The sequence below is a fragment of the Globicephala melas genome, chromosome 11 (genome assembly GCF_963455315.2).
Source record: "Globicephala melas chromosome 11, mGloMel1.2, whole genome shotgun sequence".
NCBI classification, from domain to species: domain Eukaryota; kingdom Metazoa; phylum Chordata; class Mammalia; order Artiodactyla; family Delphinidae; genus Globicephala; species Globicephala melas.
In genome coordinates this window covers 87,656,254-87,717,201 of record NC_083324.2, presented here as the reverse complement: position 1 = coordinate 87,717,201, position 60,948 = coordinate 87,656,254, and the positions used below count along the sequence as shown (strand labels likewise).

General features: G+C 38.7%; 1 long non-coding RNA gene across 1 annotated transcript; it reads left to right on the top strand.

Annotated features, from left to right (window-relative positions):
- The first annotated feature begins 1,337 nt into the window (after nucleotides 1-1,337).
- On the top strand, nucleotides 1,338-35,818 carry LOC132598155 (uncharacterized). Its single transcript, XR_009565925.1, has 3 exons — nucleotides 1,338-1,434; nucleotides 3,313-3,416; nucleotides 34,641-35,818. It is a non-coding gene; the product is annotated as an uncharacterized lncRNA (long non-coding RNA).
- Nucleotides 35,819-60,948: the final 25,130 nt, after the last annotated feature.

Here is a 60,948-nt window from a genome sequence, read left to right as displayed (position 1 = left end):
TTAGAGCATTAATAGTCCCACCTCAGGACCCGTTACCCATGGAAAGTGGAGGCATGTCTTGGCTCCCCGGGCACAGCCCACACCTCTTCACCAAGCATTTCAATAAGGACAAGTTCACGGGAGACCTTCCTCAAACACTGAGCTTCTGGTTCATTCAAATTTTTATTAGGCGCTGCTGGAAGACACTGTGGAGACAGGACAGAGGCGCCAGCAAACCATGAACATCTGAAGAGTTTAGCTGAGTGCATCAGGATCTGCTCCAGAGGTATGATGACCTCTTCTCATTTGCAGTGACAGAAACTTCTATTTCAAGACTGGCAGGGGCCCCACCAATCTACCAGGTCACGTTTCTAGGCAAAAGATGAACGGTACTGTTACAGTCTTGCCACGTTTTAAAGAACATTGCTCAGGCAGTAAATTGGCTTGAGTAAAATATGAAGCTCCTGACTCTGATTCCAGTGCCCCCGTGAGATAGTTTCAGCGCCCATGGGGGGTGGTAAAGAGGGTGCGATTCTCCCCAGTCGAGTGACTAAATAGCAGCTGTTCCCATAGGCAAGCAATACAAATGACTCTGCTTCTGAGATAGGCTTACAACAAATCCAAACTAATCTTTGTGAGACTGTGCTCTAAACGAGTAGTGTTAACAAGTACTTACTAAGACAGTTGCATTATTTTCTCTCCTCGGGATTTCAGAGCCCAGCAAACCCCTCTCACCCGCCCGTCTCCTTATTTTGTCATTCCATTGCAGCATCTTTTTTTTACTTCTACAAAGAAAAAAATGCCAGGAATCTGCACAAAGATGTGGCTGTTAGAAAAAAGAAAGAAACTGTTCATTCTTATTCAGGGCATGGACTGTAGATTCTACCTAATTATTTAGTACAAATCAGTAGATGACTTTGATACACAGGAGTTATGTAGGCACACCAAATCCCTGAGTCCATCACCTCTTTAACATTCAGGAGGTGAGAGAATGAGCTAGAAAGTCCAACTCAAGGTCTCATGCTGCCTGTAAGATTTCTCTTCTTTCTGCCAGTGGCCTTTTAATTCAAATAGAGCTGCTTTCCTGAAGGGTTCCTGCCATTATCCAATTCAGTATTCAGGATTGCTTCCCCCAGCTTCCAGCTTCTACCTGATCCAAATCAGGCCCAACTTGGTCACTCTTGTAAGCTGATAAAGAATTAGGTATAGGCTGTGACAAATGACTGATAAAAGAAACAAAGAGGTACCAGTTATCTGCTCAAATAATATTCGAGAAGTATTGAGACACTGTGGCTATTATTTTTATCTCGCTTCCATAATGTGTATATATATATATATATATATATATATATATATATAGGTGACAACTTCCTGGTTGGGAAAGGAGGAAAACAGTACTTGCAGGAGCAGAAGACCATCAGAATGAAGTTTTGACCATCTTGATGAGGGAGAAAGGTTAGTTAAGAGCCTAGAACTGCAGAGGTTGGATGAATTACTGTGTGGAAAATGTACCCGCTCTCTTTTCCTTACATATTCCTTAGACGTCTGCCAATACTCCTTACTCTCATTCTGTTGCTCTTATGTTCTTTTCCTCTTCTCCCCACAAGCAAACAAATAAATTTTAAAAAGACAACTCAATGTCAGGGTCCCAACAAGAAATAGATCAGAAAGTAGTACAATCTGAAAAGAGCAGGAAGTTGAGGTAAGGTGCCTGAGCTGGCATCCTGGCTGGGCCATTGTGACAGAGCTGCTACGTGAGCTCCTAAGTAATTAGAGATAATAATTTTTTGTTCAGTACGCCCTTCCTCCCCGCCAGTTTGGCACTTTACCTACATATATGGTTGCCTCTGTCAAGAGAAATAGGGACAATAAAATGGTTTGCAGTGATCAAACAACAAAACATGGTATGATTTTTATCTCTTAGTTTCAAGGCAAGTATCAGTACAACGTAAACCTGGGCTGCTTCACTCATTGATTTCTCCTATTGAATGAATCTCTTTCATTCATTCCTTGGGGTTTGCTTCATCTCTTTTGACTTAATTTTGTGCCTACGCAGCGCTTCTCTGCATTTCACAAATTCTTTAGGCATGTCTCCCTATCTGCAGTTTTTGAATCAAGAGCAACCTGATGGGGACTTCCCTGGTGGTGCAGTGGTTAAGAATCCGCCTGCCAATGCAGGGGACGTGGGTTCGAGCCCTGGCCCAGGAAGATCCCACATGCTGCAGAGCAGCTAAGCCCGTGCGCCACAACTACTGAGCCTGCGCTCTACAGCCCGCCAGCCACAACTACTGAAGCCCACGCACCTAGAGCCCGTGCTCTGCAACAAGAGAAGCCACCGCAGTGAGAAGCCCGCGCACCGCAGCGAAGAGTAGGCCCCGCTCGCCGCAACTAGAGAAAGCCCACATGCAGCAACGAAGACCCAACACAGCCAAAAATAAAATAAATTAACTAATTAAAAAAAAAACAAAAAAAATGAGCAACTCTATTCACAAATGCTCTGACTTTTCTGAAAGGTTCAAGTACAGGGTTTCAACCAATTCCCTTTTACATTGAAATTGCTCCGGAGAGATCACGCTCCTGGGAGCTAAGACTCAGAGCAAGAGACAGACACAAGACTATGTTTGTATGACATAGAACCAGTCACCTTTTAATTAACTGTTCATCAAGAAAAATATTCTAGCCAGTGAAGATGTCTGTCAGAAAAGTTGTTTGGCAAATTATATGAAAAAAACCCCATCATGTATGTTAATTTTTTATTATTTGTCCTAGTAGATGTAGACTTAGAAATATAGACATTAGTTAGAGATATGTAGAAGAAATAACAGATAAAAGAAATTCACTGATTATTTCTCGGGATCTAGAAAAAATGTGTTTTCAGTGAACACTCTATGGAACACTCTGTTTTTTACTCTATGTAGTGAGTAAAAAATTATGTATTTGATATACATATTTCTTAATGAGATTTCAACAAAAGGAACAAGACATAAGAAAATTGACAGCTTTTTCTTTACAAGTGAAAATTAGGTTTTCATTTATTTTTATTATTTGTCTATGATTTCCCTGTTTCTTCCTTTGCCTTTTGCCTCTAAAGGGCAAAGTAGCAAAATTCCAGAGTCCAGCTGTACTCTTTAAACACATTCACTTAGCCCTTCCTGACACAGACTCCAATGTACAGGTAAACACCAGCTTTGTTTTTTCCAAGTTCTGTCCTTAATCTACCTTCATTTAAAATGTTCAAGGACTGATGATCCATAGAGTGAAGTGTGCAGGGTTTGTAAATGTCCTCCCCCTTCCCTTTATTCCTAACTTTTACCCATTTTTTTTTCTCATTAGCACTGCACTCGGACCACAAATGAAGGAAGAGACAGTAAAATCTGTTCAGTGTTTTGGTAGGAAGATCAGCTGTATTAGAAATTAAAAGGCGTGTCTCAAATAAGGTATGGGATTCTCTGTGGTTTTGCATATTCGTGATTAAGAGTTAGCTGTATTCCACCATAACCACCAGCCGAATGAAAGCATAAGAACTAAGTCTCTGAGCTGCAACATCTAATTTAATTCTGGGGATACTCCAAAAAGGGCCATTGTGTAAAGCAATAAACCAGGGTCTTCTGTTTTCTCCTTTCTCCCCACCCACCTCTAATGAAGGGGTAGCCCCTCCACGTAAATTTTAAAAGCAAATTTGAATGTTCTTCCTCTGCTAATAAGCACCCAGATGATCAAATACAGACATTACTCACACAATATCAGCACTGCTGAAACTACAAACACATCATTTTCTATTGCAAGCTGAGCAAGAAACAGCTATTTTTACGAATCTGCCGAGTGGTTTGTTTGTGTACATAGGGAGAGAGTGAAAATCACACCAGACTGAAAATCGTATTACACACATGAGGAAGATGACTTAACAGTCTGTGCACAAGTGTTAGATATGGAATGAAGTTCATCTGAGCCCTTAACAGCAGCAATAGACTCTAGGACTTTTCAATGGAAAGGTATTGTTAAGGAACAACTATTTTGTTGTTGATGTCATGATGATGATTTTTTTGTCTTGGTTTTCTGTATTATTTTAGATCAATTGGTATTGGGGCTTTGTCAAGAAACGTATTTGAGTAACTAATAACTGGTGACTACTCTTCTAGGAGTTAGTCCCCCTCTTATAGAAGCAAAAGCAGAATTTTATATATAACCACGTCCTTGGTATGGTCCACATTCATTATGGTATTTGAAAAGGTTAGAGAAACCCACGGGGTGTTGTTTTTAGAATTAAATGAAATAACGTCAAATAAATTAGAAATGATGGGCACATATTAGATGTTCTATAAATGTTAGCTATAAAGGATAATATATTTCCAAAGCCTGATGTTTCTTCTTCCTAAATGGAATGTTCCCACTTTTGCTTCTCCATCATTCCTCATTCAGTGACATTGGGATGAGTAATTAATTGGTCCAGCCCCTTTCAATTTTTGTCCATCAGTCTGTCTCTCTCTGTGTCACTTTCCATATACAAAATGCAAAATATAAAGTTCAAAATGAAAAAAAGAAGTTTACTAGTTAGAGAAGAACAATTTCTCAAGATTCTTGTCAGAGAAAAATACACTTACCTTTTTAGTTTTTTTGTTTGACTTATTAAATTTTTAATCATGTTTGGTGAAAGGGGGGGAGGGGCAAAAATAGAAAATTAAACCCTAGGCGTTTTGCATGGGCAAACCTCTCTCTGAGTTAAAATAACCAACAACTTAGTCATTAAGATAAAATGAACTTAACTTCAGACACTGTAATCTCCACTATCTCAGTGTCCTCCATTTGCTTATGGCAATAAAACTGTGTTAAATATGTATTATTGGGGAAAACTCATATTTATCTTATATAGTGTGATTTTCGACTCAGGGGTGCCTAGATATCAATGATAAATGAAAAATATCTCGTATCTTTCTAATATACCCACATGTCTTTGCTAACACAAATGATCTGACAGAAAGCGATCATTTTAATATTTCAGGAGATTAGGTTTAGCTTTGCACGTGCATATATATGTACACATACACACACATGCACACACACATATATAAATATATGCATATATCCACATATACCTACACAAACACATATGTGCAAAGGAAGAAAGTTATACCAAAAATATAATGTCCTTTTAAAAAAATTAATATTTATCACAGATCTCACAGTTGATGTTTTTGGCAGTCCTATCTAAGCATGCAGATACCATCCAAACAAGTTATAGAACATTTCCATCACTAGAAAAGTACCCTTGAGTGCCTTTCCAAATTCCCATTCTCCAGAGACAACTTACTTTCTAAGTTCTATCACTGCAGATTAGTTTTGCCTGTCCTTGAAATTCAAATGAATGGAAAAATACAGTATGTTTTCGGCTTCTTTTACTCAACATAATGATCATTTTATGTTGTTGAGTTTATCATAATTTGTTCCTTTTTATTGGCATACTATATGAATAATCCACAAATTATTTACCCATGTTTCTGTTGATAAATATGTATTTCTTTATTTTCTGGCTATTCACAATGAAGCTCATATCAACACCTTATAAAAGATGTTGTATGGACATATGTTTTTAGTTTTCTTCTATAAATATCTAGGATTGAAATTACAGGATTAAGGGTAAATATATGTCTAACTTTGTAAGAAGTTGCCAAACTGTTTCCAGTATGATTGGATCACTCCTATCAGCAGAGTATTAGAGTTCCAAATGTTCCACATTCTTGCAAATATTTGGAATTGCTAGTCTTTTTATTTGGTCAACATAATTGATGTAAAATAGTATCTCATTATGGATTTAATTTGTTTTTCCCTTACAACTAATGATGTTGAGTATATATTAATGTTTATTGACCTTTTTTGAGAAGTATATTTTTAAGCCTTTTAATGATTTTATATTGGGTTTTTTTTTGCCTTTTATTGTTGTTTTGTAGAAGTTCTTTATATATTTTAGATACAATTCTTTTGTGAAATATATACATTACAAGTATGTTTTTCTAGTCTTAGGCTTGCATTTCCATGTTTAATTGAGTGTACAGTAAGAAGAATATTTTAATTTGGATGAATTCCAATTTATCAATTTGTATTTTCTTTGTATTTTTTCTAAGAAATCTTTGCCTATCTTAAAATCACAAAAATACTCTCCTATGTTTTCTGTGAAAAAGCTAAATGATCAAAAATTAGTTATCTGTATGTGGGTGACCCTATTCCTGGACTCTCTACTGTGTTACATTGATCCATTTTTCTATCTGAATACAAATACCACACTGCCTTGATTACTGCAGCTTAATGTAAGTTTTGAAATTATATAATGTTAATCCTCCAACTTTGTTCTTTTTCAAAAGTGTTTTGGCTACTCAAGTTACTTTGAATTTCATATGAAATTTAGAATCAACTTATCAATGTTAATCTCTAACAAAAAAACCCATAACTTCTGGAATACTGATAGGGTTGCACTTATACTATAGATGAACTTAGGGAGAACTGACAGTTTAAAAATATTGAGATTTTTGACCTGTGTACAAGGTATATCGTTCCATCTATTTAGACCCTCTTTAATTTTTCTCAGGAATGTTTTGTAGTTTTTAGTGTACAAACCTTGAAAATCTTAGGTCAAATCTCTCCTTTCACATTTTTGATGCTATTGTAAATGGTATTGTTTTTCTCATTTTCTATTTCCATTTGCTTATTGATAGTATATAAAAGTATAATTGATTTTTATACATCAATCTTGTATCATGCAAGGTTGCGAAACTCCCTTGTTCTAGTGGCTTTATATAAATTCCACTGGATTTTCTACATAGACAATTATGTCATCTGTGAGCAAAGACAGTTTTACTTCTTTCTTTGTCTTTTATTTCCTTTTCTTGCCTAAATGCACTGGCTAGACCCTTATGGACAATGTTGAGTGAAAATGATGAGAGCAAGCATTTTTATTTGTTGTCTGTTCCTCATTTTAGGAAGGAAGCATTCAGTGTTTCACTATTAAGTATCATGTTAGTTGTATGCTTTTCCTAAATGCTCTTTATTGGGTTGAGGATGTTCCATTCTATTCCTAGTTGGCTGAGGTTTTATAGAAATAGAGAAATGAGTGTTGGATTTTGTCAAACGCTTTTTCTGTGCTTACTGAAATGACCATATGAATTTGTTAATATGTTCAAGTGCATTTAGTAATTGATTTTCAAGTATGAAAGCAACCTTGCATTCCTGGGATAAACTCCACTTGGTCCTGATGTGTTATTATCTTTTTAACATATTGTTGAATTCATTTGGTAAAAATTTGTTTAGAAATGTCACATCTATGTTCATGAGAAATATTGGTCTGTAGTTTTCTTTTCTTGTGTTTGTCTGCCTTTGGTAACAGAGTACGTCTGGCTCATAGAATGAGTTGGGAAGTATTCCCTCCTTTTCAATTGTCTGAAAAAGTTTGTGTAGTATTGCTATTAATTCCTTTCTTCTTTCTTTAGGTTTAATTTGTTGCTCTTTTCTTAGTTTCTTAAGGTAAAGGCTAAAGTCATTGATTTGTGAATTTTCTTCATTTAATAACAAGCATTTAATGTTGTAAACATTCCTCTTAATGAATGCTGCATTAGCTAGATCTCACAAATTTTAATATGTTAAATAATTTACTTTTAATAATTGCAATATTTTATCATACTTATGCAGTCTTGATTTAATGATTTCAGTTTTCTGTGCTCTTAGTGGTTTTTGAATAAATTTCTATGTAGATTATAATTGATTTGCTTCTAATTTTTTGTAGAGATTTGTTATTGCTTTTATAATTTTTAGCAGTTCTAAGACCATTTAAAAATCATTCTATTTCCAAATAAAGTAAAAGAATGAAACCTATTACTTAACCATTTTAAAATCATTCTATCTCTAAATATTAAAGGCAAGAATGAAACCTTTAACACGCTTTTAGTTCCCATGCTTCCATTTAATAGTGCTTGGATGCATTATCTACAACTTTAAATACTATTTTTATGTATAGCATGAATACCTACTCTTTCAACAGTTGTTTTTTGACATTTAGATTTGTAATATTTATAAAACATTTACAAAAATTATTTTCACTTACCTTCACACTTAGCTGGCTTAATTAATCAATTCTTTACTATGATGATTTGCTCATTTTATGTTTTCTCTTTTGAATCATTTCTCAGGTAACTAGAGTAAGTCTTAAATAATTTTATTTCTAAAAAGTTCACTAAGGTAGTACATTTTAAGGCCTGTTTCTATAGCAAAAATTTTTAAAAAATCAATATATTTCTATTGCCTTCACAAGAGAAAAACTTTGCTTTTAAATTATTTAACCAAAACTTTTCCCCTCAAAATTCTGTAGATGGTCTAGAGAAATCCTTCACTGCTTTCCAATTACTCTTACACTAAAAGTTTTAGAAGAGATATCTAAAGTCAACCATGTTTAAAGAATTTTTTTAGATAACCAATTTATCTTTCTATCAGAATACATGTAAAATTTTTGCTCTTAATTTTCACATTTCAAAATTTTGCCAAGATGGGTTTTAGCTTGGCTCCTTTTAATTTTGCTTGGAATGTAAGGAGCCACTTTGATTTGAAGACACTGGTCATTTTTTCCCAGAGTATCTTCTTGGATAAATAAAGATTATTGCATCTATTCCTTTTTTCTTCTCTTTTTCAGGAATACCAATATTCTATGGGTATGACATAAGTCCTTTTTCCTCAATGTCTATCATCTTTCTAACCGTCTGTCCTATTATGTGTATTCTTAGAGGGTTTCTCTGGTTTGTTTGAAGATCAAAACATTCAGTCTCCTGACTATTCATTTGGTTCCTTGCTCTCTTTGATGAAGATTTTTATTTCTGCTCTTGTGCTGACTGTGTCCTTGCGATTCTTTTTTCAAATCTCACAGCTTTTTCTCCATCACAATACATTTTGCTCAGTTCTTTGGTCTTTTTCTCACATGTTTCCTTCTGCATTCCACTGAGGCCATCCAGGGTTTTCTAAAACCATATTCTGGCTTCTCTAGAAAATAACATTAAAAGATGTGCTGGTGTTTTGAATGTTTGTAACGATGCTTGCTTTTTCTTTATTTGCCGTGCGTTTTTTGCATACCAGCCATCCTGTAATGAGATTTCTAGCCAGAAATAATATTTTTTAATAAAAATGGTTTGTAGACTTCTCTTGGTCCCACTCAGTGTCTTCTTGAGTATTGGTAAAATCCTTTTTGGAATTTGAGTCTGGAAAATATTCATGGTCACTCTTCCTAGTAAAAGTTCCAGAACCTAGTCCGCATTGAACTCATGTTATTCTGCTAAATTACTTGGAGTTAATTCTATCTGTGCTATTTCTTTCACACCCTGAACCTACTGAATACATGCAAAAAAAAACCCAAAAGTGCCAAATTTCCACTCTCAATGCTCTTTTTGTCTATATGCTAATCAGTGTGGTATACTTCTTGGAATCATACCTCTCGGGACACAATATACTATGATATACTGTTTCCCATCCACCCCGATTGCTGCCTCCTTACATGTTGTTCTCTGGGAATTGTTTCAAAGTGTACACACAAGACAAGATGCCAGTGGGCAAGGGGACACGTAGAAGTACTCTGCCTCAGATGCAGTGCTCACAAAGCAAACTACTTGCTTTCATTTGGTACAACCCAGAGCCTCTGAATCAATGTCCTACTTTTACAGGCTGGCAGTCTTGGTTTCTAAAGAAGAGTTCACGGCATTCCCTGTTAAACTCCACAGTTATTTTAGTAAGTGGAATTTGCTCTCAGATTTGGCAAAAGTGGCCTTACAGTTTTTGTTTTTATTTTTAGGTTTTTGTTTGTTTTTTCCTATATCTTTCGGGAATTTTAGGGAAAATTCAGAAATGCTGTGTCACTGTTGGTGGGAATGTAAATTGATACAGTCACTATGGAGAACAGGATGGAGGTTCCTTAAAAAACTAAAAATAGAACTACCATACGATCCAGCAATCCCACTACTGGGCATATACTTTGAGAAAACCATAATTCAAAAAGCGTCATGTACCACAATGTTCATTGCAGCTCTATTTACAATAGCCAGGACATGGAAGCAACCTAAGTTTCCATCAACAAATGAATGGATAAAGAAGATGTGGCACATATAAACAATGGAATATTACTCAGCCATAAAAAGAAATGAAATTGAGTTATTTGTAGTGAGGTGGATGGACCTAGAGACTGTCATACAGAATGAAGTAAGTCAGAAAAAGAAAAACAAATACTGTATGTTTACACATATATATGGAATCTAAAAAAAAAAAAAGGTTCTGAAGAACGTAGGGGCAGGACAGGAATAAAGACGCAGATGTAGAGAATGGACTTAAGGACAAGGGGAGGGGGAAGGGTAAGCTGGGACGAAGTGAGAGAGTGGCATGGACATATATACACTACCAAATGTAAAATAGATAGCTAGTGGGAAGCAGCCGCATAGCACAGGGAGATCAGCTCGGTGCTTTGTGTCCACCTAGAGGGGTGGGATAGGGAGGGTGGGAGGGAGACGCAAGAGGGAGGAGATATGGGGATATATGTATATATATATAACTGATTCACTTTGTTATATAGCAGAAACTAACACACCATTGTAAAGCAATTATACTCCAATAAAGATGTTAAAAAAAAAAAAAGAAATGCTGTGTGAAGGACAGCTTATCAGAAAGCATTTTAAACTGGAAGACCTTTAAAGTCCTTCTTTGTGGCCATTTAAAGCCATCATTCATTCATTTCACATTAATCTGTCAGCAGCCACCTACATAACATGACTCTGTGACCCTGCCTTATTCCCATCTTCAGTGCTAAGTCTAATTAATCACTGTTTCTGAATAAGCTAGTTTCTGAAACTTTACTCAACTTACCACTGCAGAAGTCTTATAGGAAGAATACGACCTCTAAAACCATTTCACTAAAGTCAGAGAAAGAGAAAACTCATTCTGCAATTTTTGAGTGGGCTAAAATTGTAAATTTTCTCTTTATTATCTTTTCACTGTTTTTAGCATTGCCAGTAGAGACCTCTTGCCACCTTAATGAGGGATGAAAGGAACTAGCATGGAAGACTCAAAATGACATTGACTTAGGATTCTTGAAATTTAGGTTCTAATCCTGATTCTGTAACTAACAAGCTTTGTGACCTCGGTCAAGTCACTTAATCCCACTGGATCTTCGTTTCTTCATCTGTACAATCAATGTCTTTTTCAACTCTTTCATTCTACAATGAGAGAAAAACTGTACACAAACTTCCATGAAGTGAAAGCCATTGACAAGATACCTCAGAGTACCCAATTATCTCACATGGCTCCACATTTCATAGTTTATATAACTTCCACCTTCGAGATCAACCTTTTCCTTCATCTGGTAGAATTCCTCTGAAGTCAGAGGCTACACGTTGAATCAGACTAATCTCCCTTTTTCATGATGACACTATAGTGCACTTCTGGTTACCAGATTCTTTTCTTGACGTTTTCAGCCAATCACTGCCTGAATCATTTTTCTGTTCCCACAACCAGAGTCAGCTTCACGGACACTCAACCTGTGTGGTTGCCTGGTGTCCCACATTTGGCACACCAGTGCTCTGAGGCTGGAGTCCTTGTGGTCAGTCCTGCTACCTGCTGGTTGATGTCCCTTAAAACTGGACCTCTGACTCTTCTCAGGTCATTCCAATGTGACCTTCACCTTCCCAGTCACCTTCAGCTTCTGGGATGGTTATGTACCATTTTCCTACGTACAGAGTCTGCTTAGTTATCAGCTCCTGGACTTTGTAGTAATCAGCCCTCAATGAATTGGGCTCCAGTGTTTTATGTGGTCAGGGACACACAGTAGAAAAGACCCATTTGTTCTTTGAAACTGATTTTTGCTCATTTTATATTTTTTGAAGACAGAATAACTCAGAGAAAATTCAGATGTTACTGGTTTCAAGTACAACCCTGAATCCACCTTTTCAATAGACAGGCTATAACATCTCATCGAGTTAGCCCTGAAACAAAGGTCAAGCACATTAACATGTAATTCCTTTAGGTACTGATGAGCAAATGGACCCCCGAGGAGGATACGGGACCTGCCTATTATCACACAGCTAGGTAGTAACGGAACTGGAACTAGGATCTTCTGACTCCTAATATTTCTTCCACTACAGGTGATGTTTCTGATTGGGATTATAATATAGAAAGTGTTCAATCTCAGGTATCTAGGAGGGGTGGGGCAGAAAGGTATCAGTGTCATTTCAGAGCCCGTGCTTCTCAGACAACCACAACCATCACTACCAGACCTGGTGTTATTTCCTTTACCAACCCCTCAGCGCCCACAGCCAAATAATAGTCCAGGTCCCGGCCAGCATCTGCATCACCAGGTGCTATTAGAAAAGAAGACCCTTAGGCCCCACCTCCAACAGGCAGAATCAGAATCTGCATTTTAACAGGACCCCAAGGTGATTTGAAAAAACTTTAAAGTTTGAGAAGCATCCACCTCAATTAAAAATGCTATTTAAATGGAGGGAGAAAGAGAGAAAGAGAGAGACAGAGAGACAGAGACAGAGGAAGGAAGGAAGGAAGGAAGGGAGGGAGGAAGGGAAAGAAAAGAAAAGAAAAGAAAGAAAGAAAGAAAGAAAGAAAGAAAGAAAGAAAGAAAGAAAGAAAGAAAGAAAGAAAGAAAGAAAGAAAGAAAGAAGAAAGAAAGGAAAGAAGGAAGGAAGGAAGAAAGAAAGAAAAGAGAAGGAAAGAAAAGTGCCACTAAAATGTTCTCATTCCGTTCACGTTTAGTATGAAGCCAGGGACTTTGCTCCATTGTTTCCTTTCCTCTTCTTCTTTTTCCTCTTTTTTTCCCCAAGGCTCTCTGTTGCTGTTGCTGTTATTATACTGAAGAGCTACATGAGACACAAAGTTTGGCAGCCTTCCCAAAATCCTCAGCATGTGGGAATAGCAAGTAACAAAGTGTTAGCCCCTGCCAACTGGTGGTTCCGTGTAAATGTCTCTGTTAACAACCAACACTGCTGCTAGCAGCCATCGGAGCAAAGCGGCAAATCTGTTCCTCTCTACGATGTGGAAACCACCACCGGAAGAGTCACCTAATTACTTGATTAAGATGTATCAATCCTGGAAATTGTTGATCTAGAACACTGAGTGTCTGACATTTAGCTCATTCTTGATTAAACAGAATAGTTTCATCTTGACTCGTATGTATCGTCTCCCAGTACTATCTGTCATGCAGAGAATGATTACAGTGGGAACCTTTTTATGGGGGAGAAGAAAAACAGTTTGGGGCCAAATCCTGTCTGCTGTCTCAAGTCAACCCTTCAATAAGTCCTTGTGGCAAAAATGAGAAAAGATGGATGGTCCTGGAAAGATCAGGATTCCAGAAATCACTGATAATTCTAATTCTATCTGGTCCAAATTCTATTTTGAAAAACACTGAGAATTTGCACCCATACCTAAGATACAAAGACCCCACCTCACCTCTAGCCTGTTTAAACGCATTGTTAAGGACAACTCTACCTGTACAGCCTCACACCCAAATCCCTCTCAAGTTCTCTCCTTCCACCCCCCCACCCCCCAAGATGCAGTTTATCTGGTTCAATCATTACCTACTTGGGGCAGGAGTAGATGGAATTTAGTGACAAGATGCTTCTTTCGGTCATGCTGTCACATCATCACTTTAAGAGCAGCAGGTGGTCCACCTTAGGGGATCACCGGCACCAGGAGCTGAACAATAACGAAAATAATTCTTCCAAAAGATTGAATTTTCTTTGAAAGCTAAGGTGAGAGGAAAGAAGAACAAGATAACACCCCCAGGAAGTCATATCATGGCCAGTTATTTTAAAGAAATACTTTCTACTTTTAGCTGAAATAAATGGGTCCCACTTCCCTCCGAGAAACACCTTCCTTGATTTAAAAAGGATGGAAATTTGCTTTTATTATCAGCTTCCTGTTGACATTCCAGTAGAGTCATTTGCCGTAATTTCATGGTATCTTTTTCATATTACTACCTGGCCGTCGTCACATGTATAGAAACACAGGAATGACTACCTAGAATGATGGCAGTCTTCCTTCTGCTTCACAAACATGAAGAAATGAAACAGGTGGCAAGACAATATTCTTTGTGGCTACATGTACTTCCAGAAAAGTTACCCTGCCACCCAATGCTAACGCACTGCAACCAAGCCATTCATATGACCTCAGGTGTTAAAGAGAACGGAGTTGGCCTATTTGGTGTCATCAGAGTCTAAGAACTAGGATCCAGCATGAGGAAGAGGCTTCAGTGGCTCACTTTTAGCACCATAAGTACACAAATTTGTCTCTGCCGCCACACAGATGGATGTGCAAGCTGGAATAATTCCCATTTTGCCAAAACAATAGGTAGAATTTCCGGAGTCAGGCTCCCCTGTCCCACATGGAAATGGCATGACAACAAGGTTTACTGTATCTTGACCAACACTGAGCAAAATCGAAGACACTCTCCACTTTAAATATTGTATCCTATTATCATCGTCTGTGCTCTTAACTATTGCAATATCACCTCCCTGTCTCCATAAATATTGAAAAGGTCTTAAGTGTCTAAAATACATTTCCTAGTCTGCCTCTCACAGTGAAAAATGACTCAACGTCCTCTTACAATGTGTTCTTATTTTGGCTTCAGAAAGGTCGTCATGGTATATAGGTCACTGGAAAAATAGCTGCTTGTCCTTTGCGGCAGTTCCACCGTATTTAAACAACAACAACAAACACAATCCATCCATTCCTAGGGATGGTAGCCGATAACTACTGGTAAGAGGAAACATATAAAGTACATCCATCTGAATGGACATTGGATGGGAAATTACTGATGATTCTGAAACAAGGCAATTAGCTTCCAGATTTCCAAAGCTATTCCTGGCTATCTCTTCAGATCAAAAGCTCTATCCAGTCCAGGTAGGTCCTCATGGCTAGATCTGTGTCACTTGGCTGACCTCTGTCTATGAAGTAAGAACTAACCACCTACTGGGGGCAAGTTGTCTGGGAAATTCCTAGAAGAGTATTTTTTCCCCCAAGTTGTGTGTATTCCTTTCCTAGTAGAGGATTATTTACAGTAAAAGAAGATGCACAAAATAGAATCCAGGGGAGGAAAAATATCTCTGAGCTTTAGTGTGATTTATAGCCCAGGAGATCATTCTTACACAGAAGCAAGGACAATGGAAGCTTTAAGTAAACCTCACACACCTGACTGCTCTCTATCGTTCTGACCTTTTTGTTTCCTTTCTTCTCCAGGGCTCTTCTCTTAATTCTCTTACCACATTTTTAACTCTCATATGTTAGACTCCTTTTCTCTACCCAGATACAGTACCGTTCTCTAGCATTTCATCTTTTAATCTCTTCTCTTCTATTTGCTCTCCTTGGACAATTTAATTTACTCTCGTTCAAATATACAGCATCAATTCCATTCTAGATCAGACCTCTCATTCATCTACACACGTACGAAAACCAAACGCAAAATCTCATTGTCCTTAAGCTTTCATCTCTCCGTCCCTATGTTTCTAAGCACAATCAACAGCATCTATATCCGAACTAGAAACCTGGGATCATTCAGCCTTCTCTACTAGACTCTAAGAGGCGTAGCTGACAGGACTTTGTTAGTAACCCTTGTACACCCAGTGCATAGCAAAGTACCCAGCACATTGCAGGTGCTTAGTAAATATCTAATCAATAGATTAATAAATTCTTGATTCATTCTTTTCCCCTGCTCTTATTATCCATTTGGTTACCAAATTGTGTAGTTCTATGCCAGAAGCATTGCTGGAGCTCATCCTCTTTTCTACATTTCTAGTGTCTCTGCCTTGGACCTTTCTTTTCTCGGTTTCTTACATCCTCTCATGGTAGACCATCCTCCACATTGCCATAAGGGTTATCTTTCCAAAACAAATTCTGACCATGTCACTCACCCATGGGAAAGCTCCTGTTGGCCTTCCACACTCTTCAGCCCAAGAGCTTCTGACCATCTGCAATTTCTTCATGATAAACCTTCTGCTCTAGCCAATTGGACTTGCTTCCATTCTTAACCACAATGCTCATTTCCCCCTTTCCCATAGATTCACTCAGGCCTTCTTGTTTGCTTGGAATACTCTTCCACTCCTCTCGTCTCATGGCAGGGCAACTCAACACCATCTCTTCTGTGACGTTTTCTATGATCCCCATGGATGGCTCTGTGTGTGCACATTGCAATTTGTCCAGCATTCTCTCAAATAATGTTTATATTTTATAATGTCCATTTTGCCTGCTGCATGGTGAGTTCCTTAAAGGAATAATCCTGCTAAATTCGTTTTTCCTGTCCCCACTTTCAAACAGGAGTGTAGCATACAGTGGTCATTCAGCACATGTTTCAAAGTGAGCCCTTGTCTGGAACATTGAGAACAGACACTCTAAGTTTGAATTGACTAAGGAGTAGAAGGATGTTTTCACCAAATTCTGGAAGACTTTAATATACTATAAAAAACTAGTGATCAAAGCATTGTTGCTATTAAAACCCAGGTCCACAATGGAACAGGGCAAAAGGCTGAGAGAAGAGACAGAGAGAGAGAAGTTAAGAGTTTGTTTTTATATCTGTGAGAATTACTTGGACAATTTTACTTTTCTGACCTTGAACCATAAGCTTCCAAGAAGTCCACCTACACATGCTTCCCTGATGAGGTCAGCATGAGGCACACTCAGAGTGCTTGCCACAGTTGTTTATCTAAGCAGGAACAAGTAACAACTGGTACAGTTTCAACACTACAGTTAAATGAAAAATGATTTGGCACAGACTTCAAACTATGTTACCATAATTGAGCACTTGGGTAGGGGTAGGGACAAACTTTATTCTACTTTTCTTCCTGGAAATTATTTACTTTTTCTCTATTGACGGTGTATCACAATCCTCTGAACAGGTAGTAATAGATAGGTGTATATATTCAGAATGTGTCATTATGTACATCTATCTATATTTCCTTCATTCCATCAGCAAAATAATTAAAAAGTTTCATTTCCAGGGGACTTCTCTGGCGGTTCAGTGGTTAAGACTCCGCGCTTCCACTGCAGGGGGGCAGGGGTTCGAGGCCTGGTCGGGGAACTAAGATCCTACATGCCATGCGGCACAGACAAAAATAAAATAAAATTAAAAAAAAAAAGTTTCATTTCCAATTGAATGAAAGTCAAATTGTTCTCAAAAATTGAAAATAGTGTAGTCTGCTTGAAATAATCCTATGTCTTCTGAAGATCTTTGAATTGAGCCTTTGTATACAGACAACAAAGGGTCATAGTTGTGTTTTTACAATGTTAACTCACTTCTGTTATCCTTTACATTGAGCCCCTCATGGTATACTATATCTAACATAACGAATACCTTGCTTGTATACATACATCAACTTGTATGCTTCCTTCAGAAGGAACTAATAAAGAACTCTATTATTTGATCTGAAAATGACCTGTGAAAAGAGCATTGCATTCACTAGATACATAGTACATTTCTTCTATTTGAATGAATGAATGACATAAAGAGACCTAGCATCTTTCATTGGGGATCTGGGGCTCAACAGTCACATGGGAGCCTTGAGGCACTGCTAAGCCACAGTACTTCTGCCATATTAGGATTGGGGAGGAGTCTCTCAGGTTCTATCAAGACCAGTCCTCTCAGCATTCATAGATATGGATCTCTGCCAGAGGTAATCTCTCCCCACTAATGGCCCTGATAGGACTTAAATTTGAGTCCTTCAGTTTGAGACAGATATCATCCTCTCACAACTGGAGAAAGATGTAAAACGCAACTGAGAAAAGAGCACATTGATTTAACATTATGATAAGTAGGAATTAGTAAACAGGGATCAGAGCTTTCCATAAAGACCTTTTTTTTTGGATGAGTAATATCAGGGAAAGTGAGAGTAAGAAGGAATAAAGAGAAAAACAAATAACCATATGCTAACACATATGTATGGAATCTAAAAAAAAAAAAGAAAAAAATGGTTCTGAAGAACCTAGGGGCAGGACAGGAATAAAGACACAGACGTAGAGAATGGACTTAAGGACATGGGGAGGGGGAAGGGTAAGCTGGGACGGAGTGAGAGAGTGGCATGGACATATATACACTTCCAAATGTAAATAGATAGCTAGTGGGAAGCAGCCACATAGCACAGGGAGACCAGCTTGGTGCTTTGTGATCACCTAGAGGGATGGGATAGGGAGGGTGGGAGGGAGATGCAGAGGGAGGGGATATGGGATATGTGTATACGTACAGCTGATTCACTTTGTTATAGAGCAGAAACTAACACACCACTGTAAAGCAATTATATGCCAATAAAGATGTTTAAAAAAAAAAAGAAGGAATAAACCTAGAAAGGATAGAGAAATTCCAACCTGAAGAGGGACAGTGCAATGAAAGAAGACTTAAACAAATGAAAATAAACTTTCATCTATTTAAACCCTTTTCTCGTGTCTGATATAAATGATAAACATAATAATAGTGATAGCAATAATAATTGAGTGTTATTATATGTCATACACTGTGCTAACCGTTTTTCATAGGGTTATCTGATTTACTCCTCTTAAAAGCATCCTGGGAGGCAGGTAATACTATAGTCATTTCACAAATAAATAAAGGTTATAGATGTTAATTAACTTGCCCAAGGTCATGTAGTTAAGAAGTGGTGCAACTGGGACTGAAACTCAGGTCTGTCAGCTTCCAAATCCCACGCTCTTTACACAATGCTATGTTTATGTACTGTTCTCCACATAGAAAGTTCTTCAATGTAGCCTCTCCTACTCCAATTACCACTATAAAGCATAATAAAATTTAATGACGATTGTGGCAAGGCTGGACACAAGCCAGAAACGAGTTTGGTCTTAAAGATTTTATAGAAAATAACACTTTGCTTATCTGATACCTAGGAGCACACTACCAGCTTGTGGTCATAATGAGGCACTTTATATGAACTCAGTGGACAGGGCAAATTGGAAATTTGGTTTGTGATTGGCTGCAGCTCCATTGGCCAGTTGACTTCAGCAAAGGAAATCAGTGACCCTAACTGTGAATTGGATGTGGCTTAGAGGTGCTTACCAAGCACCTTCCCTCAGCTAGCGAATTTTTCTAATTAGATTTGCATTTAATATTATCAACTACAACCACTTTGTCTGTAATAAGGATATAACAGGTAGGAGACTACCTCTTCAAACATCCCATGGAATAGAGCTGCCCATCAAATAATCTAGAAATCCTAAAGTTGCTTCTTTTATTCTTCCAAGATCATTGATTATTAATTGCACATTCATGAGTTTTGAAGAAAGAAACGCTATTAATTTGGCTTTGTGGGGGAACTTATAAAATTGTGCAAGAGTCAGAGAGACTGATGAGAGGAAAAGATTAATATCCATGTAGTGCCAAGAGGGTGACTAATGGGATTACTTTCTTATGAATCTGTAGCTCTCAAACTGTTGATTCTAATTTTAACAAAACAAAGCAGATTTGAAGCCCATGCATTGACTTTCTGCCCAAGAATATTTGAATATTGTTTTTACTGGAATTAGAAACTTTGTTCCAGTAATGAGGAGAGCTTTCCCTACACAGAATTAGATAATTATCATACTTGTGAGCAAATTGGCCTCTAGCCACAATGAATAATACATATGGGCACAGAGACTAAAATGTTACTACACAGTACTTTTTATTGAGTATTGAAATACTAATCAACCAGAAGTATAAAAGCATAAGGAATTCATTTGTTATTGCAATTTCTCCATATTTATAATATTATAGTAATGAGTGTGTTTTGTGGTACTTATTTTGCTTCCTTTATTTGGATTCAGTGTGTCTGCATTGCTTTCATTTTTATTTTTTTGTCTTTTGTTTCTGTCTTCCTGACCTAAACACAAATATATATCTATTTATACCTATCTAATAATGAGAATACATTATTCAATTAATTTATCCCCAGTAACCCTCATTAGGGTTTCCTTTTAAATATAGCAGGAATTACATCTCCACTTCACTAAAATAAGCGTTTCATTTTGAATCGAAGATATATCTAACAATGTCTTTCAGCTCCTCCTAAGGGAACCCACCTGTCAATCTTCAATACAGTTAGAAGGATTCCAAGAGAAAAATGGAGAAGTATGAAAACAGAGTTACCCTTATACGACTGACAGGATAGACAAAGACTCATTTGAATGTATAATAAAATAGGCATTTAAAAAAAAAACCCTGATATCATTAGCTGTGTAACAACCATTCTAACACTTAAAGGTATTATTAACTCTCACATTTCTGTGAGTTGACTGGGCACAACTGAATGGTTCTTGCGTGGGGTCTCTTAGGCTGTTGCTCTCAGACTCATTTGGGCTGAATGACCAAGATGGCTCACTCCCATGGCTGGGAATTGATGCTGGCTGTTGGCTGGGAGCATATGTAGAGCTTTTCCATGTATCTTAGTCTTCTCACATCATGGCAGCTGGGTTTTAAAAGCAAGTGTTCCAAAAGACCCAAAGTAAAAATATATTAGTTATCTATTGCTGCATAACAAATTACCACAAACTTGGTATATAAAAAGCACCCATTTATCATCTCACAGTTTCTGTAGGTCAGAAGTCTGGACACATCTTACGTAGCTGGGTCCTCTGCTCAGGCTCTCAGAAGGTTGCAATCAAGGTGTCAGCCAGGACTACAGTCTCATCTGAGGCCCAGAGTCCTTTTCTAAGCTTGATGGTTGTTGGTAAAATTCATTTCCTGTAGAACTAATGGCAACTTACTTCTTCAAGTCCAACAGGGAGTGTATTTGAGTTCAGGGAAGGTCTCAACTAATATTTTTTTCAAAGAACAGCTTTATTGAAATATAATTCACATCCCATGCATTTCACTCATTTAAGGTGCGTAATTCAATGGTTTTTAATATATTCACAGAGCTGTTCAACTATCACTACAATCTAATTTTAGAACATCTTTGTCATCCCCAAAGAAACTGCTCCCAATAGCAGTGACTCTCCATTCCAGCCTTATCTCCAGCCCTACACATCTGCTAATCTGTTTTGGTCTATAGATCTTCCTGTTCTGGCCATATTAATGGAATCATCCATTATGTGGTTTTTATGACTGGTTTCTTTAACTTAGCAAAATGTTTTCAAGGTTTGTCCATGTTGTATCCTGTATTAGTACTTCATTCCTTTTTAATGCTGAATAATATTCTTTTTTATGGATATACCCCATTTTATTCATCTGTTCATCAATTGATGTACATTTGGTTTGCTTTAGTTTTTGGCCGTACCATGCAGCTTGTGGGATCTTTGTTCCCCAACCAGGGATTGAACCTGGGCCACAGCAGTGAAAGCACTGGATCCTAACCACTAGACCACCAGGGAACTCCTGGATTGCTTCTACTTTTGAGCTATGGTAAATAATTCTTCTGTGAACACTCATGTAGAAGATTTTCTGTGCATATACATTTCCCTTTCTCAGGGATTTATAACTAGGGGCGGAATTGCTGGGTTCTATGGGAACTCTAAGTTGAACAGTGTCAGGAACTGGTAAACATTTTCCAAAGTCTCTGTATCATTTTACATTCCCACTAGCAATGTACGAGCATTCCTATTTCTCCTCATCCTCGTCAACACTTGTTGTTGTCTGTCTTTTTTATTATACCCATCCCAGTGGGTGGGTAGAATCTCACTGTAGTTTTGTGTCTCATTTCCCTAATGACTATCGATGCTGAGCATCTTTTCATGTATATCTTCATTGGGAAAAATGTCTATTCAAACTCTTTGCCCTTTTTTTTAGTTGGGTGATTTATATTTTTATTATTGATTTGTAAATGTTTTTTTATATATATTATGAACACAAGTCCTCTATCAGATATACAATCTGTGAATATGTTTCCCATTCTGTGAGTTGATTTTTCACTTTCTTGATTATGACCTTTGAATCACAAGGTTTTGATTTAGATGAAGTACTGTTTGTCTGTTATGTCTTTTGCCACTTGTACTTTCAAAGTTGTACCTAAGAAATTAATGCCTAATCCAAATTCATGAAGATTTACTCCTACGTTTTCTATGGGTTTTATACTTTTAACACTTACAATGATGTCCGTTATCCATTTTGAGTTAATTTTTGCGTATGGTGTGAAGAGGAATCCACCTTCACTCATTTGTATGGATATACAGTTGTTTCAGCACCATTTATTGGAAAGGCGGAGCCTCTTTTAAAAAGCCTACCTGATTAAGGCTGACCTAACCAGGATAACTTCCCTTTAACTCAACGCCAACTCATTAGGAACGTTAATTACATCTGCAAGTCAGTTTACCTTTTCCACATATGGTGAGATCTTGCATAGTCACAGATCCCACCCACAATCAAGAGAAGGGTGTAGCATAGGGCATGTACTCTAAGGGGTGAGAATTTTGGAGGACGTCTAAGAATTCCATCTGCCACAGGAAACTAGCATTGTCTTAAGGCTTGGACTTGGAAACTGACAGAGCATCATTTCCATTATATTCTATTGGTCAAGCAGTCACAGAGCCCACCCAAAGGCAAAGGAGAAATCATATACTCCACCTCTTAATGAGAGGAGAGTCTAAAAACCTGTGCCTGTCTTTAATTTACTACCACCTGCTGCCATAATAAGCAGCACTAGACAAGGTTATTTATTAAAAGATTTTACTTTTAGTTTTCCTTCTTCCGTCTCAAGATTCTAAAGAATTCTGAAAAGCAAGAAGATAGCATCTGATAAAGAAAAATTTGGAACAGAATACAATAACTACCTAAGTTCACTTACCTAGGAGGAAATAAAAACCCAGTTCTAATGGGAATTGAGCATGATTCTCTATCAGTGTGTACTTAGTCTGTGCCTAGATGAATCACCTTGGCTGTCCCATGTAGTACATGTTCTCCTTTGTGAGAAGCAGGTGGCCCATGACTGACCTTGGAAAGATGATTCAAATCAGTTTTCTCAGAATTAAGAATTCCAAAAAGACTTGATTAGAGCTGAAGGAGGTCTCATTCTGATTCTTGAGGAAACATTTATTAATCCACGTTTATTTCTGTGGCTCCAAGATCTCAGCTAGTGCTACCAACAACACTGTCCCTGCCAACGTTACAGTTTCTTCCCTCTCTCAGGTTATCTCTAATGATGTAATCTTTGCCAATTTTTGTTAAAAGTATCCAGGAAAAATGAGACCTATAACAATATGTGAATTTCACAGTTATAAGTCTTAATGGCCAAGGTATTGGACAAAGTTTGTCCTCGTGTAAGAGGATAATCAAAGTTTTCCTTTGCTTCAAGTAAAATCTCTGTATTACTCCATTTCTGTAGCATGTGACTAGGCCTATCTTGGATATATAAGAAATATACTATGGAAATATATGAAAAGCAACTTCCTCTCTCTCTCTCTCTCTCTCTGATTCAAAAGAAAAACTAAAGTGGAAATCTGGACATCTGAGGCAGGTTGGTAGAATGAGGAATAATTAGGGTATTAAAGTAGTTGTAGATTTTGCTTTTTTGTTTGGCAAGAACATACCATTGCATTTTTAACCTAGGCGGGAATGACGGTAAACTACCATCACAAGGTAAAAAGAAGTAAACCTAAGACTCAGAAAAGACCTAGCTGAATTCCAGAGCAGTTTCGGAAATTTATCCTGAATAGTAACCTGAGAAAGTTACTCCACATTTCTGAGCTTACATCCTTGTTTTTTAAAAATAATCATATCAGTCCTACCTACCTCACAGAGCTATATTGTAAGAATCCAGCAAAATATGCCTGTATATCATTAAGATGCTTTTGAGCAGCTTTGAGAAACCCAAACTTAAACTGGCTTGAAGAGTCAGATAACTTCTTGTCATGTGACTTCCAGAGGTAAGGCTAACTTCTGGGTTGACTGCTTCAGTAACCCCCTGACAGGAACACGTGTTCTTTTCAATGATCTTTTATGTTGTCAACAGATTTCGCTTAATCCATGGGCTTATTCTTCTACTTATTGTTATAAGAAAATCCTTACCTCTTTTGTTTATATCCAGAGAGAAAATAAAAGTCTTTCACTCTAAGCTGATACTCATTTGTGGACCAATAACAATGATCAGCAAACAGTGCTATGACTGACTTATACCTGAATTCCTGAAAGGTTCTGGCTTTGATCCATTAGGACCCATTCCTAAAGCTAAAAAAGGAGATTCTCATGAGTTGCAAGGGCTTTGTGTGGGACTTGAAGACACATGAACAGAACTGGGGGTTTTTTGAAGAGGAAACACAAGGAGGGAATGGAGGATGAGTAGACAATCAACAGTGTTCAATATAAACTGAGAAATCACTTTTTAAAAGCATGCTTTTACAAATATACACGTTAGTCATCAAATCACAAGATTAGAGAACAAAAGAGGAAAGGAAGAAAAAAATACATACAAAAACAAATCCGAAACAATTAACAAAATGGCAATAAGAACATACATAACGATAATTACGTTAAACATAAATGGATTAAATGCTCCAACCAAAAGACAGACTGGCTGAATGGATACAAAAATAAGACCTGTACATATGCTGTCTACAAGAGACCCACTTCAGATCTAGGGACACATACAGACTGAAAGTGAGGGGATGGAAAAAGGTATTCCATGCAAATGGAAATCAAAAGAAAGCTGGAGTAGCAATACTCATATCACACAAAACAGACTTTAAAATGAAGACTATTAGAAGAGATGAAGAAGGACACTACATAATGATCAAGCGATCAGTACAAATATAGAAGAAAATGTTTCAAAATTCTATTTTCTTCAAACACATCTTCATCTTCCCCTAGTACTACACTGAAGTTCTCCTGAACACCTTGATGATGGTTGCACAACAATCTGAATGTAGACAATACAACTAAACTGTACACTTAAAAATGGTTAGGATGATAAATTTTGTTATGTATACTTTACCACAGTTTTTTAAAAAACATGTACAGAAATGCTTAGTTTTAATATTTTAATCCTCAATTTTCTAAAATGTATTACATCTGTAACAAGAAAAACACTAATTTAATACAAATATCTAGCTCATGTGTTATCTGGTATCTCTTAAGATCTTCAGAAGGGTGCTTGAATTCCTATTCCACATCTGGTGGAATTCGAAAGTTCTTGCTGAGATTTCTACCAATTTTTAGGAGTGGAGTTTGTTTCTAGTTTTCAGTTCCATATTGTGTTGAATTATTCCATGTTAAGAATTTTTTTACACACTCTCAAGAAAGCTATGTCCCTCGACATTGTATCTACCTAGACTCTGCTCAATTTCACAAAAGCAAGATAAAGCATTAAAATGCCTCATAGACATGTGTATTTAGAGAGTTAACTGAAGTTGTGGCGAGATAGAAAGTGGGGCTTGTTTATATTCACCACTCAAACAAGTTCAAGTTGAATATTAGGCACCCAGCTCTTCATTAACTCATTTCAGTCTCTCCATCCTGGTTGCTTCACACCTGTAACAACCCCACCTCACACCACATCCAGCTCCTACTAGATCTTCTCGATTTTTCCACACACTCTCTCCCACATTGTCTCTCCCTCAAGATTCCAAATTATTCTTTATCCTATAAGCAGTTTAGACCTCTTCTAGCCCCTACCCCTAAATCTAGCTATAAAACCCCCATGGCATCAGCAGAACTAAAGGACCCTTCATACACATCTTCCCCTTTTTAACAGGCAGCTGTGATCATGATAGGCATTTCTCCCTCCTTTCCAAACAAAAGGATCTGTCCTTTCTATACCATCCCATCTTTTTTCTCACCTAATTCACTATGGTTGGATTCACCTCCTTGAAAACAGTGGGCCATTCTTCTCTGTGGCGCCCTGCAGAGAATAACATTCATCTGACACTAGTCAGCTTAAGGGCTGCTTGTAGAACTCTGGAAACCCCCAATTTTGAGGGCAACTTGTGGAATCCATTTACTAGGTCCTGCTCATATGTGCTGGGACTAATTGTTGGCATAAACCCACTGCAATGGAGTCTACTGGGAATTGCAAGATATTCTCCTTCCTCTTGCATCCCAGAAAGGAACTCTATGGTGCTTGCTCAAGCCTTGAAAATGGAGCAGAAATAAGAGAAGAAAGATCTCACATTTAGCTAAACAAATTACTGTATAAAGCAAGATTCATTCATCTCAGGTGTGTAGGTTCTGTGAGGGCTTAGTAGTTAGTATTTATTGTGTATTTTAAAAGGAAAAATAACTACACGTGTAGGAAATAATGCTTTAAAAATGAAGGCACAAAACATTTTGAGTTTCTATACAATACTGGGCTGGCTTGGCTTTTACTAATCAGTTACTCTGAAGAAACTTCAAAAATGTTTTAAGTGATATTTTTTAAGTTGGTGTAAATAGATGATTGCTGATCTCTTAATACAATATTTTAAGTTCCTTAGCCATCTAGCAACAAGAACAACAAAAAACACCCACTGTATTACTCTGATAATGTAAGAGAATTACTTGTAAAAGAGTTTGAATCGCTGAGAGGGGGAAGATGACGGAAGAGTAAGAGGCGGAGATCACCTTCCTCCCCACAGATACACCAGAAATACATCTACATGTGGAACAACTCCTACAGAACACCTACTAAACGCTGGCAGAAGACCTCAGACCTCCCAAAAGGCAAGAAGCTCCCCACATACCTGGATAGCGCAAAAGAAAAAAAGAATAAACAGAGACAAAAGAATTAGGGACGAGACCCGCACCAGTGGGAAGGAGCCGTGAAAGAGGAAAGGTCTCCACACACTAGGAAGCCCCTTCGCGGGCGGAGACTGCGGGTGGCGGAGGGGGGAAGCTTCGGAGCCGCGGAGAAGACCGCAGCAACAGGGGTGCGGAGGGCAAAGCGGGGAGATTCCCGCACAGAGGATCAGTACTGACCGGCACTCACCTGACCGAAAGGCTTGTCTGCTCACTCGCCGGGGCGGGCGGGGCTGGGAGCTGAGGCTCGGGCTTTGGTCAGAGCGCAGGGAGAGGACTGGGGTTGGGGGCGTGAACACAGCCTGCAGGGGGTTAGTGCACCAGGGCTAGCCGGGAGGGAATCCAGAAAAAGGTCTGGACCTGCCGAAGAGGCAAGAGACTTTTTCTTCCCTCTTTGTTTCCTGCTGCGCGAGGAGAGGGGATTCAGAGCGCTGCTTAAAGGAGCTCCAGAGACGGGCGCGAGCCGCAGCTAACAGCGCGGACCCCAGAGACGGGCACGAGACGCTGAGGCTGCTGCTGCCGCCACCAAGAAGCCCCTGTGCGAGCACAGGTCACTATCCACACCTCCCTTCCGGGGAGCCTGTGCAACCCGCCACTGCCAGGGTCCCGGGATCCAGGGACAATTTCCCGGGATGAACGCACGGCCCGCCTCAGGCTGGTGCAATGTCACGCCGGGCTCTGCTGCCGCAGGCCCACCCCTCACTCCGTGCCCCTCCCCACGGCCTGAGTGAGCCAGAGCCCCCGAAGCAGCTGCTCCTTTAACCCCGTCCTGTCTGAGCGAAGAACAGATGCCCTCAGGCGACCTACATGCAGAGGCGGGGCCAAATCCAAAGCTGAAACCGGGGAGCTGTGCGAACAGAGAAGAGAAAGGGAAATCTCTCCCAGCAGCCTCAGGAGCAGCGGATTAAAGCTCCACAATCAACTTGATGTACCCGCATCTGTGGAATACCTGAATAGACAACGAATCATCCCAAATTGAGGAGGTGGACTTTGGTGGATTTTTTCCCCTTTTGCTCTTTTTGTGAGTGTGTATGTGTATACTTCTGTCTGAGATTTTGTCTGTATAGCTTTGCTTTCACCATTTGTCCTAGGGTTCTATCCGTCCATTTTTTTGGTTTGTTTTTTCACTTTTTGAAAAAATTTTTTTTCTTAATAATTATTTTTTATTTTAATAACTTTATTTTTTCTTACTTTATCCTCTTCCTTCCTTTCTTTCTTTCTTCCTTTCTTTCTACTTTTTCTCCCTTTTATTCTGAGCCACGTGGATGAAAGGCTCTCGGTGCTGCAGCCAGGACTCAGTGCTGTGCCTCTGAGGTGGGAGAGCCAACTTCAGGACACTGGTCCAGAGGAGACCTCCCAGCTCCACATAATATCAAACAGCGAAAATCGCCCAGAGATCTCCATCTCAACACCAACACCCAGCTTCACTCAACGACCAGCAAGCTACAGTGCTGGACACCCTATGCCAAACAACTAGCAAGACAGGAACACAACCAAACCCATTAGCAGAGAGGCTGCCTAAAGTCATAATAAGTCCACAGACACCCCAAAACACACCACCAGACGTGATCCTGCCCACCAGAAAGACAAGATCCATCCTCATCCACCAGAACACAGGTACTAGTCCCCTCCACCAGGAAGTCTACACAACACACTGAACCAACTTTAGCCACTGGGGACAGACACCAAAAACAAGAGGAACTATGAACCTGCAGCCTGCAAAAACGAGACCCCAAACACAATAACATAAGCAAAATGAGAAGACAGAAGAACACACAGCAGATGAAGGAGCAAGATAAAAACCCACCAGACCTAAAAAATGAAAAGGAAATAGGCAGTCTACCTAAAAAAGAATTCAGAATAATGATAGTAAAGATGGTCCAAAATCTTGGAAATAGAATGAGAAAATGCAAGAAACATTTAACAAGGACCTAGAAGAACTAAAGATGAAACAAGCAATGATGAACAACAAAATATATGAAATTAAAAATACTCTAGAAGGAATCAATAGCAGAATAACTGAGGCAGAAGAACGGATAAGTGACCTGGAAGATAAAATAGTGGAAATAACTACTGCAAAGCAGAATAAAGAAAAAAGAATCAAAAAAACTGAGGACAGTCTCAGAGACCTCTGGGACAACATTAAACGCACACCAACATTCGAATTATAGGGGTTCCAGAAGATGAAGAGAAAAAGAAAGGGACTGAGAAAATATTTGAAGAGATTACAGTTGAAAACTTCCCTAATATGGGAAAGGAAATAGTTAATCAAGTCCAGGAAGCACAGAGAGTCCCATACAGGATAAATCCAAGGAGAAACACGCCAAGAAACAAACTAATCAAACTGTCAAAAATTAAATACAAAGAAAACAAAAGAAGCAAGGGAAAAACAACAAATAACACACAAGGGAATCCCCATAAGGTTAACAGCTGATCTTTCAGGAGAAACTCTGCAAGCCAGAAGGGACTGGCAGGACATATTTAAAGTGATGAAGGAGGAAAACCTACAACCAAGATTACCCAGAAAGGATCTCATTCAGATTTGATAGAGAAATTAAAACCTTTACAGACAAGCAAAAGCTGAGAGAGTTAAGCACCACCAAACCAGCTTTACAACAAATACTAAAGGAACTTCTCTAGGCAAGAAACACAAGAGAAGGAAAAGACCTACAATAATGAACCCAAAACAATTAAGAAAATGGGAACAGGAACATACATATCGATAATTACCTTCAATGTAAATGGATTAAATGCTCCCACCAAAAGACACAGATTGGCTGAATGGATACAAAAACAAGACCCATATATATGCTGTCTACAAGAGACCCACTTCAGACCTATGGACACATACAGACTGAAAGTGAGGGGATAGAAAAAGATATTCCATGCAAATGGAAACCAAAAGAAAGCTGGAGTAGCAATTCTCATATCAGACAAAATAGACTTTAAAATAAAGACTATTAGAAGAGACAAAGAAGGACACTACATAATGATCAAGGGATCAATTCAAGAAGAAGATGTAACACTTGTAAATATTTATGCACCCAACATAGGAGCAGCTCAATAAATAAGACAAATACTAACAGCCATAAAAGGGGAAATCGACAGTACCCCAGTCATAGTAGGGGACTTTAACACCACACTTTCACCAATGGACAGATCATCCAAAATAGAAATAAATAAGGAGGCACAAGCTTTAAATGATACATTAAACAAGATGGACTTAATTGATATTTATAGGACATTCCATCCAAAAACAACAGAATACTCATTTTTCTCAAGTGCTCATGGAACATTCTCCAGGATAGATCATATCTTGGGTCACAAATCAAGCCTTGGTAAATTTAAGAAAATTGAAATTGTATCAAGTATCTTTTCTGACCACAACGCTATGAGACTAGATATCAATTACAGGAATAGATCTGTAAAAACTACAAACACATGGAGGCTGAACAATACACTACTTATTAACGAAGCGATCACCGAAGAAATCAAAGAGGAAATCAAAAAATACCTAGAAAAAAAGGACAATGGAGATAAGAGGACCCAAATACTATGGGATGCAGCAAAAGCAGTTCTAAGAGGGAAGTTTATAGCAATACAACCCTACCTTAAGAAACAGGAAACATCTTGAATAAACAACCTAACCTTGCACGTAAAGCAATTAGAGAAAGAAGAACAAAAATACCCCAAAGTTAGCAGAAGGAAAGAAATCATAAAGATCAGATCAGAAATAAATGAAAAATAAATGAAGGAAACGATAGCAAAGATCAATAAAACTAAAAGCTGGTTCTTTGAGAAGATAAACAAAATTGATAAATCATTAGCCAGACTCATCAAGAAAAAAAGGGAGAAGACTCAAATCAATAGAATTAGAAATGAAAAATGAGAAGTAACAACTGACACTGCAGAAATACAAGATATCATGAGAGATTACTACAAGCAACTCTATGTCAATAAAATGGACAACCTGGAAGAAATGGACAAATTCTTAGAAATGCACAACCTGCCAAGACTGAATCAGGAAGAAATAAATATATGAACAGACCAATCACAAGCACTGAAATTGAAACTGTGATTAAAAATCTTCCAACAAACAAAAGCCCAGGACCACATGGCTTCACAGGTGAATTCTATCAAACATTTAGAGAAGAGCTAACAGCTATCCTTCTCAAACTCTTCCAAAATACAGCAGAGGGAGGAACACTCCAAAACTTATTCTACGAGGCCACCATCACCCTGATACCAAAACCAGACAAGGATGTCACAAAGAAAGAAAACTACAGGCCAATATCACTGATGAACACAGATGTAAAAATCTTCAACAAAATTCTAGCAAACGGAATGTAACAGCACATTAAAAGGATCATACACCATGATCAAGTGGGGTTTATTCCAGGAATGCAAGGATTCTTCAATATACGCAAATCAATCAATGTGATAAACCATATTAACAAATTGAAGGAGAAAAACCATATGATCATCTCAATAGATGCAGAAAAAGCTTTTGACAAAATTCAACACCGATTTATGATAAAAACCCTGCAGAAAGTAGGCATAGAGGGAACTTTCCTCAACATAATAAAGGCCATATATGACAAACCCACAGCCAACATCATCCTCAATGGTGAAAAACTGAAAGCATTTCCACTAAGATCAGGAACAAGACAAGGTTTCCCACTCTCACCACTCTTATTCCACAAAGTTTTGGAAGTTTTAGCCACAGCAATCAGAGAAGAAAAGGAAATAAAAGGAATCCAAATCGGAAAAGAAGAAGTAAAGCTGTCACTGTTTGCAGATGACAGGATACTATACATAGAGAATCCTAAAGATGCTACCAGAAAACTACTAGAGCTAATCAATGAATTTGGTAAAGTAGCAGGATACAAAATTAATGCACAGAAATCTCTGGCATTCCTATACACTACGATGAAATATCTGAAAGTGAAATTAAGAAAACACTCCCATTTACCACTGCAACAAAAAGAATAAAATATGTAGGAATAAACCTACCTAAGGAGACAAAAACCTGAATGCAGAAAAGTATAAGACACTGATGAAAGAAATTAAAGGTGATACAGATAGATGGAGAGATATACCATGTTCTTGGATTGGAAGAATCAACATTGTGAAAATGACTCTACTACCCAAAGCAATCTACAGATTCAATGCAATTCCTATCAAACTACCACTGGCATTTTTCACAGAACTACAGCAAAAAATTTCACAATTTGTATGGAAACACAAAAGACCCCAAATAGCCAAAGCAATCTTGAGAACGAAAAACAAAGCTGGAGGAATCAGGCTCCCTGACTCCAGACTATACTACAAATCTACAGTAATCAAGACAGTATGGTACTGGCACAGAAAGAGAAATATAGATCAATGGCCAGGATAGAAAGCCCAGAGATAAACCCACACACATATAGTCACCTTATCTTTGATAAAGGAGGTAGGAATGTACAGTGGAGAAAGGACAGCCTCTTCAATAATTGGTGCTGGAAAAACTGGACAGGTACATGTAAAAGTCTGAGATTAGAACTCTCCCTAACACCATACACAAGAATAAGCTCAAAATGGATTAAAGACCTAAATGTAAGGCCAGAAACTATCAAACTCTTAGAGGAAAACATAGCTAGAACACTCTATGACATAAATCACAGCCAGATCCTTTTTGACCCACTTCCTAGAGTAACGGAAATAAAAACAAAAATAAACAAATGGGACCTAATGAAACGTCAAAGCTTTTGCACAGCAAAGGAAACCATAAACAAGACTAAAAGACAACCCTCAGAATGGGAGAAAATATTTGCAAATGAAGCAAGTGAGAAAGGATTAATCTCTAAAATTTACAAGCAGCTCATGCAGCTCAATAAGAAAAAAACAAACAACCCAATCCAAAAATGGGCAGAAGACCTAAATAGACATTTCTCCAAAGAAGATATACAGACTGCCAACAAACACATGAAAGAATGCTCAACATCATTAATCATTAGAGAAATGCAAATCAAAACTACAATGAGATATCATCTCACACCAGTCAGAATGGCCATCATCAAAATATCTAGAAACAATAAATGCTGGAGAGGGTGTGGAGAAAAGGGAACCCTCTTGCACTGTTGGTGGGAATGTAAATTGATACAGCCACTGTGGAGAACAGTATGGAGGTTCCTTAAAAAACTACAAATAGAATTACCATATGACCCAGCAATCCCACTACTGGGCATATACCCTGAGAAAACCATAATTCAAAAAGAGTCATGTACCAAAATGTTCATTGCAGCTCTATTTACAATAGCCAGGAGATGGAAACAACCTATTTGTCCATCATCGGATGAATGCATAAAGAAGATGTGGCACATATATACAATGGAATATTACTCAGCCATAAAAAGAAACGAAATTGAGTCATTTGTAGTGAGGTGGATGGACCTAGAGTCTGTCATACAGAGTGAAGTAAGTCAGAAAGAGAAAGACAAATACCATATGCTAACACATATATATGGAATCTAAGAAAAAAAATGTTATGAAGAACCCAGGGGTAAGACAAGAATAAAGACACAGACCTACTAGAGAATGGACTTGAGGATATGGGGAGGGGGAAGGGTAAGCTGTGACAAAGTGAGAGAGTGGCATGGACATATATACACTACCAAACGTAAAATAGATAGCTAGTGGGAAGCAGCCACATAGCACGGGGAGATCAGCTCGGTGCTTTGTGACCACCTAGAGGGGTGGGATAGGGAGGATGGGAGGGAGGAAGACGTGAGGGGGAAAGGATATGGGAACATATGTGTGTGTGTGACTGATTCACTTTGTTATGAAGCAGAAACTAGCACACCATTGTAAAGCAATTATACTCCAATAAAGATGTAAAAAAAAAAAGAGTTTGAATCAATCATTTATTATTTTCTGAAATCTTTCTGTTTATTCCTCTGTCCATAAGTTGAGTGATTCATCTGTTTCCTTTTGCTCACTGTCATAACAATCCAAAGCTATACACATAATGTTGTAGTGTACGCAAGACAGGGCAAGAGGAATGTAAAGGTAAATGGTAGAAATCACCAGAATGGTGAATGGAAGAGATTCTAAGATTCATCAGCATAAGAAATCAGAAAAAGAACACACCATCCAAAAATAGCCAAATGGATCATTCTGAATGAGATGTTGATATGAAGCTGTTAAGCTTTCAAACCAGAAAAGAGACAAGAATTTAAGAACGGAGGAGAAATTATCTAAGTGTATGTAACTTTTGTGTTTTGGCAGCCAGAAGAATAGCAATATTTTTCCTAATGTTGTCAGCAGTTAGCAGTATAAAGTCTCTCTACCTGGGATTTCCCTGGTGGTCTAGTTGTTAAGAATCCACCTGCCAATGCAGGGGACACAGGTTCAATCCCTGGTTCAGGAAGATCCCATATGCTGCAGGGCAACTAAGCCCATGCGCCACAACTACTGAGCCCTTGTGCCACAACTACTGAAACCCCCATGCTCTAGACCCTGTGCTTCACAAGAGAAGCCACCTCAATGAGAAACCTGTGCACCACAACAAAGAGTAACCCCTGCTTGCTGCAACTAGAGAAAGCCCATGTGCAGCAATGAAGACCCAGTGCAGCCAAAATAAAAAAAGACTCTCTACTTGCATTCAGCAAAATGGACTCTACTTTATGGAAGTGCTCAAAACAATATGATCAGCTCTGAAAATGACTGAGCTAGGTGCCAGGAAACTAGATTCTAAGATGAAGGTTGTCATGAACTTATCAAGAGACTTCAGGTCAGAGTCACTCACAGCCATCCATTCTTTCTTGTGTTCATTCAACAAGTATTTCTTGAAATGTTTATTAGTATGTGCTAACAAAAATGATAAGTTATAGATTGTAAGAATTAATTAGAAATGGCCAGTAGCCTCAAATATTTCCCAGTCTAGAAGGAAAGACAAATAACAGAAGTGTTTGTTGAACATCTTTCGTTTCAGGGTAGCACTACCTACCAGTATTGCTGAAGCAAGGAGGGAATCTTGCCTCACATTCCTCACTGTCCAAGGAAGTATCACTGGAACTATTCCACTCAAGCATTTCAGTCACGATGCAAATACACCATTGAAGATGAAGTTTGGGGTAAGACACCAGACTACCCAGCCTGCTGGCGTAGAAGAAGAGTCTCCAGATTCATTCTCAGGCTGCCATGTCTGGTAGCTACCACAGCTACAACATGCAACCATGAACTTTTCAAGAGCCTACAAAACAGTTTGCACCCTGAAAAAGACAAAAAGCAAAAGACTATGTGGTGTACAATTTTTTTAAATTATAAAATCAAAAATTATAATTAAGTTCTAAAGCCAGAAAGTTATTTCAACTTATCAGTTGCAACATAATATATAAATAAAGTTTGAAGTGAGCTGTGTATTTTAACATATTTGAAATAATGTGGGCTGGGGTAAGAGTACCCAGGACTCACAAAGGTCTTTTGGATAGTCACTGTAGAACTGGGCATGGATTCAAATCCTGGCTCAGTCACTGGCTGGTTGGGGACTTGAAAAACTGCCTTCAATGTCTTAAGCTTTAGTTTACTTTCTATAACAGGGGATAATGATATCAAACTTAAAGCATTATAATGAGTAACAAATGATTTACTACGTAGAAATTGCCTAGCATAATGCTGACACATACTGGTTTTTCAATAACCATTGTTTCTGTTTTCTTCTATTTCGGGGAGGCGCTGCTGTTTATACAGTTCTGAACATGTATTTGTGGGTAAGGATGTTTGGAATCAGTCACCAAATAATACTTTAACACACGGTTGATCCATTCATACTAATGTTTGCTTCACTCTGTATATGTGATGGTTGCTATCCTCTCAAACATTGGGCCCTAAGGAGCTTGTTAGGAAAATAACGATCTATCTATAGATGTCTTGACTTCCCAAGGTGGTGCTAACGTAGTAATAAAAAAAAAGAGCTTTTGCCCGGCTGGGTGCTGTTTACTCAAGGGATACTCTGTCGTCTCTTCAGAGAATTTCTCAACGAGCTTCTCCCATTCTTTCCTTTTCTTTCTTTTGCTGAAACTCCGTGGGAAAATAATAGAATTTGCTTTTGAAAAAGTCATCCATCTTCACGAGAGATACGCTTGACCGTATGATTTCTTTTGAAAATGATGAAGCCTTGAGTCATTTTCAGGGTTCACTTTTATTTTTATATTTGGTAGCTACAGTCCTGAAAAAAATCCCGTCTCTGGAGAGATACGTGATGAGGAATTGAGTGAAATTTTCATAATTCAGCCTGCATTTTTCTTTCTTTCTCAAAGTTCCATAATTAGAGAATAAGATATTGAAGATTCATGCAATTTCATAATCTGTTTATTAAAATGACTGGTGATATATGTGTGATCATGGAGGTCACAGGGCAGCCAATGAGTATAGGTGTATATTGGGGGAAGGGAGGACAGATAACTAAACTCCAAATTGAAGACCTTTACTTGAATAACACCTTTATTTGAACAACAAGGTGAGCTTGTTGGAGTTGTGTCCCTAAGTTTCCATAAGTGGAAAAACTCATACCACCTCTCTCCACACACCCAACTACATTGGCATATAGCATGAGGAAGAAAAACCCTTGTTTGGTTAAGTCACCAAGATTTCAGAGTTTGTTATCCTGGTATAACTTAGCCCATCCTCGTTGATACTGTAATCCTGAGGCACTTGTGGCTTTTTGTTTTTGTGCGTTTTCTGCAATAAGAAGAAAACCAGAATTGGCAATCTACCTGCTTCACAAGTTGTCATGAGGAATTAGTCCTGGGATAATTATTTTGTAAATCCCTTATATGTAGATTGGAAAATGCACTGCAGGACTATATATGTGAACATTAGAGTTTCTATAGATAGAATCACTCAGAAAAATGTTAGATATTTTTAATGTAAGAGTAGAGATGGTCTGTTATTGTCTCAGTATTGCGCTAGCTCTTACTAATCAGAATAATAAACTCCAACAAGCTCACCTGATTTCTCTTTTTAGCATCATATGAATGTCCTTTTACTTGCCAATGAAATAAATATTTGTTGTCTTAAAATCCCCTCCCTGTATACAAGAAAAAAAAAAAAGCTTTTAGTTTCAGAATTCCTTCTGGAAACTTATAAATATATTCCAGATTTCTCAGATAATAATTATGGCTCATCTCAAAATAGGCAAAAATAAATAACTAAATAAAATTAATTTCAAATCTACACAATGACTATCTTAGTGTCCTAAACCAATATCTGATGTCTAAACAAAAACCCTTTATGTGGAAATATAGCCCACTAAATACATTTTAGTTTTAGTCATAAATAATAAAATGATTGTTGGTTTAAAACCCCTCTTTGGAACTTGACGTTATTTCTCCAATGATTTCTATGCATCTTTGCAATTTTCACACTGAATATCTAGTTCTTTTATGCAGTTCCTTTAAATATATAATGCATATATCCAAATTATAACCTGGCTGTATCCTAAAAGTTTGTCTAGGTAGGCAGCTTGACACCCAGAATATATTTTTGTCATAGAAACAATGCTGTAAGTTTTTGAGAGGTTCCCAGGGTAATATACAAATACCTATTTGCCTTGTGGACGGAGCTCACAGCACTTGCAAAACTAGAAGGCTGTTTGGGACCCTGAGACTTGAGATGCGGGAGTGATGAAAACCCCAATAAAGGGCTTTAAATTAAAGAGAAAGAAGGGAAATCTAAATGGTGTGAAGAAAATGGACACGAGCTGGAGACAGAAAGGTGAAGAAAACACGAGGAATGGTGAGGAAGGGAAAGAGAATAAGACAGCAAAAAAGAGAGCCTGGATGCTGTTTCCAATTTCACTTTCACTTTAACCCTCTAGAGGTTAGTGAAGAATGAAATAAAGGTCAGGATGAGAAGCTGGAGGTGAAGGAGAGCTTTCTCTTTTCCCCTCCCATCCTCCCCTCCCAGAATCAGCCCGTTCAACCCCCCTCCGCCGCCCGCCCGCCCCCAATTCTCTCAATCTGGCCACAATATGGTGAGACAAAAAACTGTACACAAATTAAAAAAGACTTCAAAAACAAAGGCTGCCCAGTGAATTTTTATGTAGATAATTATAATATTGGCCGCTGTCTTTCAGAACAATTCCATGCTGTGGTTACACAGCTGTAATGAAGAGATCACACTGTGAAGTGAAAAGTCTCCTTATCCTCTGGGATTAGATTCAGATTTGCCTTCTTCCAGAAGGGTTTCCGAACGCAAGGAGAAGAGAAACAGCATAAAGAAACAACAGAAAGAATTGTCTTGATCTCTGTTTTGCGAGCCTGGAGAAAAGGTGCCTTTGCAGGAAACTGGGTTTGCAAACAAGGAACATCTTTTGTGTTGCTTTTTGGCAAAGTAATTGATTCTAGTCAGAGATTGGCTGGGTGCCACCGTGCAAGTAGTCTGTCTTATTCTGAAGAATACAGTAGGAAGAGCTGCAACTGAGGCTTTTTTATTCTTTTCTTATTATAGCCGACGTTACATACTTTCTTCCTGCTACCCCCTCTACTGTAACCAATGGTATGCAATTCATAGGTCACATTTTATAATATTTTTAAAAATTATAGAGAACAAAATAAAGCTTTTAAGACATTAAAAAAAAATAAGCTGGAAGAAGACAATTTCTTATAACCAGTATCCTCTCCCTTCCCCCACTCTGATTGGGATTTATGTTTACCTTTTCCATCCTAAGAAAGAAACCAAACCAAAACATTGTACTATGAGCAGAAAGGTAACAGGAATTTATTCAAACTTTATAAAGCTGATGCAGATAATACAAAGATGGATTTCACTGTGAGAACCGTACCAGGGGAGTATTCAGGGATGCAACCATTACATTTCTATTAGATTTGCTTTAATAAAAGTAAAAATTACTTAATATTAAGTTTTAATTAAATTTTGTTCCATTAAGAAAGAGATGGACATCTACCACTGATATTTTGTTTAGTAGCTTCTTCTGTTTAAGGGAACTTGGACATTTTATTATGACCATGAAAGGTATTATACAAATGATTTAACATTAAACAGTATCTAATAATAGGCTTTGGTGTAATTGACACTTTGAAAGCAACAGGAGTTGAGACCTTGCAGATGACCACAGAGAGGCTGAAGCCCAGAAGCGTGGCTTCCCTCCTCTCACAAAAGGGGCCACCACAAAGTTGGGGAGGGGCTGGGTAAATCCACTTCCCAGACACTCCTGCTTTCTTTCTTGAGCTGGGATCTGGGACCAGCTTTAAGCAATATCCATTTTGAGGACCCACTTGGCTTGGGCTTGGAAGACGAATCCCATGTCTAGAAAGGAGGGAGCAGAAGTAAGCCACCTCCCCTACATCTGGGAGGAGGCAGTTTGTCTGATTTCACACAGCGAAGGAAACATAAATGCTTCTCCTCTGTGACAGTAAAATGGGTTCTGCGAAATAAACATCCCAGCTTATTTTTCAAAATGCAATCCAGCAACAGATGCTACAAATCCAAACAAGAGGCCAAGCAGAAAAGGCTCTGATCATTGTTACACTGATTAATTGTTGTCAAAGCCAAGGGTGAAAGAAGAGCCCTTCATTTTAGCAAATATCCTGATGGCAACAGAGGACTCTGTTAAAGGATTATTATGTGTATTTTATTAAAATTTCCTGGGACTTCCTTGGTGGCGCAGTGGTTAAGAATCCACCTGCCAATGCAGGGGACACAGGTTAGAGGAAGATCCCACATGATGCGGAGCAACTAAGCCCATGCACCACAACTACTGAGTCTGCGCTCTGGAGCCCACAAGCCACAACTACTGAGCCCGCAAGCCACAACTACTGAGCCCACAAGCCACAACTACTGAGCTCACGCGCCTAAGCCTGTGCTCCACACCAAGAGAAGCCACCACAATGAGAAGACCGCGCTCTGCAACGAAGAGTAGCCCCCACTCGGCAAAACTAGAGAAAGCCCGCATGCAGCAACGAAGACCCAATTCAGCCAAAAAAAATTTTAATTAATTAATTAATATTTTAAATTTCATAAAATGTTTTGAAAATCTGGTATTATTCGAAATAGTTTTTAACCACAGGGTTATCAGATCATTGTTACACCTTAAAGAATTGAAAACAAAGTGATCCCACTTCATTCTACTGAAAATTTTAATTTAACTATCCAGGAATACACATTTGTAAAACATTCTTGACAGAAATAAGAAAGCAGTTTAGGGCAAAGAGATGAAATCACTCTGTGACTCAAATTTTACTCCTCAATAGGAAAACAGGAAGCTGAAGGAATTAATATTTTTTTTAATTTAAATAACACAGAGTCGTGACAACTTAATTAGGACTACTCAGAAGTAACTGATAGCTAAGCTTATTGACTTACTCTTCCTTTTATATGTGTGTATATATGGTAATGCATTTAACCTCTTTTTTAAAGGTTGATTTGTTTTCATTGTAAAAGAATACATGCTCATTAAAAAAAGGAAGTAAAGTAGAATAAGAAAAAAATGACCCATAGGTTTGGCACTTGAAGACGCTAAACATTTTAGCCAATTTCCTTTTATTTTTATTTCTTTACGTATATATATTTGTTCATATTTATGATATATTCATCTACAGGCACACACAATTTTGTTTCTCTGCTTTTTGATCCTTTCATACCTTTTCTCTTTAAACATTAAAGTGCATTTAATAAGACATTTTCTTTTTTTGATGATAATGGTAACCTTCATTATTTCCTAAAAACTATGGAAAGGATATATTAAAAAGATTAAAATCACCATCAATTCTATGACAGTGGACATAACCACATTCTGGTGTTTGTCCTTTTCACCCATAGTCCATGTACATCCATTCATTCATTTATTCAGATACACTTTTGGAGGAGCTATTATATTCCAGGCTCTGTTCTTTGTGCTAGGAACACAGCAGCGTATGAAACAAAAATCCCTACCTACATGGAGCTTATACTCTAGGCAAAGGAAACGGAAAATAAATAAATAAAATGCGCATTTGTCAGATGGTGAGAGGGTAAACTAGGAAAAAGACATGGGATGAATAGGATGATTTGCAATTTTAAATAGGGTGGTCAGGAAAGGACTCGCCAAGACTAGGACATTTGAGCCAAGACAGGAAAGCAGTGAAGAAGGAGAAAGATTGAATATCTGACAGAAGAGCAAGCGCAAAGGTCCTGAGGTAGGAGATTGGCCAGTGAATTCTAGGAATAGCAAGCAGCTGGAGCCCACAGAACTGACAGTATAATGGTGAGATCCAAAGGTAAGGGGAGAGAGATTCCCTTTCTTTATCTGAGTGATATGGGAAGCCATTGGAGAATGCTGAGCAAAGACTTGACCTGACCTAGTGTATGTTTTAAACAGTTCATTCTACAATCGGCACAGAGATCAGTAAGAAGTTGTTGCAATAAACTGTGTGAGAGATGTTGGTGCCTTGGACTAGAGTTAGTGCTGAAGGTGATATAAAGTGTTTACATGACTTTTGAAGGTTCGGACAACAGGATCTGCCGATGGGGGATCTGAGAGAAATAGAAAGTTAAAGGTGGATCCTTCCGTCTTAATCCTTTAATCCTTTAGTCCTTAACTTTAGTCTGAGCATCTGGTAGAATGTTGTTGCATTTACTGAGATGAGGACTAAGGGAGGGACAGGTTTGTGGGGCAAACAAGGAATTTGGTCTCAGACACGTTAAATTAAAAGGGATATGTGAGTCTACAACTGAGGGAAGTGGTCCAGTCTGGAGATAAAATTTTGGTAAATGTCAGAATATTTATAGTATTTAAAGACGTGATAGGATGACATCTCAGAAGGGCTTGGTGGAGGAGTTTCTCTTGGGCAGAGAAAAAGAGAAACGAACAAGAGAGGTTAACAACATAAGATCAGAGGAGTGATGAGAAGGATTTTATTCAATCATGGGTTGGCCTAAAGGAGTGAAAAACCTTGTGACTTTGGATTTTTTCAGAAAATAACCCTAACCTGTCTAGATAATATAGCAGTGGTCTCCAATATAGTACACAGACCTCTGGAAGTGCCTCAAATAATCCACTGAGGAATGGGAAGAAAGCATTAGACATCACTCTTACAAGAAGTTAAAATTTAATATATTGTTATATTATGGGCTTTATAGGAATACACATGTATATGTACGGATGTCTATATTTTAGAGATGAGAGATCAAAAATGCTCAGAAAAGACTGTACTCTAGTGCTAGAATCAGCGGAAAGATGCAAAGGGCTTTTGGCCCTTTTTGTTATGGATCATATGGGAACATAGCGCCATCCCCCGTGCTTGGATGTGTGGTTAAAAAGGCCACTAAGGGTTCAAATGCGTGGCCCTGGCAAGGGTAGGCTCTGTCCTGTCAGCATCGATGTTGTTATCTCGCGGGGTCCTCTCCCCCCTCGGAGGCCCCGAAGATTCGGATGCAGACTCGGATTCCACGCCAGTTCACACACTTCTTGACAGGATCCCGCAGTGCCGTGTTGGGCCTCAGCCGCCTCGGAGAGGAATATCGGTGGCAGAGTGAAATCGGAGGGCTTGAGAATATCGCCCTGCTTCCCTTTGTTGTGTTTTTCTGCAATTATTTCATCTGAGAGAGACCCTCTAGGGTTCCTGCATTTGTCCTCTGAGGAGGGGGCCCAGCCCAGCAAAGTCTGGAGGCTGCTTAAAAACCCCGCATGCGGCACTGTGATCATTCCTCGCCGTTTATTCTTGCGGAAGCTGTGTACCTTTGATTAAACCTGGCACAGCACTTTAGAAGCCACTGATAGACATCAAAGAAGTTAGCTCTCTGATATCAAAATAGACTGAAGGTTTGGACCTAGACCAGCACTGTGTGAACACTGCGAACAGTCCACAGCGGGAGGCAATGGCTTTTGGACAAGAATCAGAAAAGAACCAAATGGATTTCCTCTATTTCTCCCTTCGTTAGCTGCACAGCAAATGCCTTCATCCCATCAGAAGAGAAATCTTTGTTGGATTTTTATCCAAAATCCTGCGTGGGGGGGTGGGGGAGTAAAATTTGAGGTGAAAAATTTAAACAACCTCCTCAATTATTAAAGTTTGTTAAAAAGGTAGATATAATTTATGTCTGAGGAGTAGAAAAATTACCTTGATTGTTCCCTTTATTTTATATGTAATTGTAGGCGGAGCACAAATGTGTTTGAATAATGTGGATTTACTTTGTCTTCACTTAATGATCTGGGAACAATTAAAAGGAACACATAGATGCATCATAAGTAGACCACGTGTAAAAAATTATACATGTAGATATGCTTTTGAGAACTTTTCCCCAAAGGTATTTTGTGAGAATGAAGGAGCTGCATTTTTATATACTCTACCTTCAGGGATGAGTACCTGGTTTATTGGAGACATCTAATAAGTATGTGTATAAATGCTTTTAAATCCCTATTTCTAAATCATAACTAATATATATCAATTTATTAAATAGATCATATATCATCTACTTAAAAATAAACTCAATCAAATTGGTAGAAGGACAATTACAGCTATCGGAACAAAATAACTAATAATCAGTAATTCTTTTTTTAACAACTAATAACTAATAATTCTGTTTGGTTTTTTTTTTAATAATGAGATTTCCAAATGCTGAGAGATTAACGACCTCATTTGTTCTTCACAATAGCTCTATGATGTGGACACTGTTATTGATCCCTGTCTACAGATGAAGCCACTGAGACTCTGAGAGTAGATTAATGCGCCTGGGATCAATCAACGGTTTGAATCAGGGAACAGCACGTTTCTTCTGTAAAGGGCCAAACAGTAAATATTTTAGGCTCTGTGGGCCGTCTGGCTGCTGTTGCAACTGCTCAACTCTGCCACGGCAGCAGGGAAGCAGCCATAGAGCATGCGTGAATGAATAAGTGTGACTGTATTTCAGGGCATTTTACTTATGGACACTGAAATTTGAACTGTATATAATTTTCATGTGATGAAATGTTGTTCTTCTTTTGATTTTCTTCCCCAAATGTTTAAAAATGTAAAAATTTTAAACCACAAGCAATTAGAACCAAAAAAGGTGGTGGATTTGGTCCTCCAGCAGTAGTTTGCTGATCCCTGGTAGAAAGTGAGGGGGTCAGGGTGTCAACCCAGATCTTCTACCACGGCCCATGTTCTTTCCACTACACCATGTGGGTTTGTTTCATCATTGAGGAGAGACCCTACTCAGAGACTTGAAATCTGGAGAGTTTTACTGATGTTCGTACTTTTGAAATTAAGTACAAGACTCAAACATATTAAGCTTCTGCATCCAAAGAGAGAGAGAGAGTAATCACCGGCAGCAGAGCAATTAGCAAAGAGCGAGCCAATAGCAAGCCCAGCGAACACTTCATTGTCAGCTAGAGGGTTTGGCTAAAAGTAAATTTAATACTCATTAAAAAATGAATGCTGCTTTAATGCCACTTCAGAGGCTGGTAAATTGTAGCTAACTCTAAGCAATTCAGGAAGCAGTCCCATTGCTTCAAGGCTGACAAACAAATCCTTCACAAGACAGGAAGATTCGGAGAAGCCCCATCTTGGAAAGGTTAGGCGTCCCCTGAAACAGTCCAGACTTCGAATTCTGCTCCCTACGAAGTGCAGTGGGCATGGTCCCAAGCAGAAGAGAGAGTAGGCATTGATCCTGCCGGTATGCTGGCATGCAAACTTCATAAAGTACAACCCTACCGAGAAAAAGTTTTGAGAATTGCACCTGCCTAGGAAAATAGTGATTAAAAGCACACTCTTATCAAGGTTCATTTCATCATTTTTACATGTGTTCTCCTGCTCCCGTACCATGATTTACAGCAACCCCTCTGAAGCATGAGGCTGAAATCTGTCTCCTTAAACCTCTTCTTCCCTGAGTGCTTTTGCTGGGATAGAGTTGTTCCTGAGAGCCGGGCAATTGCTGCTGTGCTATGGAATAAAACTGTCAGTGTGATTTAAAAATACATATTGCAGAAAATAAGAAAATGCATTTGAAAAATCTTGTCATTTTGTCTTCTATGGAAACAAAGGCAGTGACATAGAGAGTTCAAAATAATGAAAAGTCTTTGTTAACTGGGAGGCATTTACAACCTCCGAATCACATCAGTGCCAGCAGAGCTAGCAGGTATTCAGGTGTCTCAGATCTAAAATAACAGGAGCTAATTGCCCCTGTGATAGACGACTTCAGAGAAATGTACTTGAATAAGTAAATTAGTGAAGGAAGAAAGGAAATGAGTGACTAACTACACTTATGTACATACATAGACTTTTTGGATATTTTTGGATTTTGGATGGAGTCGATTGATCATCTTTTACGCTGCCCATTTTCCTTTTGCTCTGGTTGAGTTTATGACATCACAGAATTAACCAAGAAACTCAGAAATTAACCTACAATGCTTGGCTTGGCTTTAAATTCCTGTTAGTTTTATATTCACCTACAGTCTATACTTGGAGAACTTCCTCAGCTCTGGAGGTTTGTATATGCACACATATGGGCTTGTGGGACATTCTTTCATCAGAATGGCATTAATATATCTTGTGTCTCATAATGAATATTCTACTCTGTACTACGCTTTGAAGGAGAAATGCATATTCATGTGCTTGCGAGTGGGTAAGAGAGGAGAGGAAAAAGAAAGTATGCAGAAGGGAGATGATTTTACCCCTACCGTCTAGATAGACGGATAGAAGATAGCTAGGTATTTAAGTACATCCTTTAAGCATAGACACAGATATTTGGAATTTTATAAGTGAGTTTTTCCCAGCCTCTTTTTTCCCATGAAGCACATAGAAAATGATAGTATTTTTAAAATATACTGTGGCAAATGGGAAGGAATTTGAGAATATCTATTTGGGGTTTGGTTAAAAATATTCTTTTATTTTAGTTATAAAATTGAGGTAAGAGAAAAAATGGAAAGTATTAGGAAAGATTAATTATTTTTTATAAAACCTAATAATATAATATTTAAAGAGAAATTTGAGCTTGCTTCTGTGAATATATCCTTTTCATATCAGGTTTTAAGCTTGAAGTGGCTTTACATAAATTCTAGCTAAGGCTTTGCAATGATGGTTTCTCCAAATTCTTGCTATTTATGATCTATGAAATACTTCCATATGACTAAATAATGTATTTTTTAAAAATGTCTTTAAAACCTTTCAGCCATTTACAACAGTTGATTTTCTTAAAGGATCTAATCGTTCTTTTTCTTAAATTATCAACTATACTGAAATTTCTTGAGGCTGGATTTCAAACCCAAGTGGGCTTTTTAAATATCAGTTATGTCAGAAATAATGAAGCTCCGATTTGCACAACACGCATGCATCTGTGAGGGCAGTCACCCGCAGCCAGCTTGTGCGCCAACAGAAGGCGCGTCCGGCAAATGGACGTAAGTATACAATATATGTACATACACATAAGGATTCAGGGTCTTTTCAGAAATGTACCCACCAGTAGCTCCCCCTCCTCTCATCCCCCGATTCCCTATTTCCCACCTACAGGACTCATTTGGGGATGAGTGCCACATACTTTGGCACTTGATACACTGGTTCTAAAAGACCATGGTTCCTTGGTGACTAATGGGCAACCGCAGATTCTGCAGCTGGTACAAATGCACATGTCTAGTGCTTCAGCATCTCCTTGGCTATGCTCAGCTGTTGCACTGGGCAAGGGTGCCATCTTGCTCATGGTCTTCTTTATTAGGGCCTCTGCAAGTGGACCTTGAAACAGCTCCACTGGAGGGTCCACAGAGGTGAGAAAGTGGTTGCCTGTGCTTTCCCACACCCAGCCAGGGCTCCATCTATGTCCCTCAACTTTCCAATCTCCCAACCAAAAGAGCCAATGGTCCGTCTTAGAGTACCCCTTCCCAACCTCAGATAAACCGGAACTCTGAGAATCTAGAGGCCACCTGAAAGTTTCTGTAAAAGAGATATTCTACCAAACTCTCTGAGTAACCGACATTAATAGCGGAGGTGTTTTCTGTGCAGCCCTGGGACCAGCACCTCTTTCGGTGCAGGAGGAAGTCAACTCCTTACCAGCCATTACAACTCAAGTTTTCCCCAGGAGACCACACTCTCAACCAAGGAAGCTATGGTTGCCTATTTCTGGGCTATTTTCCCTGCTTCCCCTGAACATGGGGCAATTGTGAAAACAGAAAAACAGAGCCTGATCAACATCAGATACACAATTGAAAGGTTCCAAAATTAGTTTTTGTTTTACATGTTGCTAATGGTTAAAAAAAGGCTTTTCTGTATATCAAAGAATATTTTTTGATTTGCTGATATTATAAAAATTGCAATCTTGGTGAATTCACTCAATTACAAATAACTCAAAAAATATATCTCTTAAATAATTACATCTCTTGCCGAAATTTTACCTTACCCAGAGGTTGTTCATAGAAATTTTACTTTGATCTTGGTCAACGTGTTAAGTGTAGCATTAACATTAAAAAGGTATGTTTTGCATGAGGTAAAAATTAGATCACTAGTAATTCCAGTTTCAGAATTGTTTTTAGTATTTTTGTAATAATCATAAATACATGTGAAGTACTTGTTAAAAATAGTCTCCATTCTGGGGCTTCCCTGGTGGCACAGTGGTTGAGAATCTTCCTGCTAATGCAGGGGACACGGGTTCGAGCCCTGGAAGATCCCACTTGCCGCAGAGCAACTGGGCCCGTGAGCCACAACTACTGAGCCTGCGCGTCTGGAGCCTGTGCTCCGCAACAAGAGAGGCCGCCATAGTGAGAGGCCCACGCAGCGCGATGAAGAGTGGCCCCCGCTTGCCACAATTAGAGAAAGCCCTCCCACAGAAACAAAGACCCAATACAGTCTAAATAAATAAATAAATTTTTTTAAAAAGTCTCCATTCTTTATGTGCTCAAAAAATCTAAATATTCTTTTTTTATTGAAGTATAGTTGATTTACAATGTTTCAGGTCTACAGCAAAGTGATTACATTATATATATATATATATATATATATATATATACACACACACACACACACAGAATGTATATATATTCTTTTTCAGATTTTTTCCATTATAGGTTATTACAAGATGTTGAATAAGTTCCCTGTCCTCTACAGTAGGTCCTTGATGTTTATTTTATATACAGTAGTGTGTATCCATCTCAAAAATCTAAATACTCTGATGGAAGGAAATTTAAGGTCAGTTTGACAGTATGAGATTTTAAGTCTGGTTCTATGAGACCAGGACAATTTGAGGGCATCAAATCAAGTGTTACAAAGCTGCTATCAGTGGACAGCTACTTGTCACGTCTGGTAGTCATCCCAGGTACCACCAAAAATAGCTGAAGGAGCCAAGACTGCAAGGCTACACTCTAGTTATCTGGATTCCTACAGGCAGCCACAGTCCAGTCATTTAAGCAGCAGTATTTAATAAAAGAGAAAGCAAATTAAAAATGAGTTGTATTGATAAATGTGATTAATCCAATTTAAATTTCAAGGCTTTAATATTTTAATAGGTTTAGTCTTTTGTTCTTTGTCACATGCATAATTACTTTTCCTCATTCTCTTGATTTAATAACAGAAAAATCTGAATAATCTTTGTAGAAAAATGTTCTGTGGGAAAAACTGATCTGAGTGAGTACAAATGTTATCAGAGTCCTGTAGTGACATTGTATATCACCGAGGGGGGAGAAAAAAACCTTTATAATCACATTGATCATGGTTAGAAATATATAAATATGCTGTTTTCTCCAAGTATAATTACGATGGAGCAAGAGGTTTTATTGAAATGATTTACTGCTGTCAAAGTTTCTCAATAAAAGCAAATCAAAATCGCCAGAAGAGTCACTTCAAAATACATATTTTAGTGCAGATAAATTAGGCAAATAAATAAATAACAAACTCACCCTTCCTCAGTCCACTCTAGTTTGGTGACCTCTTAAAGAGACCAGTAAAGAAATACTATTTATCCAGGGGTATTTTGAAGTTGTATGTGTGTGTACACATACATGTATATATAAACATATAAAATCAGCTTCTCACCCTAGACCTCAGAGCCAGAACTGCCTGATTTGACTTTGGAAGCACTCGATTTCTGCAGACATCACCACTCCCTGCCTTTATTCTGGAAGGCACGGTTACGATGGGAATTTGCCAAGCATCCGTGCTTCAGTTTCCCACTTGAGGTATTATCGCTCTGACCACGCTTTCCTCCCTGCCATGGAGCTTATCAGGGCCCTGACTGGCAAAGCCAGGACCAGCATTTGCCCACAATAATTTAAGGGATTCTGTGACCTCCTTCAAAAACCTCAAGACATTCATGGAGTGGATGACAGGGAGGGGCCGAGATTTCTAGGAGCTGCTTTTCCTAGAAGCATAGGTGTCTAAACATTAGAAATAGCCACTCGGTCTTAATAATGTCTCCTATTTGTGGACAAATTCTGCAGATTTTTGTCAAGAAGAATACAGTCTGTGAATACTTAATTATTATGTAATTATTCTTTTCTGTTCTTCCCGCCCCTCCTCTTTCTTTTAATCTAACACTTTCCTCTAGGGAAATCAATTATACCAAACAAGCACTTACTAATGTGGTCTTCAAGCACTTTGAGATCACCCAGAGAGCTTTTCAAAATATAGGGGCCTGGGTCCCACTCCCAGAGGTTTTACTGTGATCGTCTGGGGTGCACCTGGGCACCAGGATTTTTTTTTTTTTTTTTTTTTTTTTTTGGTATGCGGGCCTCTCACTGTTGTGGCCTCTCCGGTTGTGGAGCACAGGCTCCGGACGCGCAGGCTCAGTGGCCATGGCTCACGGGCCCAGCCGCTCTGCGGCATGTGGGATCTTCCCGGACCGGGGCACGAACCCGCGTCCCCTGCATCGGCAGGCGGACTCAACCACTGTGCCACCAGGGAAGCCCTGGGCACCAGTATTTTTACAAACTCCCCCAAGTGATTCTTAATATGCAGCCAAGATTGAGAATCACTGCTCTTCGGAGGAGAAAACCCTAGGCTGGGAGGGAGAGGACTTAAAAAATTGGAGGAAATCAATATAATCCAATGCTCCCAAAGAGAAAGACACCATTGCTGTAGGGGTAAATGATAGGCCAGCCACCTAATCCAGAATTTGCAGCTTTGTTCACTATTTTACAGTCTCTGTGTTATTAATTTTCTGTTTCATAAAACTGACAAACATAATTGTTAATTACATACCATACACTCCACCCTCCCAGTAATGGTTTCTCTCCACACCCTCACCTGATATAAAGCTATAGCACAATGCCCCACTATATTAAATTTCAATTTAATTATCTTTATTATAGCATCACCTCCTTGGAGGAAATGATTAACTCTGAGATGGACTTGAAGAGAAGAGAAAGATATTGCGGTGAGCTTTGCCCTAAAGCCCTGTGCTGCTATATAGGCTTCATTCGCAGGCACGAGAGCAACAATAAAATGGCTGAAAAATTAGCTTCTCTTCCATTTCCTCGGATCCCTGTGATGTGATCCCTCAAAGGTCCCTAGTGGCACACACAAAAGTGAATGGTATAAGAAAGGGGACTTTAATGCATAACTTCCTGTGTGTGTGTGTGTGTGCGTGTGTGTGTGTGTGTGTGTCTGTGTCTGTGTCTGTGTGTCTGTGTGTGTGTGTGTGTGCCTATAGGTGCACTTTGGTTAAAAGCAAAGAATGATTCTCAAATAATTAGCACAGGACAGAATAGTTAGTAGCCCACGGACAGTACATGTTCACTACTTAATAACTGACCTTCTGGAAGTTAAACTTTATTTAGTACCATGTAACTTTTTAAAAATCTCAGGGTGTTTTACTTTTAAACATTACTTGAAGTGACTCTTTCAAAGAATCTCTTTAACCTTGGTTTGCAAATTAAAAGAGCTAGAAGCTCGTGAGTTTATCAGAAGTAATTGTTTCCCTAAATTAACACTAAGGGGCTTGTATCCCATGCCACTACGATATTAGGTGACTGAGAAGAAACCAACTGGAAAATGGGACCACAGGGCTTTGAGACTCCATGGTATTGCAGCAAAACAGTGAAAGGACTTTCATTATCACTAATTAAGCATTTATACAGCAAGTATTTACAGAAAGCACTTTGAGATCACCTGCTGTCAGGAGTGGACGAGCACCGTTCCACATACATGCATCCTCGCTCCCATTTTTGTGCTCTTTAAACATGTTTAGGAAATTCAGGTACAGGCTAATTGTCTTGTCCAAATCTCAAACAATGGGGTCTAACCTATGTGCAGATAATACCACAGAAACTTGAACTCTTCAGTAAATTGGGGTATTAGCATGTACTAGGGCTCCAGGTTGAACTCACTATAGGATATTGACACATTTGGTGTGATGGGGGATGCAGGAAGGAGAGGTAGACAGCCAGGAAGCTTCTTTGGTAAGAACAAATGTTGAGGGAGAACATGCTGAGACATGGAAGGGAATAGCATAGCCATTCCCAGGAGAGAGAGCGTTTTGAGTACACCCTCCACCCCAGGAAGGAGTTGCAATAAAGAATAAAACTTGAAATATATATGTTACTAAAATTGCTGCAGTGGATTGGGGTGAGAGATCTACTGGGGGTTCTAACAAAGTGAAAGATGTGTTTCCAGAATTCGCAGATATTGGTCGCTAGAGGAGGAAGGAAGAGGCTTCGTAACATTGTGGCGGGCCTGCTTTTCACACGTGTTAATGTAGCTGATGGAATAAGACAGTGGGAAGTGCTGAGTATCAGGCAGTCACTCCGGGTGCTGTACAAATGGAGAAGAAAGGTGAAGGCCTAGAAGTGCTTATTTTTACCATTAAACTGGTGTGACCTGAGTAAAGATAAATAAGTAGTATCCAAATAAAATTGTTTTTGCATTATACATTGGCAGACTATATAGTCAAAATGCACTCTCTTTATATTCTTTGTCCTCCACGAACTTTGTACAGTGTGTTACCTTTGGAAGTTTCATAATATTTGCTTATTAACTGAGACCTTCATGAACAATCAAGGTCCCAGGATACAAGGTGCATCGGTCAAGGCTCAGACAGGAACACAGAAACAACTTTAAGCATTTAAATTTAAATGGAGGAAACAATACAGGAAATCGGTTACTAAACATTGGAAGGGCTAAAGGAATTTAAAAAAAAAAAAAAGGAGGGTGTAATTGGTAATTGCAAGACGATAATTCCACCCCATTAGCAGGAAAGATAAAAGGGAAAATACTATCTATGAGCCCATGACCTCTGTTATTAAACCTGTTGCATAATCTCTTGCTGCTGGTGGAGCTACCACCACTGGCACGACTTTGCAAGACCATAGGCGTACTCTAATTCTTTTGCTCCTGCTGCCAGAAGTGCTGCCTGAAACCAAAAAGAAAGAAAACGTTCTATCTCTTATTCCTACCTTATTATCTCTTAATCTCCTGGAGGGTTTCCTGCTAGAAGAATATAAGGAAGCTCCTTGGCAAGGGTGACTGTTAAATTAAGTTTGCAGACTTCCAACCTGTTTAAAAGAGAAGAACACAGATGCATGGAAATGGACCTGAGAGCCAACAGACAAGTCATTAGTACCGGCTAATCTAACTCAAATGCAAGAAGGAAGCTGACAAGACTGTGGTAACCTGATAGATTAAATTCCACCACCAAAGGGAATTTTTGATAGAAATTATACAGTGATTGTCTGCCACAGAGTATAACAGGAAAACCATCCATTTCTTCCTTTTGTTTTGTGATAGATAGATTTAGCTTAAAAACACTTACTTCTCTTTACTAAAATATAGGCTGGAAACCATTTATAAAAACAATAATATGCACCCTATATTACAATACGTAATATATAACCAACATAAACAACGGACATTTATTAGACCCTTAATTGGCACACGGTTACCTGTAAACACTTAGAAAGACAATGCAACAAAGGAAATTTAATGCCTGACACAGGGCCAAATACAGCATCTGAGGATGAGATTTGATGGAAATAGCTTATGAAAATTCACTCCCATTAGAGAATGGCTTTTTTATGTCGGCTCAATAACTTCCAGGAAATAAATGAAGCCATTTAAAAAATCAAAGTGATAGAATCATGTAAGTGGAGCCTTATAAAAATTGATAATGGCACAGCATACCAGCTCCAAAGTATGACAACATTTACCACATCAGGAGAAAGTAATGAATTGTAATAAGTCTGGAAACAAGCTAAGAAGTAATTAATATCTCTGAATCAGTTTCGTGAAGCTATTATCTTAATTTTGTGGTATTTTGAATAGAATGAAAAATATTGAGTAACAAAAGCAAGACATTAACTAAACGATGGTGATTTCTGAGGCTTTTGTTGATACACTTACTATGTCTTTCCTTGTCATTGGAGACTGAAGTGTTACATTTCATCTATATAAGGAAAGTAAATGTTTAAAGCAAGTCAGCAAATAGAACTTGAATGACAAATACCAGATTTCCTCAAAGGTTGTACCTACAGACAACATGTGTCCTACCAAGGAAGCGTCAAGTGCAAATTACTGTAATGTTGTTATTTCACAGTGATAGCCTTTGCCATTCACTAGCAGACACTTCAAAACAAACGCCGCATCACTGGTCTTGAAGTTCTCGTCCTCCTTTATTTCTAACAACTGTCTCCTGTTCTTAGACCAAGGATCCCAGCTATTCCCTGTGAAGAAGCTAATGTCAATCTCCCAAGCCCCAGAGATGGTTTGGTAGAGAAGTCAATCACTGAGCAGGCAAGACAGGTAGCTCCCAGATGCACTCCTCTCCCCAAGGCCGGGGAACAGCCACCAGGAGTGCCGCCCTAACGTCAATCTCGTGAAATTTAAGAACTTTGGCCAATCACTGTCATTTAGATGCCTATAAAAAAAAAGCAGCAGAACCTGAAGAGAAGGAGGAACTGTAATGGGAATAGGATATTGGATATGTGTGCCGAGCGTAGGCACAAGTAATATGTTTGTAATTCTAGGACAGCCTCTGGCCAAAGAATGTCTTAAAGCTTGGTGCCTGCCCATCTTCCATTTCCCTTCAGGTGGCCCATCTCAGCAGCGATCCTGATTTCCCCTTAAGAGAATATATGTGCCTATTCTTCACAATATTTGTTTAGTTTATGAAAGACACGGGTGCAAGTTATATATTTCATGAATGAGAGGTATGTTTGTATTAATGGGGCAGTCTTACACTAATAATCTCTCTGAAATCAGGATGTGTCTTACTGTCAAAATGAATTCATAATTTAAAGTGGTAATGTTTCTTTTTGTCTTGTTGGTACATAAAGAAATGGTACAGTTTATAATCTTCGGTGTTAGAGATTACGTAAAATATAGCACTTAGTGAATGAAGAATATTGGATGCATTTCAGATTCCTAGTCTGTAAAATGTGAAGGCCACCACTTAACTAGAATGATCTCTTAATGTTTCTTCCCCCTTGCTGACTGGATTCTCAGCAAGGATGATTTGGTAAAGGAAATAAGTTGTTATTGACGAATGGTCTTGGAAGGAAACTGAGCTGTTGCCCAAAGTTAATAAGTAGGGAACAGTTTAGTTGAGGACGAGACCACACCCCCTAAAAGGGAGAAGACCAAGAAGCCCAGAATAGGACTGCACATACAGTATTTAACGTTTTCCTATTTCTTAAACACTCTCTTGCCTGCTCTACTGGAGCACAGAGTAGCAACCACAAACCCTCTCCGTAGCTAATATTTTAAAGGGTCAGGAAGCTGTCTTCACAATTTATAAGTTAGAAAATTTCTGATGGGAAGAAAAGAGAATGAATTATTCCACACCAAAGGGGGGGGAAAAAAAAAAAAGGCTGACAGTTTCTAATATGGAAGTGGCCCCAGAGAAACCTCCTAAGCCACTTATCTGCTGAAGGTATAATTATTTTTGATTCTATAAACTGTATTGAAATTTGAATGTATTATATGGATGGTGACGACATGCCCTGTCCCCTTTGCCTTTTGAAGGTGAGTACATACATGCAGAAGGCCCCCTGGATGCATTACAGGGACACATCAGGCATCCTGCCACCAGAAGATTTCCACTTTGATCTCCCAACAAGCAGCTTATGACAGTGTCCCCACAGAGCGGAAGTCACCGCACAAGAGGGTCTTTTAACTAACGTGCACAGAAGGAAAAATTTATGAGGTTCTTATGAAGTGGTTTGTTTTAGCTCTGAATAGAGGAAAAGACGGAGAGAGAAATAGGGGCAGAGTTTTGTGACATAAAGGTCCACTCGAGCCTGGTGTGATTTTTATCATCTTAAAACACGTCTGAGAAGACTAACCTCAAAGCATAAGACTGTTCTCAATACGGCACGTAAGCAATGGAAGGCAGAAAGTAGCTGGTCTGTAGACAACCCACAAAGCAAATTACCGGTTGATATTTCCTGCACTAAAATTCTTTGAGTTACAGTGGGAACCGCTTCTCAGTATACAAAGAGCATAAGTCCTCTCTTTGGTTCCAACGGGGCTTTGTCATGACTTGTAATAAGCTGAACATTGTAATGCATGTTCTAAAAAAAAAAAGTTGTCTATTACTGTGTGTGCAAAAAAACACAATGCCCATGCACCAGGATGTTAACAAAACAGCACCTGCACAAACTAAGATTGCAACTCTATTCTCAGCTTATCTTTGCTTTTCACTCACAGGGATCATTTCTGTTTCAATGGGAAAGGAAAGCCGCACATGCAAGCATAATTCATACGTTAAACTGGAGCGACCACTTTTGTATGAATCAGCGCTCTGTAAACAAAACAAAAATCTGAAAAATGTTTAAATCCAAATATTCTTCGTCAGATAAATATAACAAGCTTCCATGATGACAATGGTAACCGCGGTAGACTACAGGTAACGCGGGCTTTTAAAATTGGGATTGGAATTTAGGGAGCTACTTCGTAATTTTGGACTATTTAAAGAATTTTAAATTAACTATACTCTTAAAAAAGGAATAATTCAAACTTTATGTAAAGCCGTTCTTTAAAATAACTTGATTCACAGAATTATAGAATTAAGGTACAGATAGGTGAAAGGACATAAATAGCAATAATGATTATATGTATGCATCCTTTTAAAAATGCCAAGAATTAACAAAGCTCTCAAAATCAAATCCATCATCCATCTGTGGCGGGCAAGTGACAGATTCGCTGACTAATTGAAAACAGACAACCCGGGTGAATAGTAAAAACTACCACAACCAACAGGTATTCAATATTTATCATTATATTCCCTAAAGTGTCATGCCTTACACTAAATACTTAATTTTCTTATTTAGTCCTTCCAGCAGCCCTATTAGGTAGGTACTCGTTATGCTTTGAATCTAGCAGGTGAGCAACCTGAGGTTTGGGATTCATGAACCTTGCTCGTGTCAAACTGCCAGCCAATGGCAGAGCTCGGCAGCTGGGCTCTAGATTTGAGCCTCAGCCCCTCACTCCTCCCTCTGGGTCTAGTTATCACAGATTTCTGTTACTGTTGCTATCAAAGGGTCAGATGGCATCAAGATTGCTGTGACCTGGGAAAATGTACATTTTCAAATTGCAGAAGGGAGAGAGCTGACTACAAGAAGAAAAGCTGGAGGTGAAGAGTGAGCTTCCATAATATGAATCATTACCACCTTACAAAAGCCAGACTTAATACAACCACAGCACCTTAAACTGGAAGGTGATTTGAGAGAGTATTGTATTCCATCCAACACAGGGATTCTATCCACTGCATTCTTAGCAGATGGTCATCTGGTCTCTGCTTGAACACTTCCAGTGATGGGGTGCTCACCACCTATCAGGCAGTCTATTCCAATTTTGAATGATTTTTAGAAGGGGCATCCTTATATGGAGCCAAAAATCAGAGGTGCTAGCACTTCAAGGAATTCCTTTCACAACAAATCATACTCAAGTCTGTATCATGTGACGGTTAAAAGGGATACTGTTTCATTGTAAAATATGGAATGTGAAGTGGAGCTCAAAGGGCAGCGTAATTTCATAAATGGTGTGTCAAGGTTTGAATCCATTTCTTTCGATTGAGTCAAAGCCAGTAAAATCCAGTGGCAAGCCCAGATTACAGTGCATAACACTATATAGAATTTACCAATAAGCCGAAGGCATTACATGTCACGAAACCATTGTGCTTTGTTGTACCAGCTTTGTACCGGGATTGTGTTGGTAAATATACACCTAATACCTGGTTGAACCAAGATTCAGAACTGAGCAAAGCAGCAGGTATACACGGTGGGTCTGTGAATAGGTAATTCCCACTAAAAATCCACTGAGAGAGGATTGTAGGAGGACTTGAGTATTCATGCTGATGGAGGGGATGATGGAGGACACAAGGACAGGCTGAAGGGTGGCCGTGGCTCTCCCACGACCAGGCTTCCTAGAGGGCAGGGCTTCTGATGGAAAGAACCAGGCACGGTGACCAGCTTCCCATGCCCACCTTGCACATCCAGCCAAACAGACTTAACTTCAGGGAAAATATTTGTTCTCAGAGCAAGCAGAATAAGAATACACTTTAATCTGTTCTATAGATACACAGCACTGCCTCTTAGCCAAATACCTTACTCCTGAGCTGTTCACTGCCCTCTGTAAACCAAATGTCAGACAGGACAGGAAAGTGTAACTCCTTCATTTCTAGAGGGAAGCATAAGATTGGCTATCACCTAATATTTTATATCCATTTTTGTCTAAAATGAAAACTTAGCAGCGACCCAGTCTAGATTTATTCTAAGTATTGAATAGGTGCTACATCAGAAGAATTGAGGAGTTTGGCACTACTGCCTTCCCCTGCCCCAATCTCCAAGAAAAGCTCCAACTGACCTCCAGAATTAGCCAAATTCTGTGGTCTCCGTCTGAAATGAAAAACGTGTTGCCGGTTGTACAGAATTTTCAGTTGTGCGATCTGTGTGTGAACGCGTTGACTGATTTTTAGGAGCAGGCATGGTAGTCTTTTTTAACCTTTTTTTTTAAGCTTTATTAACTTCAGATGCAAAAGTCCTACAAACTTACAAAGACCACTCTTTGTAATATTTATGGTTACCTTTCTTTTCACTTATGCAGTTTTGCAAATTTTTATAATTTTTTTCATTTTAATCTTTTTCCAGTTCCTCGTACTGAAGATGGTACACACCGGTTAAAAACATAACACGAAAAGATTATTCAAGATTCACGAAATTGCATACATATAAAGGAACAGAAGTAATTAATATTTCAAAAGATTATCATAAGGTAGCACATTTCTACTTCTGAAGTAATTAAGTATAAATGAACTGAGGTTTTTGAGACACACGGTAGGATGGCTACTGAGTTATGCTACATCTTGTGAGAAGACAGCAAGTAAAATGCCATCTTTGTATGTGTGCTTCTTTGCTCACTGCCTGACAATGAGCAGATATAATATAGAAAGAGGATTCTTGCCTTTAAGATGTCACTTTCCCTTTGTGAATGTGTACATGCCTACCTCAGAGATATTGTAATTTTTTGGTTTCTCAGTGCGTATAACGGTTATGTTTACACTATACTATAGTCTATTATGTGTGCCGTAGCCTTATGTTTTTTAAAAAAATACATACTTTAATTAAAAAATACTTTATTTCTAAAAAATTCTAACCACCATCTGAGCCTTCAGCGAGTTGTAATCTTTTTGCTAGTGGAAGGTTTCAAATATTGCAAGAATTATCAAAATGTGACACAGACACACAAAGTGAGCAAATGCTATTGGAAAAATGGCGCCTATAGTGCTCGATGCAACCTTCAATTTGTAAAAAATGCAGTATGTGTATAGCACCATGAAGCAAAGTACAATAAAACGAGGTACGCCTGAAAATGAATGGGGGGGCGTTTAGAAAGAGCATCTTCTCCGAGGAAGACTCCCGACCTCTGCCCCCATGGCACGTGACTGAAATTTGGAGAACCTTTCACCCATCATGCAAGTATAGAATCTAATCATAGTGAAAATGAGGAGGTTAAGAAGAGATTTTCTTTCTTTCTTTTTTTTTTTTTTTTGCGGTACACGGGCCTCTCACTGTTGTGGCCTCTCCCACTGAGGAGCACAGTCTCTGGACGCACAGGCTCAGCGGCCATGGCTCACGGGCCCAGCCGCTCCGCGGCATGTGGGATCCTCCCGGACCGGGGCACGAACCCGTGTTCCCTGCATCGGCAGGCGGACTCTCAACCACTGCGCCACCAGGGAAGCCCAAGAAGAGATTTTCTTGATTGAACTTTCAAAATTGAAGCTGGCAATGAGCCTGTTTTGAGAAATTGTGCATATGTGCAGACTTGATTTGCTCTTTCCACTCCCTAGACTGGAAAAATACAGGAAAGTTGAACACTGTGCTCCAATTTTCATTCCTGTTCTTTAGATCATTCCGCTTGCCCCTCCACTTCCCAATTTCCCTACAGGACATTGAATGTCACCACCACAGAAAAATCTAACTAGATTGTGAGGAAACCAAATTAGGCTTTATCACTCAACCAAAATGGGATAATGATCTTCTAGCCTAATCACAATGACTTATTTTGTGAACAAGGAAAACAGAGAGAACAGAGTTTTATCACACTGTGTTGAACTTATCTTGGCTAAAACTCCTCCCAGTAGATACTTTGTCTAACACACTGTTTAGATGGCATACGTTTAATTTCATTTCTCCCCCATACACTGAAAGCTACTTGAAGGTAGAGACCATATCTATTCATTGTTCTGTCAATGGCACAGAGCTGGCACATGGATGTAACCCACAGATGCTTAACTAAACGGAACTATGGAGATAGTACAAATTCTTACACAACAGCAAGATATTAAAGCATGCTCATCTTTGGTTTCCTGTCGATACTGGGTTGGATTAACAAACAAGGGTTCCTTTATAATAAAAGGATGATACTGTGTTCTAATGCTTGACAGACATGAGAACAAAGTCTAGGAAAGGAATGAGATTACCCCGTTCAAATTTTTAAAGGGAAAGATGGCAGACAAAGGACAAAGTGTGTTGAAACAAGTCTGGAAAATAGTCCAGAACAATGGGCAGCTCAGAAGAGAACATGAAGAGATTACAGTGGGACTGGGACTTGGAACCACTTATCAATGTTGCTTTAAGTATATTAATTTTTGTGCAAAGAGCATCTGATATCCTCATCCACCATCTCCATAAAAGACTGCAGTATCAGACACGGCTACCCCATGTAGATTTTGTTTCCCAGTCAGCTTTCTCACAAATGTCTCTGTATTTTCTGACAAAAGAATGTAACGTGTTCATTTGAACGAGAAGGGCTGATTGTCTCTATCTGTCTCTGGCTTGTTTGCTTCCTTTGCGGGGTGGGGGGGGCTTCATGAAAAAGCAACATTTGGGCAGGAGGGAAAGGGCCTTGGAGTTGTCAAGAACCTCTAGTTAAAAAGCTTCAAACTGTTCTGCTGCTGTGTAACTGCTGTGGAAGAAAATGCTTGAAAACAAGACATACATTTTTAGTAAACAGAGACCTAAAAAATTATTTTTATTTTATCTGAGCCTGACATCGTTCTGTGCTTCTAAATCCCTTTTGGAAACACTAAAACTTTCAGTTCCCATGTTGTCTTCAAAGTGCTTCGAGGAATGTGACTATGGTGTAATTATCTTTTGAAAGAATGGAAAGTAAATGTTATTTTTTTAAAAAGAATAACCGCTCCTCAATCTTAAATATGCAAGAAACGCCTCATTTGTCACTTCTTTACCTGACACACTGAAACAGCACCAAGAATTTTCTAGGCTTCTTGCAGACATTCTCTGCCCCTCACACTATATTCAGAAGTTTCAGAAGTGTTCCTTACTTGAAGTTTAAATCGCTCTGAGTTAACTAGGTAAATTGGAGACTTCTTTGTTTGCAATTCTCTCTCAGTCTTCCGCCCCTAAATCATGGAACTGAATGTATTTAGAGACGCCCATCATTTTATAGATGCTACAGCTGAGATATAGAATGCCTGATATTTAAATGTCTAAGACCATCCAACTGGTTCCAAAGATCCCAAACACTGATTCTTCAGATTATCCACTCTTTCTTCTGGGCTATAATAAAATATACACTATAAAAAGGGGCTGCTGTTTCGGAGGCACTTTGCTAGATGCCTTAAATGTATTAAGTTCGTTTTCCTTGTAGGAAGATAATCCTACAAGGGTGTTACTGTTCTCTCCATTTAAATGAGAAAGCCGAGACCCAGAAAGGTTACATAACTCAGCTGACGTTTAAAAGCTGGCAAAACCTGGCCAAGAATATTGCTCAGACTGACTCCAAAGCCATAAAGGCTAAGCTAACTTATCCCTAAACCTCAAAGTCAAGTTAAAATCTGAATATGGAAATGGATACGGAGGAAGGGGTTTTCCTGAGTACCGTGACAAG